The following is a 69,667-nucleotide window of genomic DNA, read 5'->3' on the forward strand; positions in this document are numbered from 1 at the left end:
CAAAGAACTTCTTTGGCTGTCCTGCTCTTATGGAGGAAAATAGCCAGCTTTTGTCCATTTCATTTTTCACAGATTCATCAGGCCTGTAAGCCAATTTGCAGAAAGTGTAAACGCCATGTGACTGAGCTGACGGGACAAGTGGTTCAAGAGGGGACAAGACGTTACAGACTCTGTAACGAGTGTCTGGCAGAGGCAGGCATAGACAGCATCCGCATTGACTTGGATGGTGAACCACAGCTTGACTTTCCCCAAGAAGGAGATAAAGATTCCAGGTGGCACTACAGTGAAGACAACAGATCTGATGTAGAGATTGTGGAGGATGGGTCTACTGACTTGGTCATCCAACAGGTTGATGATAGTGATGATGAAGCGGAAGAACAGGAAGTAAAGCCAAATATTAGGTAGTTGTGAGCGAACTGAAAATTAGTAACTCTTCCTTCTTACATTGACTTCCTGTATCGTGACCATTAGCTCCCAACCAGCCCGTTTTGTAATATACAAAGATCTGTTACATTGGCTTCTTATGAACTTGTCTAAATTTGCATGCATTTATGAACATGCCATTGAGTCCATTTTGAATTTTGTTACTCCAAGTATTAATATTTTGCTCCATTAGAAAGAATTCGTCCTGAGATGAAATAATGGATGAACAATGAAACTGAACTACTACAATAACCTTTTATAGCAGACAGTGGGTTCCTTCTCAAACCCTTTTTGATTGTGGGGATGGGTAAAAAGCATTTTAAAACAAACTTCACGCTTCACTGTAAATTATCCTATTTTAAAACTTTTATAGGCATGGTGATGGGGGGAGGTGCGGGATTATAGCAGTATCAGCCAGTGACAGCACAGTATAAGAAGATAGCTAAGTCTAGAACATAAGAAAAACCTTCAAAATCCAGAAAGGAGGGTGCTCTTCCATGGAATTGAACAATATCTGGATATCAAGTTTAGTGAAGCCAGGCCAAGCTTTCAAAAATATTGTATATAAAATGTTTTAGATGTGATAGCACATATATCTGGAAAAGCACTTTTTTTTGTAAAATTTCTTTGGATAAGGAAAAAAAATTAGCTTACCTTTCATTCAGAAAAACTTACACCAGAAAATAAACAACATAACTTCTGGTCAGTGCATGACGGATCAAGTGATGGCTCAGAGAAATAATTCACTGATACCGCTAAATGTTTTATTCACTCTGAAAATCGGGGATATTTGTTCTTCCCATCAAAATCCACTCAGTCTTTTTTTAACTACCGAAGAAAGCAATTTTTTTAAAAAAATGAATTTTTTTACTTCTCAAAAGTGCCAAACTGACATGACTGAGAATTGTATGTTACGGAGACAGTCTTTCGAGCCACACAGAGCTCTGACCTGAAGAAGGGCTTTGTCTTGCTCAAAAGCTTGTAGTCCTCATCGACAGAAATTTGTCCAATAAAAGATGTATTGCCTCACTCATCGTGACTTGAGATTTGTAAGTTATAAGAACAGATAGAGAATTACTAATGGCAGTTCAGGCTTCACAAAAGTACTATAAATGAAACACTTTCAAGGATGAAAGCGTTGTTTTAAACTTTCATGCTTGTTCCTTCTGTGAGCCTTCATTAAATTATCAACAATGGTGTTTTAGCCAGCTAACATATATACCTGATAATTATCTTAAAATTAGTTGGAATTAGTTCAGTTTTTAAGGCAGTGAATATTTTGGTCCATCATGATCTGTATTCAGTTTGAACTGGTGAGCTTAAGGTAAAAGGTTCTACATAATTTAGTGTTCCCAAAGCATTTAGTCACCAAGGCAGAGCGTCCGGATTCCCAAGGGCATTCTGTCGACAGTAAGTCCACAGAACACAGCATTCTTGTTGACTGCTGTACCCTGCTTGCCCCCAGGAAGAATGCCTCTGTTGACAGAGAGCTGTCAACAGAAAACTGGTCTGGATGTTCTGGAGGAGGAGGGGGGCCCTTCTGTCAACCGAGTGGATCGCTTGGCTGTCTGGCTGCAATCAGTCAGCAGAAGTTTTGTTGGAAGATATCTAAGGACAAAACCTTCTGTCAACAGATTGCTCGAATCTAGATACAGCCCAAGAGAACCTTGTAATATTATCCTAAACCTTCTCAGTTTATTCTATGCACCAGTGAACAATATACATGGAAATCCATACCTACAATTGGTTATTTTGTCTACAACTGGAATACAAGAGGTGATTAGTGCCAACTAGAGAATGCTGCTGAGACAAAATATGCCACTTTTTTTCTCTGATGTAGTGAATGAGTTAACCAGCATAGCAAACATGAAACAAACACGTGCATGCTAGCGGAGGAGTCTTCTACAATCTTTTGTTAGACAGAAATAATGTGAAGTTGGATAATTTCAAGATAACTGGACATAGTTATTAACAGTTTCATCCTGCCCTCATGAAAATTACATTTATTTCAGAGGGTGCAGGATTATGTCCTAAATTTCTATAGTCCATAAATCTTCCTTGTCTGAATTTTTCTCTGATAGTAAATTGGAGGTTTTATTTCTTTGCACTGTATCAATAAGCATGCTTGCCTGAGGTTGGGATTAACGACAACAACATTACAAAAGTGTACTATTCTAATTTACCATTTACATATTTTAAAAAAAGCACTACTTGAAATCCCCTTATGAAAAGTTGCATAATCTTAATTGAATAGCTGCATTTTCTGAGAGAGCAGCCATTTCTTTTCAGAATATTGATGGCTAGCAAGAATGTAGAATGAAAAGCTGGCCCTTTTCTTCCAGACATCATAGTCTGGGTCCTAAATTTCCGCATGGTCAGAGGCTGAGAGCAGTCCAGAAACATCAAGCTCATCTTCTAGGGAGAGGGATACCCTCTTTTAACGTTTTGATTCAAAACAATACTAACTGCCTTCAGGGAGATTCTTGTCTATTCTTTTTCACATGGCCAAATGGGATGACCAGAGATGTAAAGTGAAAGGAAGCTTAAATTTTGGTTACTCCTGATTTCTTACCACCTGTGTAAATTTATGTTCCCTTTCACCCAGAAATTTGCACAATGGATTTGCTCTGAAACTGTACAGAAAATGTTTGAAAATTTCCACCTTGACAAAAATCCATGTAGTGGCTGGCAGAGGGGAAAAATCCAAGCAGAGATATTCCATTTCTGACAAAACTCATAATACGTTATGACTTCACTAGTGAGTTTTTTCCAACAAATCTTGGCACTTCTGCCTCTCCCAGATGAGGAAGGGTGTCTTTGTCGACAGATTGTATTGACGAAAACACTGTTTGAATGCACTGGGGGGCCCTTCTGTCAACAGACAGGGCTTCCAGGACACTGGGCAGCCCTCTCTGCTGTGCTTCTGGTTGGCTGTTTTGTTGAGATGGGCTGGGCAGTCCAGCTGTTCTGTCGACACTGATCACTCCACTTTAGTGTACGGCCACACTCCGACAGATGTTATGTCAGAAAAATCTCTTCCGACAGAAACATCTTTTGACAGATGCTGCTAGTGTAGCCAGAGCCTGAGTAAAACATTGCAAAAAGTCCTTGATCAACTTGAAATAACTTTCAGACCTAACAAAGGAATGTGTATGGAGAGACAGAATGGCTTCAGGCAGCAGTTCACTTGGAGTATGCCGCTGCAGCAAAGTTATTCCAGAATAGCTTATTCTGTAGTTATTCCAAAATAAGATATTGCAGAATAATGTGTCTACACTACAGGGAAGCCCTGAGATAAGCAAATCTTATTCCAATAGCGTGTCTACACACAATGGAGCCTACGTTGAAATAGAGCCATTGGATGCACTATGGCTTATTCTGAAATAGGCTCTTGTCCCTATCTTCACAGCTACTATTTTGAAATACCTGTAGGTGGTGGTCCTCATACAGGCTATGTCTACACTAGCCCAAAACTTTGATTTATTTGCATAGCCATTTCAAAGTTTACTAATAAAGTGCTGAAATACATATTCAGCGCCTCATTAGCATGCTGGCAGCTGTGGCACTTCAAAATTGCCACGGCTTGCCATCACGTGGCTCGTCCAGACAGGGCTCCTTTTCGAAAGGACCCCGGCAACTTCGAAGTCCCCTTATTCCTATCCGCTGTTAGGATTAAGGGGATTTCAAAGTTGCTGGGGTCCCTTCGAAAAGGAGCCCTGTCTGGACGAACCGCGCGGCAGCAAGCCACAGCAATTTCAAAGTGCCGTGGCTGCCAGCATGCTAATGAGGCACTGACTGTGTAGTTCAGCACTTCATTAGTAAACTTTGAAATGGCTGTTTGTATGGCCATTTTGAAGTTTTGGGCTAGTGTAGACACGGCTTGTACAATGAGGTTTACCTATTTTGAAATAAGGCCACCATTATTTTGAAATAGTGGTTGCTTGTGTAGATGGTTGCAAAGATATTTTGAAATAATTTTGCTGTGTAGACCTCCCCTTTGTAATTTGCAACCGAAATCCTGATTTATAGGTAAGGGGGAAAACTTGTTCAAGTGGTAGTTTACCACACTATATTCCCGATAGCAGTCCTCTGTGTCAGAATATTGGATGATCACAACAAGTGAGGGAGACATCTGCTGAGGAGGACTAGAGTGCAGCCTATTAGCTATGTAGGGTTTTCATTTTTTTTGGCATATAGAAATGCTGGTCTGAGTCAAGATATCAGACCGACATCCACCTAATCAACCTCTGAGCGTGGTCAATACCAGATGCTTCAGAAGAAGGTACAAACCCCTTGTAATGGGCAGCTGTGTAACAACCTGCTTACATGAGAGAAATCCCTTCTGAACACTAAGCAGTTCATATTTGGCTATGACCTGCTGCACAAGGATTTCTACGGTTTTCTACATTTATCTTGGCTAATGTAACCAGATGTTTTTATGAGTCATGTCTAATCCATTTTTTAAGTTTTATTAAGCTGTGAGACTATCTTGAGGCAGTGATTTCAACAGGTAAAACATGTTTTGTATTTTAAAGTATCTGTTTTATACTTGTTGCCTTTTTTAAAATTTGATTTGTTCACATTTTTGTACTGCAAAACAGGGTAAACAGAAGTGCCTGACACTCTTTATCCTTCATCACTTTACATATCTTTATCATGTTCCCTCTGTTCCTTTTCTAAATGTAACTGGCCCTAATTTTTTAAACTTCTCTTGTCATGAGAACCTGATGCTTCTAATAATCTCCTTTGCATGTTAACTAGTAATTTCATACCACTCTTCTTCAGAAGCCCCTTCTCTTCTGCCTGGAAAGTAAAAACATTGCCCTGGCTGAGTGAGCTTTATAGAAAAGGGACTAATAACCTGCTGGTTTCTTAAGCTACTTTTTGTATTGAACAGCCATATCTTATAAAAGCTGGTGCTCTCTTCTTGGTTCTTTGCCAAACCCTAGATAAGTCAGCGGACTTCCTCACCTATAAGTGCCCCAAAAAGGCTGCTTACTATTGTTTCATTGACTTCCTCTCCTAACTGTCAAGGACACAGAGGATGGGGGTGGTCACGCTCAAGATCAGAGCCATGGGTGTAGTCAGGCTGGGAGGGTTAGGGTGGAGCCACATTGGAGTGAGAGCCCCAGGACACAAGGGGAAGTGGCAGAGCCAAGAGCAGACTCTAGGGTGTGAGTCAGGACTCAGAAACCAAGTGCCAGAGCCAATGGGTGAGCCAGAAACCTGTCTGGAAGAGACTCAGACTTAATAAGGATGGAAAAAGACAGGGGCATGAGCAGGTACAGGAAGCAGGACCAAGTCCAGCTGTAGGCAGGGAATGTGCTAAGCAATCTGTGTGATCTGGCTGTTGCTGGGTTTAGTAGTATCTCTGCCCCTCTTTCAATCAGGCAACCCTGTTAGAATCAGCTATGTGCAGAGTGATGTTAGGAGACTCTCTACTGCATGGGGCTCTCTGACTATCTCCCTCATCCATGGGTGCCTTCTGAAAGCCTGGTCTTTCTGGATGTTCCTGGTAAAAGGTGAGCAAGAGCTCTGGCATATGGACATTCCCTTCTGGTTATCAACATCATTCTCCACTCTACCAGGTATAGTCTGACCTCCAGGATTTGTCAGACTATATTCAGACTGACACTGAACCTCTGTGGGGAACATCCAGGGAAAAGATTTTCTGTACAGGGCTGGGGGAGGAGAGGGCATGTGAAAAAGTGAGTGGACTTTCAGGGATTTAGGCAGCTGGTTTTGGGACACTACCTAGTTGATTTATTCAGTAATCTTGAATGGATGCAGATGCTTGATGGTCTAATTTGGCACATGGGCAGGATTTGAGAATTTTAGCAGACAGACTTTATTCCCCACAGTAAATACTGGTGTGGCACAGAGTGTAGGGGTCACCATGCCCTGCACCCCCATTCCCCCCCCACAGTCAGATGTGATGCTCATTTAGCAGGTAAGACAGAAGGTTTATTAGTTGTCAAGGACACAGTGTACAACAGACTTTTCAGCACACAAATAAAAGCAGTCAGTACAATCCATTTTGAGGAGAGGGGGTCCCTGAGCTAGGGTTTGTCCCTCCTTCCTCCCTCTCCAGCCAGATGAGTGTCCCACCCCACAGCCCAGTTCCTTTGTCGTGTTTCCCAGGCAGAAAGTGTTACCTGGTTGCTTAGGATACAAAAAGCCTGGAGAAGTCATCACACTGAAATTCCCATCATCACTATGCCCTGATGCTATGCCTAGGGAAATGGAGACACCCACCTTGGGTTACTACAGGATAGTAGGAAACAGATGCAACCTAACCAGAGCAATAAAACTCACACATGCCCCACTTTGTCACATCGTGCAACTCGACTTTGTCAGCAAGATCCTGTCAAATCTAAGCTAATAAATTATGTTTCTCCCTGCCCTGCTGCATTTCCACTAAGAATGTTTAGGTCATTTTTATATAAAGCATGCCTATCAATTGCACATACCTTGTGCAAAAATAAAACCAAACAGGACTAATTGTTAAAAAGCAGATAAGCAGAGGTTTTTATACCACATTACTTGTCTGAGAAATGTTGTGAGTATTGGTGGGGGTTTGTTTTTTTTTAATACCTATGACAGGGTGAGGCCGGGGAGGAAAGACGTGTAAAAACAGGGCAGATTGGAAGTTGACAACCAGAACGGGAGCAGCTGAGGAGTAGGGTGTCTTATCTCAATTAGGGCTGATCCCACTTAGGGCTACCTTTATAAACCCTTTCCCAAGGAGGGCTAGGGAGAAGTGTGAGAGGTGGTTGTGGAGAGTTTAGGAGGGGGGTGAGAAGAAAGAGGGAGACTCAGAGGAACAAAAGAGGCAGTAGAGGAGGAGAAAAGCCTCAGTAATCTGGGGCTGGGCTGCTCCCAGTCCAGTGCAACCTTGAGGCTCAACCAGAGACTGTCAGCTGGCAGAATCAATCAAGAAAGGGGACTTGCTGTCACTACCTGAAGGAGGTACTGGGGTTGGGGGGATTGTCTGGGGAAGTAGCCCAGGGGAGAAAAGCTGCAGGGGTAAGGGTGAAGGGAGTCAGCCCCCAATTGGTAGCAGCCATCCAGGGTCTCTGGGCTGGAACCCAGAATGGGTGAGTGGGGGCTGGGTTCACCCCAGAACACCTCTCTGTCCCAGCAAGGCTAAGGGGGCTCCTGTGGTGGGGCCAGTGGACTGAACAGAGAGCCTGGGGCCTGGAAACAAGACTTACTTTACCACATACCCCGAATCAAACTAGTTACTGTGCAAATAATGACACATGAAATACAAAATTTTTTTTCTTCTTACATCATGTACTGTTCCCACTTGATTTAAAAAAAAGGGGGGGGGAGACAAGAAGAAAGAAACCCTTCATAAGCCACCAAGCAAGCTGTCAGGATTGGGTGGATAAATGTCCTTCCCAAGCCATCCTGTGGCACTAAAAATGCAAATACTCAAGAGCCAGCAGCCTTCCCCCATGAGCCTTATCTGAGGAAGAGTCAGTAAAATGACATGCCACTCTGTCACTGATGTGTCTCCCACTGAGAGATGGCCATTGCCTCACGCTGGGACAACTTGTGTGGGAGTGAGGGAGTGCCTGTGGGTGAAAGGCGGCATCCTCCACTAATGCTGTTATGAGGGAACAGGGTAGTTTTGGCATTCACTGTAGTGCAGATGACCTAGGGCTTCCAATCTGGTCCTGTGGAGGAAGAGGATGCAAAACTTTTGTAGCAGGGTAGATAAGCTGGAATAAGCTGCCTGGGGTGACTGTAGAATCTCCATCATTAGGTAAGTTGGTCAGAGAAAGATCTAACAGGGATGCTCTAGAATGGTGCTTGGCCCTGCCATGAAGGATGGGGACTGCCCTTGATGACCTCTGGAGGTCTCTTCCAGTTCTAGTGATCTGTGATGCGAAGAGGGGACACTCCAGCAGTGGCTTCGTTTGGCAATGAAGGCCACAGCTGGCCTGCTGCTAACTCTTCTGTTTTTTTTTTGGCGGGGGGTACAGGGGAGGTGACCTCCAAACTTCCTCTTCCAGCTGGGTTGCTGATTTCACATGCCTCGGGTCGCCCAAGGCAGGTGTCACCTTGCCACCCACACCCTGGCTATTGGAATTCGGCTTTTGGCAGCGCTACACAAAGGCCTGGAGCCATAGCGAGCCCCGCTCCTGGGTCGGGGAGGGCATGGAAAGACAGCCCCCCTTGCGCCCCTGGAGGGCTGCAGTGGGTTGGGGGGGGGTGTCGCTGTGTGGCCCCTTTAACAGTCCCCAGCTCTTGGCTGGCTGTCCTGCACCCCCGCCCTTCAATCACTGGCACCTGGAGGGGTCTGGGCTGTGGCAAACCGCCCCTGCCCCGGAATCCCCGCCTGACCTCCTGGTCAGCGGCTACGCGGCGGTGCCGCAGCCCAAGTCGAAGCATGGCGGGCGGCTCAGCACACCCCGAGGGAGCCGCGGCGCTGTATGCAGGGCCCCAGGCACGCGGCGGCCCCACCCCAAGGTGTCTGGCGTTGCAGGCTCTGACCGGCGCTGGGACAGCGCAGCCCGGGCTCCCCTGGGCTCAACAGCCCCATCCCACTGGGGGAGCAGGGGACTGGCAGTGTTCTCCGCCAATTACCTGGGGAGGAAGCAGGGGGCGGGATACTTTCAGGGTCTGCTGGTGGTAGTAAAGAGGATCCGGGGCCACTCTGGTGCTGCAAGTAGGCGCTGACCTTCCCTGAGGCGTGAACACCCTGGGAAAGGGCTGGGCTGAAACTTTCCCCAGAGCTTGGCTGCCTTGTAGGCTCCATGTGCCCTGAGCATTTGTCAGAATTGCCTGGGGGGAGCGTCCTGGCTACACGTCAGGCAGCGGGACAGGGAAGTGAAATGGCGTAACGAGGAATCTTCCCCCTAAGAAATAGTGTCAAGAGGGGGGTAGGGGCTGTAGGTGTGTAAATTTTGTCTTTATGGCTCTTTAAACCGTCACCTGCCAGAGCCAGGCACCTTGCATCCCTCCTGCTCTAACTCAATGCCTGTGACTCACCAGAGTCACTCTGACCTCTAGGATAGACCCCAGGTGTTGGGCAGCAACCCAAGAGTTCTGGCTTCCAGCCTCTCCAGTCCAACCCCCCCCGACGGGCAGGGGAAAGAACCTGTGATCGATGGTGTCAAGTGCCTACTCTAATCACTAGGCTAGACTCTCACAAGGACAAGGATGCATGGCCTCCCCACTCTAACCACTAGGCTCCCACACCACCACCCAGGGCTGGGATAGAACCCAGGAGTCTTGGCTTCCAGCCCCTCCCTCCACTTAGATGGGTGTTCACGAACCTGAATCACCTAATGGCACACTTCAGCACTAGCTACAATTTCATGGCACACCCCACATATATAACACAATGCCCTGCCCGCAGAGCCAGGCACCCCCCAGCCCCTCTGCTCTCAGTGCCTTCACCCTCCCCCTGTGCCAGGCACCCCCAGCTCCCCTCCACTAACCCCATCCCCCCTCCTCTCTTCCAGAACCTACACCCCCAGCTCTCCTCTGTAACCCAATCCCCTACCCCTCTCCTCAAGCGAGGAAGCCTCAGCCCCCACCTTTAACTGAATGCTTGTGACCCCCCACCCCCTCAAGCCACTGCTGCTGTCCTGCACTTTTCCCACGAAGCAGTGGGCCATGTACACAGTGGTGGATGGTACTCCTGGCAGGTAGCTCTGAGGCACACCAAGCATCACTTTGAGGAACACCTGTGTACCAGTCACACCGGTTGTGGAGCATGGGTGTAACGACTTTAAGTGCATGGAATTTTTATGTTGTGGTCTTCTAAGTTTCAGTGATGTTAATGTGAAATAGGTTGCTCCAATACTGAGGACTGACTGTACCTTCTCTCAGCGTTCTATGAATGTGGGCTGATCCTGTTATCTCAAATGCTACCCTACTGCTTTCAAGAAAAGGCATTTTAAAGAATCTCCATAGAATGGTTACCGACCAGAACAGCTACAACAGTTGGATGGGGTGAGTTTGCATAGTCAAATGAAAAACATGATTCACACTGGAGGTGTTTAAACTTGGACTACCTGTAAACAGACTTGCTTCAGAAAAAGACATATGAGAAGAGCAATCTTTACAATTTTTTTTTTTAAAAACCAACATGAATATTGTTCAGGTCTTACATTAGGCTGCTAGTAAAGGGGGTTGGTTAGGCATTATAGGGGAGGTTTTTTAGGTGCCTAAGATTTGGGAACACAGGTCCTATTTTCAATGGGACATAGGACATCAATTGTCTGCATTTTGGATATCTTTATTGTTTTCAGTGTATAAGAAAAAAAGAAAGTGAAAAGTGAGACAGAGCTAAAAACAAACTTAAATACAGATCATACTTGAAGAAATTGACTTACTACTACACCCTGAAGAGAACTGAGCCCCTAGTCTACACTGCTGAGCTGCAGGATAGGCAACTTTCCCTGTTCTGAGATGTCTTTTTAATCCTTAACCATCTCTGTAAAATGCTCAGTCATATGCAGTCAACAAAACTTTAGATCCTAGAAACACTGAATTCTGAGTGCTAACTGCTACAGCACTGCAAAGGAGACAGGCAGAGCAAGACAACACTAGGCACTGGCAGTGGAGAACTGGGGCAGAGGGGCTCATGAGTGGAGGATATCAGCTCTACAAAGAGAAGCCACAACTCTCCCATATGGTTTCTGTTCTTCTTTCTTGCTAACATAACTGCAGGAGAAAAAAATGGGACTTCCACCAATTATTAAAGGTAAACAAAATATTCTTGATAAAGCTTTGAAACAGCACACTAATGATCAAGAATGGGTTGATTCCCTGCTGTATCTCAGTCCCCTTCATGCTGCTCCAGTGGCCCAAAGTGACAGACCTTTCCTGACCCAGTACAACTCTGTGATGCTATTTCCTTACAGTCCTTCACATAGGAAAGAGCAGAAGAGATGAAGGGTGGGCAGAATATACTTGTGCTGTTGTAATCCTCAGGGGCTGAATTGCACCTGCAGGGGATGGCTGTTGCAGCTAGAGGCTGAGTTGTCATAAGATTGTTACATTTCAACTGTAGACCTCTCCAGCCCAACAGTCTAAGGCTAGTCTACACAGTCGCACCAGTGTAGAGCATCATTACCAGATGTGCTATGCCAATAGCAGAGAGCTGCTCCCACTAGCACAGCGCTGTCCATGCCGGCACTTATAACTTACATTGCTCAGGGTGGCTTAATTCACCATGAGCAACACCAACATAGCCTATAGTATAGAAAAGCCTGTAGAATACAATGACTGCAAGCAGAATATAAAATCGATTTTTGGCACATCCATTCTCCATTCACCAAGGCCTATATATTTTAAATATAAAAATTTGTTTCTTACCTATCAAGGTCCAGAGTTTTACTCAGCAACTGTCATGCCGCCTAAAAGCAAAGTATTTGCTTGCATTATTACAATAAATTTAATTTCTTTTATGAACTCTCAAAACACTTTTACAGTTAAATGAAAGTTACATAAAAATCATTAACACAAGTGTCTAGATTTTATGAAGGAGCAGGAGACCAGTGCTAAAATAAGTGCATAAAGATGGGATAGACAAAATTGCAGGTTGTTCCAAGCAAATCAACGAAGGCTTTGTCATCAAATTAGTCAACAGGGTGATTTTACTGAAGTAAACAGCTACTTCCTGGAGGAGTTGGACCACAGAGGACATCTCTTCCCCCCCGCCCACTATGCCCTGAACCATATGAGTATCTAGAGATTGAATCTCTCTAATCCAGTACCCTCGGGACCTGACCAGTACTGGATGAGAGAATTTGCCAGACCATGGGATATTGTCTAGCAGCATTACGAACACTTGCACTGCTTACTGGGCTCTTAGAAGACCTTTAGGGTAAATTATAGCAAAATAACAGCATAGAATATAGAGCCAGTAGGTGGAAACAAACTTTATGGGACCATGGGAAACTTGGCCACACCCCCAATAAGTGATCATCCTGCTAACTAAAATCATGCCAGATTGTGGATGTTGTCAGATGAGAGAGGTTCAATGTGTAGTAACATCTGATGATTATGTTGGGGTTACACTTGTTTTAATATGCAAAAAAAGCAAACTCACATTCTGTACAAAGCTGAAGTTTATTAATGAAAGTTATAATATCTGTAAATGTATGAACAATGCTCTCTTCATAGATGCTGCCTTCCTAACTAATGAATTCATTTTAATGTGGAATACAATGTATTCCCCAAAATAGACACCTATTTACATTTGTAGACACATTATACTTCCAGTATGAACAGTAAACTTATATAACTTTTTTTTTAAATAGAGCACTCCTTTTGCCTCTAAGCTATTTTAAAAAAAAAGTTCACTCATTTATTTTTAAAGAGTTTAACTATGGGTCTGTATATTTCATTTTGTTTGATATATATTTACATGTGTATAGTCAGATAATTAATTGTTATAAAATTCATCTTAAATAGTGAATTCACAATAGCTTTCAATTTTTTATAGCTGTATATACATTGCCAAAAGATCTTTTTAAATTAGGTTATTGATATAGTGTATATATTTGAATTGCTTTCATATGTTTCATAATAATAAAGACAGCATTATGAGCAAACTAAAGAACAGAAAGAGGCTGTCCTTTAATATTGAAGAAATGTCAAATTTCACACACAAACATGAACCCTCCATCTGCACAGGAGTACATACATACTTGTGAAGGTCAGCCCTTTCCACGTCTCCAAAAATTAAAATGTTAGTGCACTTAAATATTTTTAAAAATGTAAAGTTTGCAGAGTATAGATTTTTTTTAGAAGCCAGGACTGATTGACTGTTACCAAAAAATGAAAGATCTTGGGAGTTTGAGGAAGGTATCTCAGTCCAGTTTTGGGTGAAAATATACCCACATGATAAGAATACACAGACAGTTTCAGCGGAGTCTAAAGACTAAGTGGGATGAGAAGCTCAATTATGTTCTCCACTCCTTGAGAGGGTTCCCATAAAATAGACCTAAGCAAACATCCAAATGCGTGAAGAAGCTTGTATTGCTATTAGCTCTGCTGTATTTATTTTTTAAAGACAGAGGCTTTCACTCTGAAGGGATGTTTCTTAGGAACTCAAAAAACACACACTGAAGACATTTGCAGAGGCTGCCCACATAGTTACTGGGGAGAACTTTCACTTTTACATTTGCAAGCAGCCCCTTTCCCCAGGGAATATATTTCAGCTTTAGCAGTGAGTTGGCCCATGTAGATGCCCACTCGAAGAAGAACCACCAGTTTCCAGCCACCTGAGAAAGTCAGAAGGGATGTTTTCGCCTAATAATACACGCCCCATGTTTACGAAATAAATGAAAAGCTAATGCTTCACATTTTCTCCACAGAGAACATTCTTTTCCTATCATGATATGAATTTAAAACATGCTTGCTCCATCCTCTGAGTGCCAGCACCACACACACTCCTTGCCTCTCACAGGTAAGGCCTTTCCTTGCAGGAGAAATACTCCAGCCTCCATATAGGCCACACCCACACCTTCTTTAGAGCAACCACCCTCCCTCCTTCCCCCTAATTAGCCCATTGTCTAGTTACAGGGGCTCCCTGTAAATACTGCCAGATTGTGCCCCTAGTTCCAGCAACGAAGGGTGAGGCTGCACCCCTTGGCTTTGATTTCCATCGTATAATGATTTACAGGTTAATACCCCCTACAAAACCATTCCCCTATCACTGGCCTCACCCCATTCTCATCTCTAGCCCCATCATGGGACAGGCCTTGCCACCCTGCCCCCACCAGTCCCTCAGGATGAGCCCCAACCACCCTAACAGGGCCCCTTCCCCTCATGTTGCCACTGCCCCTTTAGCTTCCCCCACACTGACCGCCCCCACCCCCTCCATGCCAGCAACTGAGTCAGCTCACCCTATCCAGCCCCACTAGAGATTTCCTCAGCCGCCAACAGGAGCAGAACCCTGAAGTGGCTCTCGTGACAGAATGCCAACTTGACGCACCATTGGCTGAAGACAGCCGCCTGGTAGCCAATGGGGAGCTGGGCTCACTAACCTGTCTTCCCTTCCCCCTCCCAACTTCTGTGATAGGTTAATTAAGCTGACTGACTGCCATTTGGTCCAGCAGACCTCCTTCCTGACCAGATGCCTTCAGTGGGCTTCCCGCTGGCCCCACATCCATTCCACGTTGCTACTGGCAACTACCTCTCTCACAGGAGGGAAAGCGTTTCCACGTGGCCACTGTTTTGCTGCACGGCTGCCTCCAGCGGTCACTCTGCAGTATGGGTGTTCCCCACGCTCACTGCCCCAGTGGGGAGTCTGAAGGATGTCATTCCTCTTGTCAGTGGCCCTGCCTTTCCATGTTCTGTGGAATCCTGGGATTTCAGGCATTCCCACTTTCCAGGCACAACCAAACCCTGACCTGGGTTTAAGTCATGGTATGAGGAATCCACATACCAAAATTCATGGTAGTAGCTCCTACGATTTAAGAGGTGTACTTGAACGAACAGCACTGACAGACCGAAGCACTCTAAAACATAATAGAGTCTCATAGCAAAATGTGTATAGCTCAAGTACAGTTTTATCAACTACAACTGATTAACAGTAAAACCATCATGATTGCTTAATAACTTAAACTGGTGATTGCACCACAGTGTTTTAATATGTGCTTCACGAGACACACTAAAGAGCTATTTGTGACTCTAGAGCCTCTGTCTTGAGTCTCACTGAACTACTTATTCTGGGACATGCAAGTCATGGTAGACTCCCTTGTACAACAGAAATGGTGAATGCAGTCAGCATCTACTTGTGGGAAGGGCTGCAGGAAACATTAGTACCATATTACACATACATGAACATGTGCTTCATTGTATTAGAATTTCACTGCTATTCCATTGGAATCCGGCACCACCTAGTGGCAACTTTTACTATAACACAGACATGTCAAAAGGTATGTACTGTGTTAGAAGTCATTAGAGCTGACTAGCAGCAGAGATCTCAGGGTATGTCTTCATACCATTTCAACACTTGCAGCTGACCCATGACAATAGATTCAGGCTTGCTGGGCTCTTGATGTGAGGCTATTTCACTTCTGTGTAGACTTCTAGTCTCACGCTGGGGCCCAGGCTCAGCTGTTATGAGGTAGGAAGGTCTCAGAGCCTGGGCTCCAACCTGAAAGTCTACATGCCAGTGAAGCAGCACTGCAGTCTGAGCCCCAACCTGCTGGTATGACCCAACTATGGGGTTTACTTTGTTGTGCAGAGGCTTTAAACCAGCAGGTCTCAAACTGGTGGGATCATGACTTCTAAGGGGATTTAGACATTAGCCTCCACCCCCAAATCCTGGTTTGCTGCTCATATTTATAATCATGTTAAAAATAACAAAAGCATTTTTAGTTGATAAAGGGAGGGAGTCGCACTCATAGGTTGTGTGAAAGGAGTCACTAATACAAAAGTTCAAGAACCACTGCTTTAAAATCAAGCGAAACATGCATCAGAATGAGCAAATTAAAATCTGTATCAAAGCAGTACAAAGGAGAGGAGGAGTAGTTTCTATAAAAAGAAGGCAAAAGTGTACAGAGCTGTTATAATCTAGTCTTCTTTTCCTGCTGCTAAGATATTTTTGGCAAATAAAAATATTAATTCCTTCTACTGATTTTCCCACCCACATTCAAAAGAAATTCAGGACCAATGCTGCCCTTCAAAAAATGTAAAATATCAGTGCTACTGAAAGATTCCCTACAAGACCCTTTTTTCTCACCGCAAGACGCTTAGCACTCCTTTCTAGATGTGCAGTTCCCACGCTGGTTCACCATCCTCAGAGCAACATCATAGCTGGCTATTCCCTGTGATTCTTCCTCCCAGCTGATGGAGCATCTTACTGGCCCCCCAAGAATTACAATACAGTTTTAGCCAATTGTTTTGTTATTTTCAGGTGGGATTATAGAGTTTGTGTGGGACTTCTGCCACCAATGACAGTATTCACGCCTTTCAACGGGTCTTCTTGTTTTATATATCAATGATGACAAACACTTCTGGAGTCTCTTCTTCATAGATCTGCATTGCTGAATAAGTGATTGCCTTGACCTCAGTACCCTGGAGAGAATAGGGACAGGAAAACAGAGTTTGTAACCCATGATCCCAGGCAGTGGCTGTGCATGAATTACAGCAATACAGGAATAGTCACTGGCTTGTGGGGAATGCTACTCAGTTCACAGCAGTTTTCAAACTGGTCTGTGTTCCCTTGGAGGTTTTGTGAGCTCTTGTCAGGGGAACACAAGAAAAATCCTGTAAATAACAGGCAGAAAACACGTTCTATTTAGTGAAGAGGTTGTCAAACGGGATGCGGGGAGGGAGCGAAGACCCAAAGCAGCTCAGAGGGAGTGCCCCATCCAGCCTGACTGACTCCATGAAAACTTCTAGAATAGGGGTGATCGCAGCTCCCATTGGCCACAGATAACTGTTCTCGCCCAGTAAGAGCTGTGGGAAGTGATGTCCCAATCTGTACTGCTTCCTGCAGCTCTCGTTGTCCAGGAACAGTGACACGTGGCCAATGGGAGCTTCAATTGCCCATGCAGAATCACAGAATCATAGGGTTGGAAGGGACATCAGGAGGTCATCTAGTCCAGCTCCCTGCTTCAAGCAGGATCACCCCCCCCACTACGTCATCACAGCCAGGACCTTGTCCAGCCAGGACTTAAAAACCTCGAGGGATGGAGAATCCACCACCTCTCTAGGCAACGCATTCCAATGCTTCACCACCCTCCTGGTCAAGTAGTTTTTCCTAATATCTAATCTATACCTCTCCCACTTCAACTTCAGACCATTACTCCTTGTTCTGTCATCTGACACCACTGAGAACAATTTCTCACCCTCCTTTTTAGAGCTCCTCTTAATAGCAGCCTTCAACTTCCTGAAATCACCCCTAAGTCTTCTCTTCTGTAAACTAAACAAGCCCAAATCCCTCAGCCTATCCTCATAGGTCTTGTACTCCAGCCCCTTAATCATTTTTGTTGCCTTCTGCTAAACCTGCTCCAGCAAATCCACATCCTTTTTATACTGGGGGTCCCAAAACTGGACACAATATTCAAGATGTGGCCTCTCCAGTGCCGAACAGAGGGGAATAACTACTTCTCTAGATCTGCTCAAAATGCTCCTCCTAATATACCCTAGTATGCCGTTAGCCTTCTTGGCTACAAGGGCACACTGTTTACTCATATCCAACCTTTCATCCACCATAACCCCTAGGTCCCTTTCCATCATACTGCTGCTGAGCCACTCAGTCCCTAGCCTGTAACGACGCTTGGGATTCTTCCGCCCCAGGTGCAGGACTCTACACTTCTCCTTGTTGAACCGCCTCAGATTTCTTTTGGCCCAGTCCTCCAATTTATCCAGGTCACCCTGGATAACAAAAGGCACAGTGGTGGCCTGCTAGGGATAACCTTGGGGAACCAGATTCAGCCTGTAGGCTGGTATTTGCCCATCCCTGCTCTAGAAGATGCTGCTGAATGGACAACAGAAATTTGGAGGGATGCATGATCCCATGCACCCTCTCCTCCCTATGTTAGATGGGGGCATGTAGTACATTACGTTATTTCAAAGGGCTCCAGAGTTTTAAAAAAGTTTGAAAACCACAGATTATTTAATAAAAAAGAGAGAGAGTACTGCACTTGTTATGAGTACTGCTGTACTGCACTTGTTATGAGTGCAAAGGTTGGCACATCACCGTGTAGTAATTGTTCTAGGTCAGAAAGTGATGGGCAAGTAGCAGCAAAAAAATTCCTCCTCCAAAGTTACCTCCTGCACGGCTCCAACTCTAATTTCTTAGCCACAACAGAACACAATACTTTTTTCGTAAGGGTGGTGCAGAAGGAATATATTAGTTTATTACTGTATCTCTAGAGAGTTTACAGCAATGCACAGATACCCTTAGGATTTACGGGGCTCTACTCACTACTACACCAGGCTCCTTGTATCTGATGGCAGACAGGGAAGGGTTGGGGGAAGGACAAATTTTTAGCAATGTGGTTTTATAATTTTCAGCAACATATCAATGAATAATTTTAAAAGAAATTGTAAATTGAGGTCCTGTAGAAAATTCAGAAACTGGCAGAAGTTGTAAATGTCTGTTGAATGGCTTTGTTACCACTTGGATGGCTCTTCCACAGGGTCCTGGCAGGATTTTTCACTTTTAAGTTTCCTAGATCTTCTCAGAAGCAAGCAGAGCCAAAGAACAGGGTGAAGAGGAGGTGTGCGTACAGGTATTAAGAAGCAGTGGTGCCCCATATTTATGGCTAAGACCAGCTCTAGAGCAAACTAATTACTGTACTGCCAGCGTAAACACTCTGGACTTTGGATTGGTTTATGGTTTAGACTCTCCACAAGACAAGTGACTTTGTCAGCCTTTAAGGTGCTACAGGACCGCTTGTTTTGCTTTGTTTTTGTAATCGCCCAGATGCTCATTTTCAGATTACTAATTTCTGCCTTCACAAATGGCAGACTGAGAACAAAGAGTTTGATATCTAAGGCAAATGGCATCTAATTACACAGAAAAGTTTGTAACTGGTTCTCTCAATAACTTAGGAGAAAAAGCCTTTGTCATATCCATGAGATTAAAACACAGATCAACTGTTACATACCTGAGGATGTTTGGGTAAAGAGAACTCTTCCCCCCACCTTAGGGAACAAACAAAAAATATTACAAATGAGTATGAAGAGATTGTTGAAACTTTGGTTTAATTCAGCAACTATCATTGCTGGATTCACTAGTGCAAGTGAGACATTTAGAGGAATTCTGCTTTATAGTAAAACTCACTACACTCTAGCGTATCAGAGTAATTCTCCTCAATAATTCCCTCTCAGGCTACGTCTACATGGAAAAGTTATTTCAAAAGAACGGCTACTATTTCGAATTTCGTAAACCTCAATGCAGGAGGACTAGCACCTATTTCGAAATAAGCCATAGTGCGTCCAATGGCACTATTTCAAAATAGGCACTACATGTCCGGACGTGCTATTTCGAAATGCAGTCTTGTGTTATTCTTCTGTATTTTTGTATTATTTTGAAATAAGCTATTTCAGAATAGCCATTCCAGAACTGATTATTTCAACATTATGCTACTGTGTAGACATAGCCTCAGAGAGCTGAGCCATCCCAACAGCGATATTAGTTATTTGTAGCATGATTGTTTAAATAGATAAAAGCCTCCTGTTTCAGACTCTAGACTCCTTGATAATTTTACAAGATCGTAACAAAAATATAATGTACTATACCATATTTAGTTGTTAAAACATGCAACTCCCATTGTAACTTGGAGGACTGGGCCAAAAGAAATCTGAGGCAGTTCAACAAGGAGAAGTGTAGAGTCCTGCACCTGGGGCGGAAGAATCCCAAGTGTTGTTACAGGCTAGGGACCGACTGGCTCAGCAGCAGTGTGATGGAAAGGGACCTAGGGGTTATGGTGGATGAAAGGCTGGATATGAATAAACAGTGTGCCCTTGTAGCCAAGAAGGCTAATGGCATACTAGGGTGCATTAGGAGGAGTATTTTGAGCAGATCTAGAGAAGTAGTTATTCCCCTCTATTCCGCACTGGTGAGGCCACATCTTGAATATTGTGCCCAGTTTTGGGACCCCCAGTATAAAAAGGATGTGGATTTGCTAGAGCAGGTTCAGCGGAGGGCAACAAAAATAATTAGGGGGCTGGAGCACAAGACCTTTGAGGATAGGCTGAGGGATTTGGGCTTGTTTAGTTTACAGAAGAGAAGACTGAGGGGTGATTTAATAGCAGCCTTCAACTTACTGAAGAGAGGCTCTAAAAGAGGAGGGTGAGAAACTGTTCTCAGTGGTGTCAGATGACAAAACAAGGAGTAATGGTCTGAAGTTGAAGAGGGAGAGGTGTAGGTTAGATATTAGGAAAAATTACTTGACCAGGAGGGTGGTGAAGCATTGGAATACGTTGCCTAGAGAGGTGGTGGATTCTCCATCCCTCCAGGTTTTTAAGTCCCGGCTGGACAAGGTCCTGGCTGAAATGACTTAGTGAGGGGTGATCCTGCTTGAAGCCCTATGATTCTGTAATCCTCATGACACACAGCACAGCAGATATTTCCACTTGATACAAAGGACAATAGAGTTAAAAGAACTTGCCCAAAGCGCCCATACTTTTCCTAGTCTTTCTTCACTGATTTTCAAAATTAGCTTTTAATGGAGATGGTGCTGATTACTCACCCAATTGACCTTATTTTGTAATTCGTTCGGTCAATGTAAAGCACTTTCACCTCCTGCAAGGAAAGAATGAACCAGGGAAAACAAAACTGTCATTAAATTTATATCACCAAATAAAGACTCCCTATGAACACACCCCCATACAAAGCCAAAATTCACAGTCTGGCCAAAGAGCTTGGAGGCCCAAGACGGCACACTGACCATGGGTTCTAGCCTGCTGGAACACAGGGCCCTGAAGGTGTGGGGCCCCAAAGCAACTGCTTTGCCCTAAGGCCAGGCCTGAATATTCACATCAGAACTCTAAGCCAGCATCTGAGCAGCTTCGGAGAGACACGCTGATGTTCAGAATTCAGGTGTGTGTAGAACAATTATTACAGTATAGTGGCATTTGATCACCAATGTTTACAAACAGTAAACCTAAGGGTATATTCCTTGCCTCTCCCTATCCTTTGTATCTACAATTCCCCATGGGCTGGCACGTGTAAGGCGGTTTGTTGGGTCCACTTTTATTGCCCTAGATACCGCAGTACTTAGGGCAGGTGATGGTAGGGAATATTTCCATCTTGGAAGATGGAAGAAACTTACCCTAGGTACAAAGAACTGGTCAGCACTGAATTTATACAGCCACTCATTCAAGAAGTTATAGAGAAGAGAGAACATGTCATGTCCTGCAGCATAGAAGCAGAGAGAGAAAGTGTTTCAGTTAGAAGCCCTGACAAGAACTTTCCAAATATTCTTCAGTACATTTTGAAGGGGCAGTTTTCTGAGCACATCATTATAATACTATGAGACGTGCATGAACCTGTGAGTGCGATACCTGAACGTAATGCTGGAATTAATAAATCTGTACTAGTACTGCATCTAAGGAGCCGTCTGAGATTCTGACCTTTTTATTTCAAAGCGCATCTTTTCGAGATGTTCACATAAACAGGCCTATTAACGCCTTACCTTCTGCCTCCACTTCAATAGTGTCCACGGGTTCGACAGTCTCTGTGTCCGTCATATAGCCAAACATGGCCATAACACACTGCTCAAATGTTTCCTCCAAAGTATCTCCCCAGGCATGCAACCTACAGACACATCATCATTACTCCATCATTCAACACTAATTGAGGCTATGTCTTTATGATTGGAAAGATCGACGCAACTGTGGTTGATCTTCTGGAATTTGATTTAGCGCATCTGGTAAGGATGTACTAAATCAAACTCACAAAGCGTCCCCATCAGCACTGCTACTCCTGCTCCTCAAGCGAAGTAGATGGGAATGTTTGCTCCTGTCAACCTCCTGCAGTCAAGCTGGCACAGAAGCTCAAATTAAGGGATGTTGGCTCCAGCTACGTAATTAATGTAGCTGAAGTTGCGCATCTTAATTTGACCTTTCACTTTTGTGGAGACCTGGCAAAAGGAAGTGGGGGGAGATTGAGGTGCTAGTGTAATAGGGAAAGGAGGTGAATGCAGAGAAGTGCAAACCTGCCATTACCTATAAATGGGGACATTTGGGAAAAAAAGATTAGGGAAGAACTGCTGGAATACTGCAAGAGAAAAGGGGACTCTTCTTGGAGGGACAGAGTGGGAAAGTAGTAAATCTACTATAAATTTTACAGTTTGTCTGGATTAAGGCTGTTCCCCATTCTGACACTCTGAATGCAGAAGGTGGGGACCCCCCAAGAGACCTCAAATACCTTGTCTCTACAGGTTTCTGCTTAAAAGCTTCCCAAGGTCACATCTTGCCTGACTTTGGGTGGCAGCCGCCACCACACAAGTGAGAAAACCCCTCTTTAGAACTGTAGACCTCCCTCAGTGAGGATGACTACATATGTCAAATGAAGAAAAGCAATTCCAGCTATCGCAATTGCGTAGCTGGAATTGACTTATCTGATTGACTTTAAGTCTAGTGCAGACCTGACCTAAATCCTGTAGTGGATACAAGCCATTTCTACCCAGAGGGTTCTGTTCCCCTCCCAGCATGCCTAGTGCCAATGCTCTTGCATGCTTAGGTGAGGCATTCCACAAGCTCCAGGGGGATATATTTGACTCCATTCTCCTCACATCAGTTTACACGGATGCAACCCCGCCAATTTACATCAAATGTGACAGAAGAAATAATGTTAGTGAGGTTACACACTGAAATTGCAACTGAAAATACTCACTGCACATCAGCTGTGTGATCCAGATCTGAGGGAACAGAAGAAAAATAGCTATCATGAGATTATCATGATGGTTTAAAAATAAGTTATAATATGGAAGAAAAAGGGTCTGCTAATAACAAGATGTTGAATGTGCGTGTGTGCATGTTTGCTTCTTTCAGTTAAAGTGGTTCCAACTTATTCATATAAACTAAAGTCAGTCAGTCTCTTTTATTATACTTGTGCACCAATGTGTAGGTTTTTGTTAAATCTTCATCATAGTTTCATGCAAATCATGCTTTGCATAGTTAAGGCCCAGATGCACTTCTGACAGGACAACTCTTGGCAGTCTCTCAACAAAATTTGACAAACTAAAGCAGAACAACATATTGCATTTAAGCAACACATACAACCAATTCAAGTATCATCAAAAAAAGAGGGAGACCTAGAACGATCTATTCTCAATTAGATGTTAAGTGTACCCAGAGGTAATTTCTACACACTCAGTGCCCGTGGTGGCCAACCTGCGCTTCACTGGGTTCTACATGTGGACCCATTTTGTTTACTGCGGCCCACATGCAGGGTTGCCAGAGTCTACTGGTTTCCATCCATGTAGCTTTTTTCCCTACCAGTTTTACTAAACTGATACACACTTAGAGCAAGGGCACATGAAATGAGGTGCATGCTGCCTACACACCTCATTGACTGAGAGCCATGCGCTCCCTCAGCCTCCAACCCAAGCTTCCCACTGACACGAAGGACAGACAGACACTCATGCAGACCACTGACTAGCTTAGGGTGCCCTATCCTCATCTACGCCACTCTATGAATTCTCAACACTGCCAGACGTGTGCATGGAGGAAACATGAGAATTCAGGTCTCCAGGAGACTAGATTTAAAGAGGCGGCTTGGTTTAACTACATGACTAAGTTTACGGGACAAAAATAAGTCTGCTAGTGACTGAGTGAAAACAATAGTTATTACAATCAATACGGAAAAGCCTATAAAGGGTGCATCAGTGTTGCATGGTCAAACAAATAAGTGACAGAACAAAATTTCAAAGTAAAGACGAACATTATCTAGATTTCCTATTTCTAGCTAAAACAGGTTTCTACCCATTTTTATAAGATAATAGAGGTGTTTAATGCACCAACACAAGAAAGAAGTCATGATGACATGTCTGTGCTAGTTCTTCTTTTCCTTCAAGGCATATGTGTCCAGTATATTCTGTAGGTTCACTTCACATGCCTTTTATAGTTTTTAAGCTACCAACAGCCTAATATGTGGCAGTGACGTTTAAACTGCTAAGAAAATTATAAAAGGGACCAATACTATAAAATTAATACTAAAGTCTGTAATATTAATTTCTCTAAACACATGACATTTTATACAACCATAATTTAGGAATCTAGAATTTAAGTCAGCTCACACTGACAAAAAAAAAATTTGTGCAGTAGCCACATTTTTGGAAATGGATCTAAACTGAGGGTCTAAAATAAATAATATGCCCTTGATCATTCTAATCATCCTCTTGGATCACAGAATCACAGAACAGCAGAACTGGAAGGAACCTCGACAGGTCATCGAGTTCAGTCCCTGCTCTCACAGCAGAACCAAGCACTGTCTAGAGACCATCCCCAATAGCGGTCTATCTAACCATCTCTTAAAATATCTCCAGCGACGGAGATTCCACAACCACCCTAGGCAACGTATTCCAGTATTTAACCACCCTGGCAGTTAGGAAGTTTTTCCATAATGACTTATCTTCCCTGTGAACAGTTTCCCTACCAACTGTCTCTAACAATAGAGCCAAAGTTCATTTCAGCCAGATAATAAAAATCTTCTCTGATTACATTAGAAATACTGGCTCCATTTTGACTGGTGGAATACGCTGTTTGTTAGGGCTGTATGAGGTTTGGGAGCTAAACAAGTCCTAAAATATACGACAGTGGGTTTATTAAACTCTCTCTCTCCCCCCCACCCTCCCCGCCATATATATATGTTAATGAAATTACAGTCTACTCTCCTAAATGGGCACAGAGCAGACTGCCTTTGCTGTATGTAAGTGCTTAAAGTTATTAAATCAACCCATGAATGAATTCCTGGGGAGGGGAAACCTGGCCCAAAGTCTCAGAGTACCAGAGTACGGCTGATAATGCAAAAAAAACCCAGAAAACCGTGTAGTGAAGAACATAGAAAAAATACCCCACCCCCAGCTCAGATCTTGAGCACTTGTTTAGAGACAAGACACAACTTAGGAGAGTTTCTCTAGCTGCTTTTTTTTTTTTAAGTGAATAGACAGATGATGGTATAGTTATTTGCATCACAGAAATGCACAAAATAATCCAACGAATTAACAATCTACAGACAGGCCCCTGCAACCTGAAAATGAAAACATGTGAAACACTAGCATGCTCAGGAGAATCCCCTTTTGATGGGGCTGTCCCCCCAAAGCACCCCATGGATTATGTCTGAACAAGGCAAGAAATACTCACACTCGTACTTCTTATTGAGAGGAGGGTATTTGGCTTTTATAGCCTTCTGGTCCTCGGTCAGATTATAGTCCCTGTAATTGTCTGCCATGACTACACTTCGCTGTATCCTGCTCACTTCCTGCTTTACAAAAATGGCCACCCCCTTCCAGGCTTGTGCCAGGGGAGTTTCCACACGTGATGCTGGTGCTTAAAGAGAGAGTTCTCTTTTTAATCAGTCTTTGAGGAGAATCAATAGCAATTTGGGAAGAGATCTTTTATTGTAACTCAGTGTTCATAGCACCACAATTGTGTAGGAGGTTATGGAACTGAGATGTTTAAATGTGCCTCTCTGAACTCCCATGCCATCAAATCCTCCCTTTGTAAGGGAAATTTAAGGATTGATTCTGCAAAGATTTTAGATGTGTGTTTAACTTTAGCCACTGTGAATGTGCACAGTTGGTAAAGTTATGCATGTGGATAAATCTTTGCAGGTTTGGGGCCACAAATTATTAAGTCCTTGGAGCACATATAATATCTTTATTTTCTATACAGCCCCCCCCCCCCCAAGAATGCTGTCAGTGCTACCTAAATAACTGACTGATACTAAAATCAGAGTTTTAATAGGAGGCCTGAGCTTGCCAGGGTCAAATGCTGGCAACTCCCCATAAAGTTAACAGCATCTGATGGTTTTCAGCACCTTACAGAACTATGTCCAATGCGCACGTGGGCGGGGGTAATGAAGGCAAGGGTATGGGCAGCAGGTAAACAGCTGGTTTGTGGAAGCTAGACCCCAATCCTGTCCCTACCATCCAAGGTCCCTGCCAGTTCTGTGCCCACCAGAGCCCACCCAGCCACCATTGTAGCCATTGGCCCTCATCCTACACCCCCAATCCTCCCAATGTGGCGGTTGGCTAGCCCATGCTCAAGGCTAACATGCCACAACTTTGGAATTCCAGGTTGCCTCAGCATTCCCATCCTCACAGGGTGGCACTGCAGCCCCACTCTTCCTGTTCCCCGTGCACCATACAGCTATGCAGTCACAGCCTTTCCAGACCGAGAACGCCATCTCAACAGGGCCACCCATGGGGTACCTGCCCATGCCCCCCACCTGTTCCTCTGAGGCTGTGGGTGAGCCTCCCTGTCCTGCGGTGTTCCTGCACCCCACAGCTTTGGTCCAGGTGCTGAGTTGCATGGGGCAGTGCTCAGCAACGTTGATCACCCTGTGGCGCACTTCAGCACTCCTTATAATTTCACAGCACACCCAATATATATATAACCCAACCTCCATAGAGTTGGAGGGTGGCCAGTCTGGAAATGATTTTGGAGGAAGGCTGTCCATGGCCTCCACACTGCCAGCTGCAGGATGGGTGCAATTGGTGATCCCGTCCCGCACGCAAGGTGACCCCACCCCCCCCCCACGTCAAGACTGGACTGGAAGTTGACAGGCTATGGTGTCCGTTTGCAGGCGATGACTGATTGGTTACTGGCCCTTTAAGAAGACCGAGGCAAGGGCTCGGGTCCATGCCCCTATGATGCCCTACATTGGAAAATGGCGGCTCCCAAGGGAACTTCAGCAGATAGCGCCTTGCCCCCCCCCCCACACGTGACCGGAGAGCGCGCTCGCTGCTCTCTAGGCCCGCCCCCCCGAGTTCGCCTTGGCCCTCGGATTGGCAGTGGAGCCCCCGGCCGCCGGCTGTGATTGGCGGCTGATGGCGCGAAGGGCGCGCGGCGCTGGAGCCGCACGCAGAGGGCAGGAAACAATAGAGCGGCGGCTGGCGGGGACGGAGGGAGGCGAGGAGCCGGCTGGCCGCATCACCTGCACCGACGCCATGGCGGACAAGGAGGGTAGGCGAGAGTGTGGGGCCAAGGCACAGGGCCCGGACGCGCTGGGCCCCTCCCCCGGCCTGTGGAGCGCCGTTGGGGGAGGGGCCCTGTCCCCTATAGATGGGGAGGCTGGTCTGAGCCCCCCGCCCCCTCCTCCCTGCCGTGTCTGGCACGGATGCGGCCGCCCCGAGGCTGGGTGCGGCCCCGCCCACGCCCGTCTTCTGAGGGCGGGGTGTGACAGGCTGTGGGCCCCTGTCCCTAGGGGGCACGAGCGGTCGCCTCCAACCCGCCGGGGCCGCTCGCTCCAGTGGGGCCGCCCTGCTGCGGGAGTGTCCCCTGGGTGGGTGGGGGGGAGGGCGCTAGGAGGTGCCTGTCGCCTTCGTCCGCTCCCCATAAAGGTCCGTCACGTCGGCCCCCTGGCGCGAGGCCGCGCGTGCGGAGCGCAGCGGGGCAGGCGCGCGCCTTACTCCCCCGCCCCGGCCTTGCGCGTGGCTTCCCGGCCCGCCTCGGTGTGAGGCGGTTCTCGGGGGCACGTTTGTGCAGCCGACAGCTTCCTGCCATCTGCTCCCCTAGGATTGCTCCCTGTGCTCCCCACCTCTCCCGCATCCGCGCCTGGAGCTCTCAAGAGCTCCCGTATCTGCTGTTCTAAACGGGCAGAAGAACCTTGGCTCTGTCCGGATCCCGAGCCCATCTTTGAGGCTGCATTTTTGTGAAAACAACGGGGCGTCCTGTGGCACCTTCCAGACTCACGGTTTTGGGAGCATGGGCTTTGGTGGGCAAAGGCCCGCTTGTCCAATGCATGTCTTACTTTTTTGTGGGAATTTCGGGTTACTCTAGTCCTGTGTAGTAACAGAGAGGAAGCCGTGCTAGTCTATACACTATCAAAACAAAAAGCAGTCAAGTAGCACTTTAAAGACTAGCCAAATGGTTTAGTAGGTGAGCTTTCGTGGGAAAGCTCACCTAATAAACCATTTGGCTAGTCTTTAAAGTGTTACGTGACTGCTTTTTGTTTTGATAGTCCTGTGTAGTGTTAAAGGTGGGAGTGTTTTTTTTTTAAAATGTTCAATAAAACAGCTTTACAGAAAAATGCCGAACTAAATTGTTGAGATATTTGCAATTTCTTTTAAAGCAGTGTTTAGAGAACGGGGAGTTGGTAGGTCTGGATTCAACACCGCTGTCACACACAGACAGGAATCTGTTGGCTGATTTAAGGCTACATAGCCCAAATGGGGCTATTTCTGATACGAACTGAGGCTGGGCGCACCTCCCTTGTATTCCAAGGCATGCTTCGTTTTTATTGCTTCCTATATTTTTTGTGACAGTAAATCTCTATGTATTGGTTCTGGATCCTTTCTCAGAAGAGAAGGGATTACGTATGCTACAGGAAATTTTAATCATACCTATAATTTTTTTGTGTACAAGTGTTGCGTATATATCAGCAATGTGAAATTGTACGAGTTGCTTAAATGCACACTCATTGTTTTGTTGGCAGTCTATAATTGTATGTGTCCATATTAATTTTTTGCATTTTAAAAAAAAAAAAAAAACTTTAGCAGCCTTTGATGATGCGGTGGAGGAGCGTGTGATCAATGAAGAATATAAAATTTGGAAAAAGAACACTCCTTTCCTATATGATCTGGTAATGACCCATGCTCTGGAGTGGCCCAGCTTAACTGCTCAGTGGCTTCCTGATGTAACAAGGTAAATCGATCTTCTGTTTTTAAATGAAGGAGAAAGTGATCGACAAACACGTTCGTTGTCATGTTTCATATTGCAGAGAAACTACAGAGGTGTTATCTTCCATGAGCTGTTGTGTTCTTTCTTTATCTTTAGTGAGTTGAGGACTGCTAAGGTACATGGAATGTTAGCCAGTACATCTCCTCTTCCTCTTTTAAGTGAATTTGTTGGGATTTTTTTAAACCTATACGTAAAATAAGCAGTAGTTTTCTGCTCTGTCCCCTCCCTTCCCAAAAGTGAAGACGTAGCCAAAGGCCTCAAAGAGCAAACTAATCACTGTCATCCTCCAAATTACTGAATTGATTTATTTTTCCATCTTTTGCTTGTGGAAAGTACTGATGAACCTCAAAAATTTTACTCCACTTGAAGCCCCTTGGGGATCTATCAGGGATACTGTAGGTGGACAGAGAAAACAAGTAGGCTTTGATGCTTTGTGGACTCTAGTATGAGCTCTGCAAGTAGTCTTGTTTGGAGTGAAGGGATTTCCTGTCTGGGAAGAGGGCAGGGACAATTCTAAAATGAGCGTATGATTGTGTTGTGTTTGTAAGGTAGTGGTCTCCAACCTTTTTCATGTACAAAATCACTTTTTGAATTTAAGGTGGGGTGGGCAGTAACTTTTGATAAAAGTTTGAAAGTGGTCAAGAGCCTCGCTTTTCCATTATACTGATGGTGGAGCTGGAGGATCTGGGGTGGAGGTTGGGTGCAGAAGGGAGCTTGGGATGAGGGACTGGGGTACAGGAGGGTGGATGTGGGATCTTGTGGAGTGGGTAAATGAGGCGGTTGTGACCTGGGGCAGGAGTCTGAGATGCAGGAGTGGTGATGGATTTGGGTTGTGACCTGGAGCAGGGGACTAGGGTGTAGGGGCTGGGAAGTGGGCGTGGGTTCAGGAGGAGGGGCAGAGGGTTAGGGTTATGCGGGGTGTGGGGAAAGAGAGTTGGAGAAAGGGTCTATGGTGCCAACTCCTGGCTAGCAGCCCTGCAGGGCCCTGAGACCGGATGTCTGCCTGCTGCAGCCCCAAACCTCTCAGAACAGCTGCCTGTTTCCTGTACCTCTCTCCTCCAGATGCCAGAAGTATGAAGCTATGTACGCTGTTCCCACTCCCTAGCAAAATCTCAGAGCTCCTATTGACTGGAAACTGTAAATTGGTCAATGGGAGCTGAGGTACTCTGCAGGAGCAGCACAGACACGTCCCTCCCAGCATCCTGAGCAGAGAGCTACTGGGAGCTGGCTGCACTGTGCCTCTGCTGCAGGCCTCATCTTGCCAACCCCTGATTTAAGGGCAAATCAGGATCTGCCTAGCCCCTTCTCTGAAGCCCTGCTATGCTCATTTCATTTCTCTCTCCTTGCATTGCTGGCTTCCCCAATCCTCACTCACTATCGTGGGGCTGGACCAGGTGTTTGGGGTTTGAGAGTAGGGTTTGGGTTCTGGGTGGGGGACCGTGGGGTTTGCAGTGTGGGGGAGAGCTCTAGGCTGAGGCCCAGGAGGGGTTCTGAGCTAGGGCACAGGGTTTTGCGTGCAGAAGGGGGTTGGGGTGCTGGCTTTTGCTTAGGGCTGGAGTTTGGGGTACAAGAGTGTGTATGAAATGCTGGCTCTTGCCTAGTGGTACTTAACCACAGACAGCTCCTGGTTTGTGGCACAGCAAGGTCAAAGCAGACTTCTTGCCTGCCCAACTCCACTTCTGGAAGAGGCCAATATGTGCCCCTGAGGTGGGGGCATGTGGCTCTGCCTGCTGCCCCTCTGCCTGCCCTCCCACCTTAGCTCCCATTGGCTACAGTTCCCTGTTTCTGGTCTGTGGGAGCTATGGGCATGGTACTTGCAGGCATGAGCAGCTCTTGCTGCCCTCTTGCCCCACCCTGTGGATCCGTGATGGCTGCTTCTGGGAGTGGTGTGGGGCTGAAGCAGACAAGGATCCCGGAGCCTGTCTTAATGGCAGCTCTACTGTACTGTTGGACTTTGCAATCAACTGGTTGGTGACCTCTGTAGAGGGTTAATTTCCAGGCAGTGGTTTATTTTGATGAGCTGGGTACAGCTGTGTATTTCACCTGGAATCTGTTTTGTTGTAGACCTGAAGGCAAAGATTTCAGTATTCACCGACTAGTCCTGGGGACCCACACTTCAGATGAACAAAACCATCTTGTGATAGCCAGTGTTCAGCTGCCCAATGATGATGCACAGTTTGATGCCTCACACTATGATAGTGAGAAAGGCGGTAAGAGACAAAGAAGATGTACTAAGTGTAGTTCTAATTTTCATCACTGTATCTTGTTTTTTTTCTTAGCTTTGGATTCATGAAGTACAGATATAAAATAACATTGAAAATGCTATTAAATCACCAGGGGTGGGGTGGAGGATGGAACATTTTTTTTTCTTGTGGATTTCTACGCTGTATCTCTGTAACCTACATACTACACTGGATGAAAGTTTTCACTTGGTAAAATGTAACACTCTCCCCTTCCCCCCCACTTGAAACAGTGATGAAAAGAAGGCAGGGAGGGGGAAGGAGAGTTTATTGCTAGATGGTTGGGGTACAGCTCTGTATCCATTATGAGACAATTGAATTCTACAAGTTTTTTTTTTTTTTCGTTTCCATTGTACAAAGTATTCCTTTATAGTGGCTGTTTGTACTTTGTCCTGTTAAATAGCTAAATACTTTGGGTTTGGATCCCATGTTTTTTGCAGTCTTGTTTTGCTGCCAGTATTCTTATTTGTTTGTAAGAAATGGCTGGTTTAGTCAGTTGTTCTACATGACATGGATCATTTCCAATCCAGTTGTTTGCTGTGCACTTTCTTTGTAGATTGTGCAATTGTCATTTTTGACCTCTAGACTTCAGTTCTGTTCATGAAGTACTTTATTAAACAGAATCCTGTTCATTTAGTATTTTTCCAGAATATCAAATCTCGGTCATGCTGTTGCTCTTCCTCTAGGTATCCTAATCCTTGTTTCTCATGATGAGTATTGAATCACAATATTTGAGTACACTCAACTTTGAGATGGGAAGTTTGCAGAGAATCTGTTTACCGCATAAGCTTTTAATCATGGTCCTAAAATTTTTTTTTAGTTTTGACTTGATGACTTTCACATTAGTACCTGTTTTTAAGGTTTGTGCAGGTTGAACCTCTCTCGTCTGGCACCCTCAGCACCTGACTGATGTCGGATGATGGGAGGTCAATATTTGCTAGCACATTACCAAAACATCCACTGCTTCTGGGTTTCTTCGAAGTCATTTAGGGATAAATTACAGCTAAATAAGAACACAGAACACTGAGAGGTAGGACTGGCGTCTGTAAACAAACTTTATGGGACCACAGGATACTTGGTTGTGTAGCTAACTAAAATTATGCCAGATTACGGAGTTTGCTGGATGAGAGTTCCAGATGAGAGAGGTTCAACCTGTACTGTCACATATTTTCATGTAATTTCGTATTCACATGGTAAACAGCGCTTCAGAAAGGCTATTGAGGAATTTTTACTTGCCATACCCTGTTTTTCCACATGAGGCAGTGTGGTCTATTGAGCTGAGCACCAGACTAAAAGCCAAAAGCAATTGAACTAATCCTGAGTGCCACTAGTGAATGCCTTGCCTAAACACCCATAACAAGGCCTCACATTGTAGCCTTGTGCAGGTTGCCTAGTGCAACATTTCTATCTCAGTTCCATTCTGTAAAATGTAAATCTTTCTATGGTTTGTCTAATCTTTTTATTTTAAGCATATTTTTATTGTAAATAAGAGGAGTATAAACAAGAATTTAATGTATTACAAGAACATTAACAAGGAATGTGAACTTTTTAGTTATTTATTAATGTCTCAGCACTGTGAAGTACATCATCACAAAAGAAAACCTTGCCATTTTACTGTGAATTCACTTGATATTTAGTGAATTGACAGTTTTCCACCTGAAAACATAACCTTTCTGAGCATCTCATGTCTCGCGTTCATGGGCCAGATTCCAATGTGGTTTCATTATTCAGAAAAGGAAGAGAAACTACTATGAATCTATTCATAGAAGTATGTAGATTGAGTCCACAAGTATGGAAGAGTGGTCAGGAACTCTTGCATGGGGATTCTGTCACTTGGACACTTTTTTCTCATTTCTGGTCCCTTGCTGCCAGATCAATTGTGGGAAGGTCTTATTCTCTTTCCTAGACTTGAGGTTGCCTTTCAGATTTTTCCTGTGAGGTCCTGTTTCTTCTCCAGGGAACCTTGCGGGGGTAGGCTGAATTGGTCTGGATGCAGAGGCAGGAGGAACAGTTGATCGAAATGATGCTGTAGTGCCAGACTTTAAAGGGACAGTGTGTTATTTTGTCATACAAAACTTGGTACCATCTGATAGGGCAAGATTCATACTGCGTCATTGTTGCAAAGACTCCATTCAGGGACGTCTTGGTCTTTGACTACACCAATCACCCCTCTAAACTAGGTGCCTATAGCTCTCTCTCTTGCCACTGTCCAAAGTTGAGTACAGACTTGAGTGATTAGCTCTTCCGATTTGGAGGGGAAGGGAATAGGAGAAGGAAGGATGAAACGGCCTACTAGAACACGTTTATATACTTCTAAGGGAGCTTCCAACATACAACACCTATTTGTAGAACAGATAGTACTCTTTTAAAACTGCTAGTTTTGCACCTTCACCAGCAATAAATTGTGAGTTTCATGGCTTCAATAGTTAGCAGAAGCTTCTAGTAATAAACTGTCCAAGGGGTAGCTTGGGAGCCATGATATGTTGTGTAATAAAAAATTTAAAATGAAGTAATCTTGAAAATGAGGTTTTTTGACTTATTTTCTGAGAATATTGCTTCAGAACAATGTATATTCCTGTAATCCAGATGGATAATCCTCTGGGCTTGTTGAGTTCTCTCATTCTGATTTGAATGACCTGCTCTGTTCACCATTAACAGCCATCTGCTTCTTATTCCCAGAGTTTGGAGGCTTTGGCTCTGTTAGTGGGAAAATCGAAATTGAAATCAAGATCAACCATGAAGGAGAAGTGAACAGGGCACGCTACATGCCCCAAAATCCATGCATCATTGCCACAAAGACTCCATCCAGTGATGTCTTGGTCTTTGACTACACCAAACACCCCTCAAAACCAGGTGACTATAGTGCTGTCTCTTGCTACGGTCCAAAGTTGAGCACAAACTTGGGTGGTTAGATGAGATTTTGGGGGCGAGGGAGGGAACAGGAGAAGGGTGAAACAGCATAATAGAAGGATTTCGTGGGATGCAACTTGTTTAATGTTTAGTATTAAAATGAACCTTTTGTTATTTAGAAGAACTTATCCAAGGATCTAGTTGATACGCATCATTACTGGATTACTGGTTGCCTCACTATATACGCTATCATATCTTGTTTAGAATCTAATTTTTAAATATTTATGTGCTGTCTGGGTGAGGCATAACTAGCAGCTCCTTAGTGAGGAGGTGTTGGAAGTTCACTTGTTGTGATGAGGTAGGATACTTCACAGGCCAGTTGGAAGCTGTTTTGTTTGCTAGGTGGCTGATCTGGTGACCTGACTAACAAGGATGTTAAATCACCAGTAAACAGCCTAGGCAAGTAGAGGGGGGAAGTAAGCTTGAGGGATAACTCAGTGTTTTGAGCATTGGCCTGCTAAACCCAGGGTTGTGAGCTCAATCCTTGAGGGGGTCATTTAGGGACCTAGGATGAACAGATTTAAAAAGTTGTCAGGGATGGTGCCTTGGTCGTGCTGAGAAGGCAGAGAGTTGGACTCAGTTACCTCTGAAGCTCCCTTCCAGCTCTGTGAGATGGTCTGTTTTGGAGAAGCAGAGGAAGATCATTGCTAATTTACAAAATGAGAGTTTGGGGAACTTCACTGAAAACGGACCTAACTAATGCACTAAGAATTATCAGAATAAGCAAAGAGAAGTCCTGTGGCATCTTATAAACTAACAGGTATGTGGGAGCATAAGCTTTCGTGGGCAAAGACCCTCATTGTCAGATGCATCTGACTAAAATGGCTACCCCCTCAGATACTCATTATCAGAATAGTAATTGATGGTTACAGTGCACCATCCAACCAGACAGATTACTTAGGTTATAGATTATAGACAGGGAGCAAGGACTGTTTTTATATTGTAGCCCCGTGCATAATGGAACTTTGATCCAGAATGGAGCTTCTCAGAATTGCTGTAATAAAGCTTTGAAGTATAATGCCTCCTTTTAGCAGATTTTAAAAAAAAGTTCTGACATTTTGCTTTAGCCTTGTAAATTGTCTTGTTGCATTTTACTGCTTAAAAACAAAATGGTTCTATTCAAGGGACTAAAGAGAGAAAAAATGTGAAAGCAAAGGTGGGGAAGGTGCTGCGGCCATTCTTGTCATTGTGCTTTGTAGTGGGCTTGCATTGGTGGTGGTGGTTGGAACTCAAGTTTTCTGACGCTACCGTTGCAGACCCTTCTGGAGAGTGTAACCCTGATCTGCGTCTTCGTGGACACCAAAAGGAAGGCTATGGATTGTCATGGAACCCAAATCTGAGTGGGCATTTGCTCAGTGCTTCTGATGATCATGTGAGTATTGTAAATATATACAGAGTGCTGGCTGTGCTTTAGCTGATTAACTGTCACTTTCCTAGGGGTGGGTGGGGGGAGGTGAGGAAAGTTCCTGTATCTTAAAGATACACTTTTTCTTTAAGACCATCTGCTTGTGGGATATTAGTGCTGTTCCGAAGGAGGGTAAAGTGGTGGATGCAAAGACCATCTTCACAGGGCATACAGCAGTAGTGGAGGATGTATCTTGGCACCTGCTCCACGAATCTCTTTTTGGATCGGTTGCTGATGATCAGAAGCTCATGATGTACGTGGGTAGTATCTTTATTTGTAAAGTTGGGGATGTTTCTCACTTTCTTGGGACATTGGCCAGGAAAAGTTTATATCCCATCATGTTCCCTTTCTTCGTAGCTGGGACACTCGGTCAAACAACACCTCCAAACCCAGCCACTCAGTGGATGCTCACACAGCTGAAGTGAACTGCCTCTCTTTCAATCCTTATAGTGAGTTTATTCTGGCTACAGGATCAGCTGATAAGGTATGGTCTGTCTTGAATGTGGACAGGTGACATCTCTCAAATTCATATTGGTAACTCTGGTAAAAGTATCTTACCTTAATTTTATTTTCCCATTTTCCTGTGTAGACTGTTGCTTTATGGGATCTGAGAAATCTAAAGCTGAAGCTGCACTCCTTCGAATCACATAAAGATGAAATATTTCAGGTAGAGTACCAGGATGAATTTTTTTTATGGGAATTACTTGACTTTTGGTTTCCTAAAGGGAAACAAAGGAGAGTCTGAGCCACTGAAACCCTGCACAGCCTCCAAATATATTCATTAAAAATGAGGCTGTTGAGTTTCTTTTCTTCCACTAAGCATATTTGCATTAAAAACTTATGGCATTTTTTATCTCGCTCTCAGTAACTAGTTTCACTGAGGACCTGCAGCGTATGTTGAGCCTTCTAGGTATAAGAATATCAAACTTAAGAGTTAATAAAGTGAATGGGAGAATGGACCAAGTTAGATTTATGGCAACTTTAATGGCCATTCCTCCTTGTCATTAGAGGAGTGAAATGTTAGCACTACAGAATTAAATTAAATTATTCATGGTGGTAGACAGAAACAAAGCAGCATGCTGAAATGACTGCAGCATGTTCACTGTATGGATTCGTCCCTCATGGAAAGCTGTACTTCCTGTAGCATAAACTGGTGACCAATAATGAGGATCCTTAGGGTCGGCTAGAGGCAACGAGCACTTTGGAAATCAGGCACCCTTTTTAGATAGATCCACATCTCCAGTACTGGAAAACATAATAGGTCAAGTTAATTATCCGAGAGTGGCAAAATGAGAGACTGATTGATTTTAAAAAAAAAAAAAAAAAAAAAAAAGCTGGGGTTTGTGAAAGATCACTATAATTGAGACCTATAACTGCATCTAAATAGAATATTAAGTAGCTGTCACATGCATAGATCTCCTAGCATTCTAAGCACTGTTGGACTTTCCTTTTGTTCTTTTGGCCCAGCTGCCTGATTAATTAGTACTGACAGGAATAGGTTATTTTTTTGCAGTTGGAGGCAGTAACTCTAGTATTTGGGCTGGTTTAAACAGAATTATGGGATTTCTTCCTTTTCCTTCTCCTGTTTTTTCAAATGTTCCACGCCTGCTTGCCTTTCATTTCACATCAGTGGCTGGCTTGTGTAATACAGAGAAATAGCCATGTTAGTCTATGTACTATCAAAACAAAAACGAAGTCCAGTAGTACTTTAAAGACTAACAATTGTAGTGCTACTGGACTGCTTTTTGTTCTGGTTTGTGTAAGTGTAACTCTCATTGTGGGTGGGAGAGCAAGCAGCCTCCTTAGAGGTTACAGTGATTTTTCTGGAAGCATCCCACATAAAAAGGAACACTGTATGTTGCATATCCCCTTATTCTTGCTTTAGCCATGCGGTTATGACTGTTCACATCCCTCTTATCCACACAGAAGCGTTATCAGTGGAAAATCTAATCTGTTGAATGGATGCCTTTACAACTTGAAACTAGAAAATCTCATTCATGAAATAAAGCAGACATCACTCCACTGTCATGTGCATGGTTTATTAAGATTAATTTCTTTTCTGGTGTGCTCTTATTTGTGTAGGTTCAGTGGTCTCCTCATAATGAAACTATTTTGGCTTCCAGTGGTACTGACCGCAGGCTAAATGTGTGGGACTTGAGGTGAGTCGTAAACTATGACCTGTTTTTGTCTTTCCTGAATCGTTTCCCTTGTGTCCTCTGAAAAAAATCTGTTTACATTTTGTTCTTTTTTTCTACTCCAGTAAAATTGGAGAAGAGCAGTCCCCTGAAGATGCAGAGGATGGCCCACCGGAGCTTTTGGTAAGTTTCTCAAACCATGACTTTGGATTTGATGTGCACTTCATCTCTGCGCCGTACACTCGAATTCTGTTTGTTTTGGTTTTTTTTGTTTTTGTCTTCCCCCCCAATATAGTTTATTCATGGTGGTCACACTGCAAAAATATCAGATTTCTCCTGGAATCCCAATGAACCCTGGGTAATTTGTTCTGTATCAGAAGACAATATTATGCAAGTCTGGCAAATGGTAAGTTTTCTCCAGGGGAGTAGGTTGTTTTTAAATTTTTGGTGCTTTGTGGGAAATGACACTCTCTCTGATCTCTTCAGAAGATTAGAACTCCCTGCCCTAAAACCAACTTGCTGTGCAGCCTTGGCCAAGCCTCCAGGGCAATATTGAAATTGATCAAGGCTTTGTTTTTACAAACAAATCATTTCTTGTCTCCATTCCAAAAATGTTTGGGTGTTTTTTGCTTTTTGAGGGAGGGGGAAGAATTTAAGCCTTTCCTTCAAGTATTTGGAATCCAAACATTATATTAGTATGTGGGAGCCAAAGGAGAAGTTGATTGACAGTTTTCATTGTCCAAAGTGAGTGAAGTGCTTTACAGATGGTAAATAGAATAAACTGGGGAGGGGAGCGGGGATTATTTTCAGTTTATTCAACATAACTCCTGTTAGAAGCATGGAAAAGGAAAAGGAAAGTAGTTGTGTTAAGTGACTTATAACTCGACAGTCCCTTTCTTTAACCTCCTGCTTATGTACCCATAAAGTAGATAGAATACTCACTTCAGAGGGTTTGATATGATCATGTTGAAGTGCTTTTGAGATATTTTAAAAGTCACTGTGCAAAAATAGTATATGAAATACAGAAGAGATCTTTTTCTATTGCCTTTAAAATACAGTGGTGGTATTTGTAATCATCTATCATTAAGGAGACAAGTCCCTAATTGTAGTATGTACAAACTACAGTTGTCCTTTTTTAAAAAGCCTTTTGTTTAAGGAGATACTGTGGAAAACATGACCATTATGAGGGTTCAGGCATATTTATAGGAATACTTCTGTAAATACTAAATGGTCTTGAGGGATTCTAAGGTGAGAACTCAGTATCTGGAGACAAGCAGCAATCCTTGGGAGTGCTTACATTGAATCCCTTGAACTCGGGTGTTGTCATATTAAGTGCTTCTCCAATTCCACATCCTCTATATCTATCTTGCAGGCTGAGAACATATATAATGATGAAGATCCTGAAGGAAGTGTGGATCCAGAGGGTCAAGGGTCCTAGATGACTGACCTTAACTGGTTTTAGTCCTCTTTCCCCCTCTTCCCTTCTAGCCCTGTTATTGATTTGACACTGGTTTTGATACATAGACTTTTTGTGTTCAGCCTTCTTTGTGTAGATACCATAACAGTGCTTTTAACTCCCAACAGTGAGCCTCTAACTTAAGGGCTTGGCCCGAATGACCTGGTACCATGCTATAGCTCCTTTTAAACTTCCTACAGCAACTTGTGTATAAAGCTGGCCTAAGATGCCTTTGTGAAGTGTAGGGGGAGCTCTGATTTGTTTTGTTTTTATCTTCTCTACTTAGAAACTACAGCTGCCAGTTTTCTGGCTAACTTTAACCAAGGTTTATGGGGTGGAGCCACCTTTTCACATACTTGGAGATGATGCAATTCAGATATTGCAAGGGGTTCTAATGTGTGAGCAGCTGGAAGTTGGAGTCTCTTGTCCTTTTTGATACAACTCAGAATATTGGGATCTTTTTAGTCCTGCGTGCCAGTATTTTCAAGTGTAGATTCTAACTTCAACCGGTTCTAGGTTTCTTAATTCTGGGTTTTCACTTTCTCTTCCCCTCCTTACTCCTTCTGGTGGGCAACACAGAATTTTGTATACTGTAGCTATTCCTGCAGATCATTGTTCACCACCCATGTAGTTTGTTCTATTGTGTGTTCTTGAGCTGTGTTTTTTTTTCCCCATATATTTTCTTTCTTTTCTGTGAAATGGTTTTTAAAACTTCGGACCACCAAGTTGTAAAGTTGTATGTTTTTACCTGACTGATGTACCACAGATGGCATGCCCAGTAATCAGAGAACACCTTTGGTAGCTGGTATATGTAAAAATATTAACTAAATGTGGATGAGCTCTTCTTTTTTTTTTTTTTTTCCCCCCTTGAAGGAGTTAGTGCTTGACCACTAGCTTCTGCACAACTCCCACTAAGCTGACCTCTTCCACCCATAGGCTGTTGTTCTCCATGACTAACTAATTATGTGTAAGTGCTTTCAGATGGAATAAATTGTTTTTTCTACATAAATGGTGTACTGCTATGATTTTTTTGTGAAGAAGCTTCTCTTCAGTAATGTATGTTTGCAAGGCTAAATGGTACCTCTTACAATGGAGATGCTTTCTGAGTAGCAGTGTGTGATGGCATTATACCTAGGGAGTGCTTCAAAAGGTGTGACCAGCAAATGCTGCCAGGAGAATGCTCGCTTGTGTATGGGAAGCAGGGCCATGGCAGCTCCTCCAGATCAACCTCAGGTGCTATTAACATTGGCGGCAATACTGTGGAATACCTTCTCTGCACCCCAAGCAGCCAAAACATGGCTCTGGTGTTAGGGAAGGAATGAAGGAAGGGCCCTTGCCCACTTTGTCTACAGTAGGGTTGCTCAACCTTTTTCTTTAAGCCTGCCCACCACATGCTCTTAAAAACTGTGGGGCTCTTGGAGCAGGGGCCTTAGGTGTCATCTGGCTTCTCCTTGGGGTGGGCAGCAGGGGCAGTGGGACGTGAGCCAGCTCTGCATGGTAGGGGTCATAGAGGGATTGCCACTTCTTCTTCCTGATTCACCCTAGCAGGCCACCTGCCCTACCTGCAAGGAAAGGAGGCCCAACCAAAAACTATAATTGAAGGATTTGAGAGGGGAGGGGGTTAGCTCAAAAAGTTTGAAAACCTCTTGGGTGCAGACAGAGGCTGGCTAGGGTCTGCATGCAGGGAGGGAGCTCACTCATGGTGCAGGGAGGGTGGTGGCTAGGGACTGCAGATGAGGTGTTTTGGGTCGGAGTAGCTCAGGGTTTGACAGGGTTGGGTAATAATTCTTGAAGTGCCCCCCCACCATTAAAAATTTGGTAAGCTGTTGAGGGTTGGACTCTTCTATGTTACAAATGGAGGGGGGGTGTGTGCAGAAGGGAGCTTAGGGTGAGGGTCTGAAGCGTGTGATCTGGGAGGGAGTTTGGGTGAAGGAGAGGGGTACAAGGTCTGGGAAGGCATATAGGAGCAGGGCTGCAAAGGGTTTGGATTACATGGGGTATGGGTACTGGAGGGGTGGCTGGGCAAGGGAAGGGTACCAGAAGCAGGCTCTGGCCCGGAGGCACTTACCTAGAGGCACTTACCTGGACAAGCTCCAATCCAGCTGCCCAGCAGGAACCTTAGTCCCTGCTTTTCATGCCCCCACACATACTCAGAGCAGTTGTATGGGCCATATGTGTTGCTCTGAACTGAATGGTGAGAGCCTTGGGGAAGGATACTTCACATGCTGCGTGTCATGCAAACAATCCCTTGAACTATTGGCCAGAAACCAGCTAATGGGAGCTGCTGGAAGTGGGGGCAATGTGGGATGCCACCTCTCCTGGGCTCTCCCACCTCCCCAGTTCAGAAGCACATGTAGTCAGCTATTCTGAGGGCCAAGCAGGGCCAGATCCCATGGCTTGGCTGGCCAAATGTGGCCCCCGTGCTGTATTTTACTCGGCCCTGGTTTAGAGATTGAGATACTAGGGGGTGTGCTGGCCTGGAGGGATCTAACAGCTGCAGAGTCAGGTCTCTCCAGCTGGGTAGCTTTTACTGGCTGCCTCTGGGAGCAGCAGAGATGGAATGCTGCCACTGCCTGCTCCCTGGCAGCTGCCTGCCTCTGGCATCCTGCCTCCAGCCTGGTGTGGGGGTAGGGAGAATGGCCCTGGAACAGCTGTAACTTCAGTGTGTGTGGGGGGGGGGGGGGGCAATGCCCTCAAGTCCCCAACTCGGACCATGGGATCAGGGCTTCAGTCCCACAGGGGGCACCATGGGCCCCTTGAAAGGGCTGTTAGATCCCTGGTTGAGAATCTACTGTTTTATATGACATATACAGAGCTAGCCATCCTTTAGCTTTTAGAAAGTTCTCTTCACACCCTCTCAAAGACAAAAGTCTACTGGCTTGGTAGCCTTGGGACAGTCTGAAACCTTTATCTGTGAAGTCCAAAATTTAAAATTCAAGGTTTTGTAGCATGCATGGCTTAACATTCATACTAGGTTTTGTGGCTCTTGGTTCCTTCAACTTTGAGGTGGTGCTTGGTTTTCAAGAAGTCATGAGCAGACTGAAGTGTAATTCTAAAAAGGGGTTACTGCAGAGTCTGTCCCCCCAGGTGCTTTCAGCGAGGCTGTATCTACGCTACAGATGCTGTGGTAATGCTGTGTAGCTACATACTACAATGATGGAAAGGGTTTTCTATTGCTGTAGTTAGTTCACCTCTCTGACAGGTAGTAACTGTGGTTGATGGAAAAATTCTGTTGACTTAACTCTGTCTACACTGGAGCTTAAGTGGCTTAACTGCACCTCTGAAGGGTGAATGTTCCACACCACTGAACCGTGTAGGCCAGACTAAGTTTTTAGGGGTAGAGCAGGCCTGGGTCTTTGTGGCTTGTTAATGGGCTGTTAAGTTTACATTCTGTAATGATTATTAAGATGTGGGGGGGAGGGCGGGAAACTGTAGTTGTTTTGACCTGATCATGTTGCACTTTCCCTGATGGGGGGGGGGTGTGTGTGTGTGTGTGTGTGTGTGTAAAGAAACCAGCCTTAAAACCCTGAATGTTTATTTTCAAGGTGAGGTTTTTATATAAAGTGGAAACTATACGGGAGCTTAGCTTATGAACCCTACTAAAACATGTCACAATACAGCAGCCATTTTTTGAGTAACAAAAGAGACAGTCCTGTTCATGGTGCAACAAGAATAGTCCTTTTAAACAAAAAAAAAAAGGCTTCCTGGATGACCCTGTCTGTGCAGGCTTACAAGATCCACAACATAACAAGATCAGATATGCTTTCCGAACACATGGCAAAACATACAGCTTATCCTTCTTTTCTATGTTTGTTTAGTGCAAGTATACTTTTCTGTGCTCTCCTGGAGGACAGCAGCTTTGTTCTTTTCTACCATGCTAGGAGATCAACCGAGCAGCACCTCGAGAAATATAAACAAGCAAATGATTGTCTAGTATTCCTGACTTTAAATAGTTGCTATGTGTTTGTTCAGGATGGGGCGAGCAAGAAGAGGGGAAATGTAAGTGTCCACTGCAGATGCCTCAGTCCTTCGCATCTGAGCTTCTCTGCCTTTGTCTGATTAAAATATGGAACGTTCAAAGGTCAGTCTTGGTCTACTTTTTCTTCTGAGTTGCAAAGTTGGCCATAGATTTCTAAGCATCCCCTGCAAAGGAAGAGAGTAAGTTTAGGCCACCAACTCTAATTAAATAATGATCTGGAGAGTTAAGAAAGGAAGACATTATTTATGAAGAGAACCCTACTGCTGCACGGTACTCAGCAGTAGCATTGGACAGCAGCCAGTTTTGCTGACAAAGCACAAAGAACTGAGGTTTGCCTCCAGAAGGCAGATCAATGTGGTCATAGCGCAGTTTGACAAATGAGGAACTATTACTGTAGCAGAGAGCTGAATGGTGATGATATGCAGGCCACAGGAAAAAAAGCAGAAAACCCAAACTTTCAAATTTGGCTGCTGAGTTTTAGGTTTTCTGTTTATATGGCTTAATCCCCTAGTAAGTGGCCTATCTTTTAGGGGAGAACATCTGCAGTGTGTGTAAATACACAGGACTTCTGACTATTGGACAACAGTTATTTAGGTGCAGATGTAGATTTAAGAGCTTAAGATTTACTGTTTACATTTGAAAACATTGGTCTTTGAAACTTGTGATTTAGAACAATCTGTCCTTCATCTGTACTGTCCTGAAGTCTGTAGCTGTCTGATACCCATTCAAGAGGGTAAATACAACTGACCCCTCTGGAAGTCTTGAGAGGGACCAGAGATGAAACAGGCTAGGGGACTTAAATATCTCCCTCTTAAGAAAGGGCAATTCCCTGCTGTTGTCCTGAGGGAAGGAAACATGATCTATAGCTCAAATGGGGGAAGATTTTTCTGAAACTACAAAAGGGAGGAAAGATGGGGCAAATGAATGTCACAGTAAACAAGGAAAATTACCCCCTCCTTGGGCTGTATAGGATCTGGAGATTTTTTTAATGTGTCCCAATGTGCAAACTTTGAGCAGAAAGGCCGATGACTGTACTACTGCAAATAAACACACTTTTGTTTGAAGTTCTGGGATTTGTGGAGCAGTCCCATAATCTGAGGCACTTCTGGGGAAAAATCAGCAGTACACATTGAACCTCTCTAGTCTGGTACACTCTTGTCTGGCAAATCCGTTGTCCAGTATGATTTTAGTTAACCTGATGTCCACTTATGGGCATTGCTAAGTTTCTCGCAGTCCCATAAAGCTTGTTTACAGCCACAGGTCCTGCCTCTTGGTGTTCTGTGCTGTTGTTTAGCTTATTTACCCCAAATTTCTTGAGCCCACTAAGCAGTGGAAGTGTTGATAATGCTGCTAGACAATGTTGAACTCCTGTGGTTTGGCAAATTCTCTGGTTCGGCACTAGTCACGTTCCAAGGGTGTTGGACGAGAGATTCAATCAGTAGTGATATATTGACTAGGAGGGAGCTATTTTCCCCCTTGCATCTGTGGATACTCTCCATCGCCATGAACGTTTCCTAAACTTTTCCAAAACTGGGGCCTCCTTTAGGAAAATTGTTTCTCCAAGGGATAGACCTGTAGCAACACAGATACATTTTAATTTCTACCTGCCTCATATTGCTCTCTAGTAAATTACTTATGATTTCCAATCCCTGACTGATGCAAATTTGTATTGTACCTAGTTTTTATAGTACTCTCCATCAAGGTCTGCTTTGGTCTCCTGCTTGTGTGGGAGCTAAGAGTTTTAGGCTCTGACTCTACCCATTTCTAAGGCTGTCCTTGAAAACTACTTAAATCATTCTTTTTCTTTTTAGTGATGAAGCCATCTAGTATGGAAATGAACTCACTTGTAAATAGACAGCTCCTGGTGTAGGCTGGTCCTCAGCTCTTCCAATTCTTGGTTCTTGTGTTGCTGAAGTTTGACCTCATTTTTCAGCTCTCTGAGTCTCTCTTCCATCTCTTCCACCTGTTCCTGTGGGCCCCCCAAAAAATCTGATGTGTAATTCTGAAATGCAGTGCCTGTGGGATGAAGGTTAGTGTTGCCTAAACAGGGAGGCATGCGGGGAAGGAGGATTTATCTTGTTTACATCAGTATAGCAGGTCTGCCTGTTTACAGGATGGGTTTGCATAGTTACAGCTATACTGATGGCTACCCAGCCATTGATGAATTCCCCAGTATAGATAAGGAAGCTAGTGTGCCTAAGGGGGAAGTTGTGCTTTCGGCTTAATGTGCTAATGCATATTCAATAGGCTCATTGTGTATCTCTCAGAGCTGGAAGGGACCTCAAGAAGTCATCGAGTCCCATCCCCTGCACTCACTACAGGACCTATCACCATCCCTGACAGACTTTTTTTTTTTAAATCTAATGTACCCCAGACCCTTGAAAGTCTCTTAACCCTGGGCTTAGAAGGCCAATGCTCTGGCCATTAAGCTATCCACGTCTAGTTAAGGAGTGCAACTGTTAAAGTTGAGTATTTCTCAGCTCACAGTGCTGCTAGAATTTATAACTGAAGCATAATATAAACAGGCAAATTGTCTGAGTGTTTCGATGTGAGCTAATGCATATTTTTATCTTAACGTAAAATTGCCAGGATGTGAAGAGAAAATTAATGATGGAAGTATGCTCTGAGTTCTTGCGTGATGAGGAAATGTTTGAATCAATCTCAATAAACGTTGTCCTTTCAGAGCACTGAATGGGAAGAGAAATATAAAATGAAACGATGTAAGGCCATAAGCTGATCTGGACATAAATGGTCTCTGCGTATAGAGCCTGCAACATCTGTTGCCTTCATGCATGATCAGAAGAACTTGCCAAAAGCTTTTCAACAACAGTGTGCGGAAAGGGTGTAGGGATTGATTGATATCCAAGTCCAATTTTAGAAGTCACTGACTGTCTTGGCTTGCTTTAACTTAGTTGAAATGGGGATACAGTAAACTCTTTCATATCCAGCAGCCACGGGACCTGGAGATTGCATAAATTTTTTTCTTAATATCTAATCTTGTTTTTCGTATTGTTATGCATTGCTAGGTATACCTCTTTACCATTCAGAATATTTGAATATCCAGCAGAGTACTTTATTTACTAACAGTAGTATTGTACACAGTAAACTTATTGTATTTGTTTTATTCTCACTATACTGTACTTTTGGAAAACATAACTAAAATTTACTTATGGTTAAAATGCTGGTTATTTGGGAGTTCTAGATAATAGAATGCTGGATATGAAAGTGTTTACTGTAAATGAACTGTGGATTATCTTTACCTAAATGCACTCTAGGCATTTAATTGCTTTTCCTTTCCTTACCAAATGGGGGTGAAATGCTTTAACATTGGACATTTGCTGTAGTGTTTATAAATAACCTCTGGCAAGGGAGACAGCATGCCCCTATTGCAGGTTATGTGAGACTGTTAAGGCAGGAGGAAGTCAGCTAGGCAGTGCTTTCAGGGGGATCCAAAATATTAGGAAAACAGCTCTAAGAGGCCATTCAGGAAGGTTTTTACATTTAAAGGAGCACTAGCTTCATTTCATAGACAGCAGAGTCTATTAATAGCTATGTTAAGAAAAGCAAAGAGAACAATACTGAAAAAAGTACTGCCTGGGCCTTTAATGGCAGAAATTCTCCTCTTTGAATTGTGGGTTCAGGTTGTGTCTCAAAACCTATTCTAAAAACAGAAGAAAAGAGGAACTACTTTAAAGGCAGGGAAGGACTGTCTATCAGAGGAGAGATTAGTTGGACTATTATGTTTGAAAGATGAGTGTGATAGAGGTTTGGAAAAGGTCAGCTGTGGGCTTCTGTTTATCATCCATCATAACAGAACAAGAAGGAGGAAATGAAGACATCAGATATTAAAATGGAAAAGGAAAACTTACACCCCTCATTGAATTGTGGAATACATTGCTAAAAGAGGGTGTTACAAAGGACTTAGTAAGAGTCCGAGAAGTAATAGTTATTTAAATGAAGAAGAAGATCTGCCATTAAACCAACTGGAATACAAACATGTTTGAGGCATAAACTGACCACTAGCTGCATTTGCTTAGAAAGAAATTCCTTTTCCTTTCCATCCCCCTGAGCAGGTTATTGCCTAAGTTGCCCTAATGAAGGTTTAAATCTCTCTGAAGCTTCTGATGTTGACCATTGGAGGATACAGGATGGACCATTGGCAATCCAATATGGCAATTTGTAGGAACCTTATTGCTCGCTCTTGGCAGGGAGAAAATCTCTCTATTGAGACAAAAGTTGATGGGTCTTCCTGTCAACATCAGTAGTTTACTATTAACAGTATATTTGGTTTAGACATTTTAAATGCCAATAGGATGATAGAATAAATAACAGGCCTGGACCCCTTAAAGCTTTATAAACTCACCAGCACCTGGAACTAACTCCCGAAGCAGGCAGGGTACTCTGAATACTACTGTTGTCATAGCAGCTCCTCTCATTGGGCTTCCATATTCATAATATAGTGAAGCTATTAAATACTTATCTGGTGGGCTGAAGTAGAAATGTAATGTGGTGATCTGCTGCAAGTTGGACTCTTTGGATGCATCTTTCTCTGATCATGATGTGCTTATTTCAGCATACTTAGTTAAGGCAGAAAAATCTGCAGCTGTGTGCAGTACATACTTGTAAGCTAGTGTGTATCTATAAACTGGATATGTAGTGTTGTCCTTTTGGTTCCAGGATATTATAGACAAGGTGGGAGAGGTAATATCTCTTATTGGGCCAGCTTCTGTTGGTATGAGAGAAACTTTCAAGCTCACACAGAGCTTTTCCTCAGGTCCTGTGTAAACTCAAAATCTCTCTCTCTCTCTCTCTCTGCGCCTATGTAACTGGATATACTACTATAGTATATATTAAAAAATGTACAAATCCTCTGTTGCTACAGTGAAGTCAGGAGTTTCACTAAATTATGGCAGATCTGTTTCTCGTGGTTTCTAATAGGTTAGTCAAAGCTTGGAAGCTTTTAAAAAGCAAATTTTTAGCAGTTTTGTCTTTGGCATCTGATTCAAATGGAAATGTCTAAGAACAGCTGCAAGTTTAAAAATTAGCAGCCTTTGTCAGTACACAACTTCATAAGATTTAAACTAACTCTTTATCACATGCATGTTCACCGCCAAACTCACAATGGCGTGGTCCTTCATTACGATTTGTTTTTCAAGTTACAAAGCTAAAGTTATTTTTGCTTCACTGTGTTTCTCACATTGTTCTAGCTGGGGACCAACTTTGTTGTTTGGAGATGTTGTCTAGTTGCTTCATTTGAAGAGGAAAGCCATAACCGGTCAGGTTAAACGTCTCTCCTCTGGCAACATCCGTAATGCGGCATGATTTTAGTTAGCTGGAAGACCACTTATGGGTGTGGCAGAGTTTCCTGCAGTCCCACAAAGGTGGTTCACAGCCACTGATCCTGGCTCTCAGTGTTCTGGGATGTTGTTGATCTGTAATTTACCCCTAAATGTCTTCTAAGAACCCAGTAAACCATGGAGGTGGTGGTAATGAAGCTAGATCATGGTTTCCCAAACTAGGAGGCATGCTGAAATTCCGGGGGGCGGGGGGTGCGAGACAACCCAGCCGACCCCCCCCCCCCCCCCGCAATCATTCCCCCACCTAAAGAAAAATCCGGCCTTTGCTTCTGGCTCTCGGCCCCTGCCATTTGATGCGGGCAACCCAGCGCTGCCACTATAAAAAGCAGGCAGTCGGCAAAGACCACATGGAGCTATTAGCCTCCTGCAAAGGGGAGTGAGTGTGGGTTGGGGAGGGAAGGGGAAGGAGGAGGAGGAGGATGGGAATAGATATGAGCTGGGGGTGCCTGGCTTGGGGGAGGGGGATGGAGTGAGTGGGGGACTGGGGGTATCTGGCTTTGGGGGATGGGAGGGGCTTGGGCAGGGGAGCTCGGGCAACTGGCCCCAGCATTGCAGGGTTGGGCAGCTCGGGCTGGCGGGCAGGCGGCTGGCCTCAGCGCTGCGGGGCTCAGTCTGCTTGGATGAGTGGCTCTGGCAGCACAGGGCTTGGGTGGGCAAGTAGCTGGTGCGGGCAGCTCTCATGGCTGGCATGGGGCTCCGGCACCCGGCCAGATGGGGCTGCACCAGGCACCCACGAGGTGCCAAGAAAAACTATTTGTATTTCTTTTTAATTTCAAATAACACTTTTCTATCAATTTTTTGTGTTTACTTTAACTTACGAATTGAATTTTTTGTTAAAAGGGAGTTGGAGGATGGTAAATAAGAGGTGGGGGGCATGAGGGTTTCTCAGAAATCAACAGCAGGACATGATGCCGAAAAGTTTGGGAACCACTGTGCTAGACAATATTGACCTTCTGAGGTCTGGCAAATTCTCTAGTCCAGTACCATCAGGTCCCAAGGGTGCCAGCTTAGAGAGGTTCAACCTGTAGAAGAATATTTTCTTTGATTCCCATGGTTATGAATCCCTAAAAATATTGCCTGGTGTCCTCTTTATTTCTAACCTCTCTCTTCTGCCTGCCTAGCAGCTGCCATTGCTCTGCCTTGTCTCTGTCAAGCGGAGGGGACAGGACATCTGTCTTTTTTGGGCTACTAAGTGTATTAGCAAGTAGAGGATGTCTGACTTTATTACCCCTGTTTTTTCCCTGTCATCTTTTCTCTTGACTCTGATTGCCGGGTCTTCTATATCCTAGTTTCCACAGGTTTCAAAGTAAGATTCCCAACTCTCATGTGTAAGGTATCTGTCTAGTACCAATCACTGTAATACGCAGTTGCAGAATTGAGGAGAGAGACCACTGACAAGGAAGCAGCACAGACCAGACCTAGACTAGAATGATGTCTAAGCTAAATTATAGATCTGTAAAGCATACCCTGTACTGGAGAACTTCTTCGTCCCGTTTTTGCTTAATGAGCATGATCTGTTCTTCCAGACTTCTGCTCTGCAGCCGCAGCCTGCTGGCCTCTCCCTGCAGTGGTCGCAGTGCCTCCTTCAGCCCCTGAATCTCTCCCTGTGTTTGTTGCAAAGCTTTAGCACTAGCTTCTCTCCTTTCTAAAAGGCACATGAGCTGTGGCTCATAGTGTTTCTCCAGGCCCTGGCGGCTCTCTGCCACAAAACTCTCAAATTCCATGGAAAGCCTTCGGCTCTCCTGCAAGTAACATCTGTCCCTCGGATGCTGAGGCATCTCCAGGTGCTGCCGAAACTGTTCCTTTTGTTTTTCGCAAGTATCTCTCAGCTGCATTATTTCCTCTGAGAGCTGACTGACTCTGGTTTCCAGTTCGTCCTGATAGATCGCATGTTGGGCCAGGTCATGCCGTCTGGTTTCCAGCTGGTACTGGCAAGCCACACACTCTCGGGTCACCTTGAACAGCTTCTTCTTGACCTGTCGGATCTCGTTTCTCAGATTGTCCCTCTCCAGCTCCACCTTGGCCTGCAGTCTGTAGGCTGCCAGTATTGCCTCGTGAGCTTGTCTGATTTCTTCAAGGGCAGGCTCCCGGAGCAGTGTGAGTTCCTGGATGAGGCTATCCCTCTCCTCCTCCAGCTGTTCCACTGCTTCAATGCATTCCTGGAAACACTCACCTAGCTCCTCCATGCTCAGAGTCAGGGGCTCTGCAATATCTAGATCTAAGGGAGCGTCTGTGCCATCATCTTGTTGCTGCAAGGGCGCCTCTGTGATACTCTGCTCCTGAGGGGCACCTGAATCTTCCACGTTCAGCCCCGGAGCAGCGTTTGTGACATCCATGTTTAGCTCCAAGGGGCCATGCGCAACCTCAGATTCCAACAGAGTATCTGTATCCTTTCCCTCAGTCTCTAAAGATGTACCTTTGTCGCTCGCATGCTGCTCCAAAGGAGGCTCTGAAGCTGCCATTGGGTCCCTGGAAATGAGAGAGGAAGTGTGAATCAGAAAAACATTCACTGCAAGGTGAATGCTTAAGGAATGGTTCCTCAGATGGATTCCTCTGAACCAGGAACCTAAATGGTGCATTAAGCTAAGCACCTGCTTTCACTTCAGGGCCCCATCTCAGCTGCTCTTAGCTGCCTTTGCATTTTTAAGACACTCCTCTTGTCCTTCACAAGAGATCATGCTGTTGGAAGCGGCTTGTGAGTTTAGCACAAAGGCTACACTACTGGCTGGTATTGATGCATAATCTTGCAACGTTTTAGGTTTGACAAATAAGGTGACTCTGATTCAGATGGACCGGGAAGAAGAGAGTCATAGTAATAATTTTAAAAACCAGCTGCCATTCCAGTGGTACCCAGGCTCCCAGAAGTGGAGAGCTGCTTGTTCATCCAGTGGAATTGCAAGGAATTATTGAGTAAGCAGCCATGACAACACAGTGCAGTATTCAACTACCATGACTGGCCATACAGTAACATTTAACTAATGATCCAAACTGCTACCCCATGGCAGGATGTGACCAGTGACTGACTGCTGAAACACTGGCACATGGACTCTACAGCGACTGTTGCATTGTAAATATCAGGGTAGATAAACCCTCTCACTTTACAGCAGTTGGTACTAAGATGGTGTTTCTGATCCCTCCTTGTTATCTCACAGGGACTAGACAAAATAGTCCTGCTCCACTTACTTCAGGCTGCCTTACGCCATGAACACAGAGCATCCTACTTCAATGTCTGACTGTGGCTCTGTGTAACTCTAGGCTAAAGGGGCTTGTGCTGGCAGAGGTTGAGTGTGGAAACACCCCTCTTGTCTGTACTTGGTACGTGAGCTGGTAGCTAGATGCTGTAGTGATGGGTGCACTAGACATGCCTAAACTCATATTATTGCTTGCCAAACTGAGTTTGTCATGTTTTAGAATTGAAGCTCTTTGAGGCCTGGACTGTTCTTCTATTCAGTGTATGTATCACAGTCCCCAGCATTGGTTACGATGCTGAGCTGCTACAATAACACACATTATGTATTCCTGTCTCTTTCCTGCTGCCATGCTGTGACTAGAATTTGTGTGTTAAAGTCTGTATCTCTTATTTGTAGGAGAGAATTTACTACTCTGAGAGCTAGAAAGTCAAATGAAGTTTTTACTAGATACTGTTGCACTGAGAACTTGTATACAAAATCTCAGGCAGACAGGAATTTATACTGCCGAGTTTTAGATTCCCAAGTAAAACCTGCCTGTGTTTCAGCTATGTTGACAGAGCCTCTGAGGGAGGGAATGTGCTGTTAGCTGACATGCAGGCTCTCCGAGATGGTTGAGGATGGAGTACAACATTTTAACACAGTAGAGAAACTTCAGCTTTCCCAGAAGGGTTTCTTAACTTGCCTCTGCAGCTGTGAGCTGCCCCAGAATGTCGTGGATGAATGATGAGTCCCTAAGATACCTTATTACAAAATGCTTCACTCATAACTAGATTAAGCACCTGTGTATTGGGTCATGAGGAGAGAGAGATCTAGTGCAAAAAGGTAGTTACACTGTTTTTTTTTTTTAAAAATACACGCCCTAGAATGGATTCAGTAGGGAAGCTGCAACCACGCCCAATTTGGAGTAGAGTTGGAGAGGAAGAAAGCACGCTGGCTGCCAGCATGGATCTGAGCTAAGGTCTAGTCATCCTGAAATAAATTAACATAGGCGGGCACAATAACACCGCTCTCCTTGCGTCGCTAAAACAATTCTAAGATGAGAGAGAACAGATTATTTTCATGGATACTCTCCCTCTTGCCAAATAAGGCAGTTTTCTGAAATCATGACACATCCCTAGCCTCAGAAGCAGAGTGAGTTCTTTTTATTTCCCATGGGGAAAGGGGAGAGACTCATGAACAGGTGAGGACAAAAGCAGAGCCATTTTTCAGCTGGAACCAGCAACTTTTTGGCTACTCAAACTCCTTGGTGCTCAACTGCATGTGTGGAACTGAAGTCAGGAAATTACATGTAGCCCAGCTGGTCCTGCTGTTGCAGGATTTAATGTTCAAACAGGTCAGCTGGCTGAGACCAAACTCTGCAGTCACACCCTTCCAGATCTGGGCGTAGAGATTCATACCCACTCATGATGCCAACCCTCTTATTTGTGTGGGGATACACACTTGCACGTGCGCACACACAAACAGAATTATATTTCTACTTTGCAAGAGGAATCTCTTACCTGGCAGGTTACATACCTTGCTTGTGGTCCCATGGCGAAGTACACTCTTCAGCACAGACTGGAGCGTCTGATAGTCCCAACCTGCATGTATCACTAAGGCAAGCTCTTGGCAGGTATTGGAATCCTATGATGTGAATGAAGCATCTCCCTGTGGGAGCCATGCTGCCCTGTGTTCTGAGCAGAGCTGCTGGGCATTCTGAGTTAATCCCCTGCACACAGGATAAAAGTGGCTCTGCTCAGGGAAGACCCCTTCCCAGCTCTCCACATATGCTACCTTTACTCTAACTGGTCCCAGACAAGGGAATAGCACAGCCCCAATTTGCAATTGTTAGCTCTCACCTTTCTCTCCGGGAGCCCAGTTCCTCGTGCTCTGGACTGGACATGGGTCTAGCATGGGAGTGTGTATTTGCTATTAATAAACTGTTAGAAACCAGAGCCCGCTGGCCTCCAAGCAGCACTCCCCCTTTCTTTGCCTGGACACCAGCTGCAGTGCCAGCTGCATGCAGGCTGACACTGGATCCCTCCCAGCCTGGTTAGGGAGGAGGAAGAGGGCGGAGAAAGAGAGAGCTGGCTTCTTGCTCCAGATCGTTTTTTAGCGGGCGGCAAGTGTTGGCAAATGGAGCTGGGTCCTTCTAGAAGTCAAAGGCAGGTTATGAGCCAGGCGTCTGGATCTAAAGGAAAGCCCATCCTGGGGAGGTAGTTGCAGGATTGACCCAGTTCAAAACTGAGCATAAGCTCTGGGCTGCTGTGCTCTTTTCTTCTGTGTGTTTTCTAAAACAGATTTGAAGCGATGGTTTTCTTTGTGCAGCCTTAAGCCCGCCCCTTCACTGTCCTTATTGGGCCCTCTGCCCTGATTGGCACAATGCTTTTGCCATCCGGGTCCAACTATGGGGATGCTTGTGCAGAGACATAGCTGTCTGATGATCAGTATGTGAGAGAGCAGATGGAGTGGAACAGGGGTGGGAGCTGCTGGAGGGAAGGATATAAGGGTTTGTGATGTCCCTTCCGAGCTCTTGGCTTGTGATCTGTTTTAGTTGATTGGAATAGAAAACACTGATATATTTTTAAAAACCACCAAATCACTTAAAACCATCTTGTTGAGATTGAATGGGTTTTAGGGAAGGGGCACTGACTGCTGCTGTGGCCAGGATGTAGGTCTTTGTGTCAGGACTCCTGGGTTGTACTCCTACATCTAGAGCAGGGGTGGGGAACCCCCATGGCTTGCCTGGATCTGGCCCCGGGGCTCTGGGCTCACCTCCCCAGTGTCCAGCCCATGGCTGGGTGTGGGTTATGGCGTACCAAGCCTTGCAGGCTGGAGTCAGGAAAGCTTGGGACACATCCAGCCCACAGGCTGCCTGGTGGAGGCAGGAAGTGGTGCTGCGCTTCCCTGTGCCGCCGCCTCCCCTCGCTGGGGGAATGGCAGTGCAGCGCTGCCTGGAGAGGTTTTTCCCTGAGGCTCTGGTCACAGTTCTGCCCAGTCAGAGCAGCAGTGGGTGGGAGGGTGCATGGGAGTGGCAGGAGAATTGTACCAGGTAAGTGCTCCCTCACCAACCACACCCTGCACCCCTCCCCTTACTCTTGCACCCTTGCCCCCCACCTGCTCTGGCCCCCCAGGCCCCCCAGCCTGCTCCTGCAACTTCTCACCCTCCCAGACCCTCAGCCTGCTCCTGCCCAGACCTGATTCCTCAAGCCTGCTTCCTGAACCTCCCACACTGAACCCCTTGTTTTTGGCCCCAAACCAGAGCCAAGGGAGGCCCACAAAATCTACTTGCCCAGGTCCCCCTACACTCTGCAGCTGAGCTGCAAGGGGAACGAGGGAAGCATCTGTTTTGTTTTTCAGCTGGGGACCACGTCAAGTGAGGGTTTCTATTGTTTGGGTTGTGTGCTTTTGCTTCTCACTTGTGTGGCAGACTGACTTTTTTTTCCTGTGGGTCAGTGGCCCCTGACACAAAAAAAAGTTCCTCACCCTGATCTAGTCACTGTAGGTAACATTTTAAAAACCACCTAAATCATTTAGGAGCCTAAGTTCACCTGCCATTCAATGAGATTTAGGCCCTGTAAATGCCTTGTGACCATGAGGTACAGTTAGGGCATTGCAGCTCTGCCACTATAGCACATTAGTATAGAAACTTCTCACAGGGATGGAAGGAGGTTTTCTGCCACTGTATTTAATCCACCCCCTCGAAGCATGGGGGCTTTTACACTGGGACTTAGATTGACTTAACCCTTTGGGTGTGAATTTTTCATGCTTTTGAATATAACGTCGATCTCGTGTGCCCAATAATTTTTGATGGGACACACCAAGAATTTGGTAAGTGGTAAAGAGCTGCACTCTTCTGTGATATTCACAGAGGACGTACAGGGTCTGGGATGGAGGTTGGGTGCAGAAAGGAGCTCTGGGTAGGGTATTGGGGTGAAGGAGGGGATGTGGGATTCAGGAAGGGGCATGGGTGCAGGAGAGGCTTTGGACCAAGGGCAGGGGTGCAGAGTCTGGGAGGGAGTTGTGACTAAGGACAAGGGTGCAGGAGGAGGTACAGGAGTTTGGGTTGAGAGCCTGGGTTGTGGGAGGGGACAGGGTGCCTGTTGCAGGCTTTGGTTGGGAGGCATTTGCCCCAGGTAGCATCCGGCCAGCAGGACCCTCAGGCAAACCCCCTGCATGCCACTTAAAGTGGATGGCTTTGGGGGCTATGTGAATCTCTACAGTGCAGCACCCCTTGTGGGGGGCTCTGCACCCTGCCTGTGCCATGAGAACAGCCTAGTCATCTCCAATTGGTCAGAAACTGGCCAATGGGAGTTGTGAGATTGTGCTGGGGGCAGGAGCAGTGCACCAGGGCCTCACAGAGATGTGCATGGGTCCTGCAGCTGTCAACTTTGCAGGGTGTGCAGGGGCTGGCTGCAGGATGGTGGCAGGCCAGATCTGGCAGTTTGATGGGTCATATCCAGCCCACAGTCCATCTTTTGTCTGCACCTGATCTCAGTCGATTAGCATTTTAGGATGTGACCAGGGCTTAGACTTTGGCCAGGTCTAGACTTAAAATTTAGGTTGACCCAGGTATGTCATTCAGGGATATGAAAATATTATATGTCTGAGTAATGTAGTTAAGCTGATATGACTCCAGGGATAGCCAGCACTTGGTCAACAGAGAAATTCTTCCATCAGCATAGTCTCTTGGGGGTGGTGACTTAATAACAGCAGCAGAGAGCCCCTCCTATTGCGGTAATGGTGGCTACACCAAAGTGGTCAGTGGTGTGGCTGTAGTGTTTCTAGTGCAGTGTCTACACTACAGATGTTAGGCAGCATCTCTGTCAGTCGGTGATCCAAGAAAGTACAATCCCGGACTGACTGGCAGCTGTGCTGGCAAAAGTCTGTAGTGTGCACACAACCTTACTAGCAAGACTGTACTTCATTGAGTTGGCTTGTGTTACTCATGGCCAAGTAGATTTACCACTCCAGTGCAAAGTTGTGGCTATGCTGGATCTTTGCCAGTATAGCTGTGGCTACGCTGGATCTTTACTGAGAGCTTTACTGGTATTGTATACTTGTATGTCTGTACTGATAAAATGCTCCTAATGTAGACATAACTTTAGGGTCCTTAGTCACTTAAACATGTTGGGAATTTCTCTCCTTTTGTCTTTTTGCCTCTCAGTCCCCATGTGTAAACAGGGATAGACTAATGACTATGGCAAAGCAACTCATAATCTGCTGGTCAGAAGTAATGAGATAAGCACCAGGTGCTGCTATTATTAGGAATAAAGTTCTCTCTTCTTTGCCCCAGCCCTTCAGTCTTGCCTGCTCAGCTAGACAGTAACATTTGCTGTACCAGCCTGTGCAGCCTCCACCTGCTGTGACAGTGATGCTTTCCCTGGCCTTTAGAATGTGAACCCTTGTTTCAAGTTTGCATTCTTTCAAATATATTTGCACTTACTAACATTTAATACTAATATAAGTGCTCCGTTAAAGCTTAATCTCTTTGGAAATGTGGCTGAGTGTAACACAGAGGGCAGATGAGCAGTGCTCCCTGTTTTTTTTTTTTCTCCAATCCAGCTGTGGAATAAATTTATGTGCACCAATGCATGTGGATGTGCAGCACTACCACAGTCTGCCACCTGTGGGCACTCTCCTGATCAACTGGGAGGTGTTTGAATCTCTGCTGCGTGGTTGGCCAAGTGCTCACCTCACAGGGAACAATAGAGATGAGCCAAGCTGTGTTAACCAGGTTCTGCTGCCTTTCTAGTGGTGGTGAATCTTAGCCTCAGTCCCTAACCTGACAGCTGTCTCTCCCCCTCCACATTACCAGCTGCAGCAAGTTCAGAAGTGGAAGACAGCACTAGCTACTCTCTAATGGGGATTGCATAAGCCTGTGGTGGTCTTCCCAGCATGAAGGAGTGCTCTATAACATCAATAAAGGAGTGGAAAGATTAAACTTGATATAGAAAGGTTGTCACAAGGTATAAATAGCCACAGGAAGAAGTATCAGATAGGCCATTCTGTAAGTGGCCAAAGTTTACCCTTTGCATTTGTGACCTGACAAGTTGGAGGCAAGTTTCTGTTTTTGGCTTAACTTGGCTCGTTTTTAATGCCCCTCCCTCTTGCAATGAGGAGTTTTGTTGTGTTTCTTTGAGACGTTTTTAGCCTCACAAATGATTTCTCAACACCTTCTCTGAGACTGTCAAGTCTTGACAACCCTGCATTCTTACTGTATCCAGAGGCCTTGCAATCTGTGCGCCTTTCCATTACAAAAGTACAAATAATCGGTAAATCGAGCAATCATCTGCAGTGGGAACTAAATCAGATCTTACCTTTGCTGTGCCACCCCTGTTCGCGCCCAGTCCTTCACATCCTCCCCAGCAGCTGCTAGCTGGCTCTGCTTATCTACCAAGCAACACCCACCACGCTCTTGAAACATTCATAAATGTCAATGTAGTCTCAAACGCCCGCTTCCCCCAGTCTTGCTAATCCTCCCTAGTACAAGGATCATGTTACCATCCTTGTTTGCCTTTGAGTGCCAGTGGAATCAGGGTTAAGGATTGCCAGCATAAGCCCTGAAGGAAGCACAAGTTTAAAAGTGACATTTTTGTTAAAAAAGGAAAGTTGTTTTTAATCAGTACAGTCCACACTCCCTCCCCCACCTCTCCCAAAACTCCTGTTTGTGGAGTGCCTTTTGACTCAATAGCACAGGAATGCTATTAACTTGAGCAAGTTGTGTGTGTATATAACTATATAACTATCCAAAGCTGCCAGGGGATAAAACCTGTGGGTCATGGTACTGGGTAGAAAAAGCCTTGTATGGGATGAAATTAAAAAAGGTTACTTCTGAAGTGCCAACTTCACACCTCTTTCTGATTTATCTGCTCAATAGTTCAGGGGAGAGAAGAATGTGGAAAAAGTTCAGCTGCGCTTTCCCTCTGGCAAGCGGGTGCAGCTCTGTTCCTGTTGGTGGTCTGTTTGAGTATACCTAGGCAACAGTCATCTAGAGTGTCACCAGGAGGGGAAGGGGCATTACATCTGATATGCCCAGGGCTGCTAATACAATGCAACTTGTTACAGCAAATCCAGAGACGAGATCCCAGCAACACTGTGACCCCTCATAACTGCACAGAAATTACGTCTCTTTTTGGATTTGATTAAGTAAGACTCCCCCCAGCTGCTTCTCTTTGGCCTCCTTGCTTGTGAAGTTAACTCAGGTTGGAAGGTTGGGTGAATTCCTGTTGACATGGAGCAATGTGAAAAATGTTTTCTGATGTGTGTGAACTAGTAGAGACTGTACTTTGCTCCTGTAAACTGCAACAGTGAGGGCTTATCAGGAACACTGCTGAAACCGTGAAGGAGAATCGAAAACATTTGAGCATATTGCAAAGACAAAATGTTCCCGCTTTTTAAAAAAAAAAGCGTCGTTGATTGGCCCTCTTGTTTTCTCGCTGTTGCAGATTTCTCTTTCTTGAACCAGATGACCACCTAAAAATAGCTAAGCACAGAGAACAAAAATGATACTGAGTTCAGGCTTTCTTAACCTTTTTTCTGCCTGAGGCCTCCCTACCATTCTGTAAAATCTTTATGGCCCACCTGTGCTACAGTAATTGGCTTTCTGCATATAAAAGCCAGGGCCACCTTTGCAATAGTGACGTGGAGCTAGGCCCAAGCTCAGAAGATGGCCTTGTCCAGCTCTGCTTGCACTATGTTCTGAGATCCCACCAGCCTGCTGGCTCTCCTCCTGCCACCCACCAGTTACTCCTCTTGGCCTGCTTGCCAGTTGGCTGAGGGCTCCTCTCCACACCCTGACCTCACCTGCCAGCTTCTCTCTGCCTTTGGGCTTTGTTCCAATCTCTGCTTCCCACCACCTGTGGAGGCCCTACCTGTCTCCTTGCAGCTGAGTTGCCCGGGGCTCATGCAGGAGTCTGGCCCGTCTCTGCCAGTTGAGAGCAGGGCACTGGGATGGGAGCTTGGCTGGGTCCCTCCAGGCATTTGGGTTCTGAGGGAGCTCAGCCAGGGCAGGCCATGGCCCAACTTGACGGTACCACTCTTGGAATCACCTCGGGCCCAGCCCTGGGTGCACTGGCTCAGCCTGGTAGACATGGCTGCTTCCTAGAGAGCCAGTGAGTGCAGCCAGTAGGTAGGTCTTGGGGCAGGGAAGTGCTATGTCTCTGGAGAGCATGAGTTGGGGGTGCAGTGCTGTGAAGGAGCAGGAATGGGGGTTCTGTGTGGGTGGTGGGCAGGGACATTGGTGTGTTGGGTGTGCTGTGCATTTGTGGCGGGGTCTGGAGGATTGGGATGTTGCCTCTGCTCCCCACTGCCCACAGAGAAGCAGGACTCAGTGGGCCAGGACGGCGTGGTGGAGTCAAGCAGGCTCCTGCTGAGGCGGTGTGATGGTGGGGGCCTGGGGAGAGACGACTGCCTACTGCTGCTATGCCCTGCCCCAGGTAATCCTCGGTCCAGTTGGTCGGGGGAGCACAAGGGTGTGGGGTTTTCCGCCGTGGGTCTCAGCAGGTCTTATACGGGCCCTGCCTGTGAACCCTCTGAAACCTGGTCATGGGCTCTCCAGGGGCCCTGGCTTCACTCTCCGCCTGTCTGAGCCCTTCCTGCTTTGCTGGGGTTCAGTTTCTCCTTTGAATGGTTTCTTTTTCCCCTCCTTCCACTTCACTTCTCAAGATTCAATATCTGGATAGTGGTTTTGATAAATACTAGACCAGAGGGATGTGGTTTTAGGCTTCTGGGTGCTGGGCCCAGCTTTGCTACTACCTTTTGCCACTGTCCTAAGTAAAGCATTTAACTGTTTCTCTTTACTCATCTCTGTAATGGGAGATAAGACTTAATCAGTGTCTCCTTTTTTCTCCTGGGACCATTTATCCCACATAGTGAATATTATCCACATAAACGCTTTCTGCATAAATTCTTTTCCATGGTGTTCCTTTCTTAACTTAAGTTCATGTCCGCTGTTTGTGTCTTATCTTTCACTTTGGCTTGAACACTTTTGCAGCACATTTCCTATCTAGGCCCCACAGAATTTCATACACTTCAATGAGAGCGGAATAGGTTATTCAAGAGGAACTCACTGGAGTTTCCCCATTGATTTAAATGAGAGCAGGATGGTTTACTTTCACACAGAATGCAGAGCTTTAAAGATCCCTTGGCTGATTCTCTGAATCATCTCAATTTCTGTGCTCTGCTTTCCCCAGTGTGTCCAGAGGTGCAGAGTTTTTCGTAGGAGACCTGGATAATCCCTGAAGGAAGGCGAGGATAATTTTCCCATCCTTGTATGTAACTTTAGCAGTTCTTCTGTTCTTTGCATTTGCAGCCTGAGTTTTTAGGATTTTAGGTTTTAGTAGTGCATGTGCCACTATTCCTGATTTTTCTGCTCCTAAGAGTTTTATAGCATATCACCTTGTGCTCTCTTAATTCCCTTTCCTCCACTGTATGTCTCTAGCATCATTGCCAATTGCCCTGTTGGTTTTGATATTGATTAACATCGTCCTTTCCTACAGACAACCACCTCACCTCAGGAAAATTCTCTCAGGCAACCACATGCCACACCACAGCAATACTAATCCTGGAACTCTTCCTTGCAACAAACCCGGTTGCCAACTCTTTACAACTTTACAAGGATAGTTTCCCTATTGTTAATGTTTGGAGTGATCCCAGGCAGCCCACTTAGCTTAATGGATACCTACAGTGTGTATTTTTCTTCCCCCTAATCCTCCTGTCCTATCCAGCTGATTTGTCAACTTTTATTTTTTTTTCTATCTTTCTGTTAAATCCTCATCAACTCAGTCATAATTGATCAGAATTTTCCTGATCTGAAGAAGTGGGTCTGTCCCGTGAAAGCTCATCACCTAATAAATTATTTTGTTAGTCTTTAAAGTGCTACAGGACTGCTTTTTGTGAAGATACAGACTAACACAGCTGCTTTTCTGTGACTACCATCTGTCCTGTCTATAGATCATTGTGTATTTTACTGAACTTTTCCTTTCTTCTGAAAGCTACTTTCCTCCCTCTCAGCCTTAACATCATCAAGTTCCTGCAGCCAACTGCACTTCCCTTCTTCCAGGTCATTAAACAAAATTGATCTTTATTTACTGATCTGTGTGGCTTTGCACTAGCTAGCATCCTCCATTCCCAATTGCTAAGGTGTGAAAGCTCTGTGTTTGATAGTTAAACCTGTTCTTAATGTTCTGAAGCAGAGAAGCTAATTACCCAATTTACGGATTAGGGCTTTGCAAGGGGCTGTCTCCAGAAATGCCCTAAACATCCAAGGAAAAGTTGTCCATAGTTGGCTCCTCTCAACTCTTCCACCTTCCTTTTCAGAATTCACTTGTTGGTCTCACTTTCTGAATTTAATGCAGATTGTTCTCATTTTATTAATCCTTTCCTTGTCCTGCTTCTCTTGTGCATTTTCCTGCCACTTCCTTAATTCCGTTTTTGCAACCCTGTCCAGTCCTTCCCTGTACCTCACAAAGGCTCTTAAAATTGCTTGATGCTTTCATTGAAGCAAATGATGGTCCCAGCCATCAGACATAGCAATTCTGTCTTTGAAAATGTTTTGGCTCTCTTCTGTGTCTTTTCTTCCATTGCTTCCACTCCCTAACTCCAGCATACCCTCGTGGTATTTATTAACTGCATATGGGCAGAACCCACCATGTGTTTAGGTTCACTGGTTCAGGAATACCTAGGGCATGTTTCTCATCTGTACTGTTACTGCACGGGGTGGGGAGAGTGTGACTGACACACAAACCCTGCTCCCTGCCTATACGCTGCTTGTGATTTCTGCTGCAGTCTGCTTATGTTTTGTGTTCCCCAGACTTTAGACCTCCTAACTTGGTTGCTTAGGCCTGCAGCATTCCTAGCTCTGGGGCAGGAGCCAGTCACCTAGTGCTACAACCCTCCTTGCAAATGGGAGCGCTCTGTTTGGCTGTTAACCCCCTCCTGGGGAAAGAACCCCTATAAGAGCTGCTAGACAGTGCACTCTTTCTCTCCCTGGCTTAGTTGGAAGGGCTTCAGCAGGGGTTAGCTCTAATGGGGTCTTTAGCTTCCTCTGCCCCGACTGCATGCTGCAGCTCTTAGTTCCTTCCTCTCCTGCCCCATCACTGAGATGTGCTGAGCAGACAGGCAGTATAGGGGAGGAGCCCCTAGATCCCTCCCACCCCACTGCTGCACTTGTAGGCCAAGGGTGGAGATGAGGAACCCAGGAGGAGCAGAGGTGAATTTGAGGGCCCCAAAACAATGGGGCAAAGACTGATCTGCTGTGGTGGGGCCTGGGGGGACAGGATGAATTGCTAGGCAGGGGGCAGGCACAGGTCAGGGTAAGAGCTCTTGTAGCAGGGGCCCAATTATCTTACCATGTACCTTTTGGAAGTGTTGGTAACACAGTCACATGTAGACATCCAGAATAGTAACAGAGAAGGAGCCGTGCTAGTCTATACACTATATCAAAACAAAAAGCAGTCAAGTAGCACTTTAAAGACTAGCAAGATAATTTATTTGGTGAGCTTTCATGGGACAGACCCACTTCTTCAGACCGTAGCCAGACCAGAACAGACTCAATATTTAAGGCACAGAGAACCAAAAACAGTAATCAAGGAGGACAAATCAGAAAAAGATAATCAAGGTGAGCAAATCAGAGAGTGAGGGGGTGGGGGGGAAGGTCAAGAATTAGACTGAGCCAAGTATGCAGACGAGCCCCTGTAGTGACTCAGAAAGTTCACAGCACGATTTAAACCATGTGTTAATGTGCCGAATTTGAATATAAAAGCCAGCTCAGATGTTTCTCTTTCCAAAACGGTGCGATAATTCCTTTTCAGTAACACACATACCTTTAGGTCATTGACAGAATACCCTATTCCATTAAATTGTTGACTAAATGGTTTGTGGATCTGGAGTGTTTTGATATCTGTTTTGTGCCCATTAACCCTTTGTCTAAGGGAGTTAGTCTGCCCAATATATAAAGCATCTGGGCATTGTTGGCACATGATGGGATATATGATGTTGGTAGAGGAGCATGAGAAAGTGCCTGTGATTCTGTGAGTAACCTGGTTAGGTCCAGTGATGGTATTTCCAGAGAAGATATGTGGACAAAGCTGGCAGCGGGCTTTGTTGCAAGGAAAGGTTCCAGAACTGGTATTCCTGGGGTAGAGACTGTGGGATTTGCTCAACTTGATCATTTTTTTTTTCCTGATATGTCCTCCTTGCTTACTGTTTTTTGGTTCTCTGTGCCTTAAATATTGAGTCTGTTCTGGTCTGGCTATGGTCTGAAGAAGTGGGTCTGTCCCACAAAAGCTCACCTAATAAATTATTTTGCTAGTCTTTAAAGTGATTCTTGACTGTTTTTTGTTTTGGAAGACATCCGGGGGTGGAGAAGATTCTTTCCAAAAATCAAGAGACTATTTAAAAAAAAAAAAAAAAAAAGTGTGTTTTTTCTTTCTTTTTTTCCTGCTCTTTGCACTATTGAGACTGTGGATTGTTGCTGACTCCTTACTTCTCATCCATATTGCTATAATTCCTGGGTTTGGGGCTGAGCTGGAAATGAGCACTTAGGATTCTGTGTCTGTGGGGAAAAATGTGAATCTTTGTGCCAGCCCTGCATGTATTTCCACTGATGGCAGCAATCCAGGGGAGGGCCAGATGTGCAAGCTCTTGCATCTTTCTCCATGGGAATTTCCCCATCTGTGTTCCCCCACAGGTGGGTCTTTCTGCCTTGTGATGCAATGAGTCATGGTTATGCATTGTGATGGGAATGCAGTGATATACTGGGAGGTTCTGCAGTAGTTGAAGTTCATCCCTTTGTCCACCAGAGGCCACTACGCATGCAAGTGACACTTGTGATTTGCCTGGCCTTTCGTGAAGCTCACTCAGCAGAAGGGGTATGCATCTGCGTTTGCCACAAGGATATACCTGGAGCGGACAGGAGGCAGGTTTTAATATTAGCCAGAGTTCCAAGTGGGAGGGACGCTGCAGGGCCTTGAGCCATCTTGTTTTTCCAGTTAAAAATTACTTGGTTTGAGCTAACCACTGATACATTAACTTCAGTGCTGGTCCGCCTGAATGACCCACACTGTACAGGTCCTACCTGTTCCAGGTCACTGGGCTCCACAGCCATAAATCCCTTCATGCTATTACCAGACATCCTCTGGACTCCCTTTCAGTCCCAATTGTGCTACATTCCAAACGCCTAGCAATTGTGGCAGGGACTTTTCAAGCCAATGGGCACTGCTAGGTACAAGGTGGAGGGGGATGGGCTGATGCATATTCTAAATCAGTGTTTCTTAAATGTTTTGAGACCATGGAACACCAAACAATATTTTTATGCAGAACACTGTACGAACATTTAAAAAAAAAAGACCAAAAAACCTAAAACCCATATATACAGCAAAAATGAAATGAAGTAATTTAATCAGGTATAGCAGTGAAGTAGTAACATTGTACCTGGTTTTAATAGCGAAATCTATGCTTGGAATTAATTTTCCAAAGGCTAGTGGTGCACCTGCGTGGTGTTCGTGGAACGCCGGTGTTCCATGGAAAATAGTTTAAGAAACGCTGCTCTAGATCAGGACTGCTGAGTTCTAGCCACCTAACTTATGGGTTTCTACAACATTCATGGCCGTAATATCAATTCCAGCTCTGTCACTAAACCATTGTGTGATCTTGGGTGAATTATGTCTGCTGTCTGTGCCTCGGTTTCCCTATATATATAAACAAAAGGATGGCAGAACTGCAATTGCTTTGGTATGTGTGGATGTGAGGTGCTGTAAATGTGCTATACAGCATTATTACTACAGGACTGTCCCATCTGCTGAATTACCTACAGCAGCCACTTCACTGACTCCTGCCGTGAGACAGCTGCTTTGTTGCATCTACTCTGTATTGCTAAGGTGGTGGGGGAAGTTTGGCTCAGTTTTCAGCAGCGCAGCTGTCTGTAAACCACCAGATTATAGCAAACAACTGGGCTGCAGCAGCACATGCCTGAAGTATCCAAATTTTGTGCAGAAGTGCTGCCTGGAAAGCTTTGATCAGAAGGCTGAAAGACCAGGCATTACCTGCTTTGGTGATATTATTTTCTGTCTCCTCCTCTAGTGTTTTTCCTGCCCACAGAGTCAGTATAACTGAAGGGTTGACAACAGAAAACTGCAACTTCTGCTTAGAAATTGACACTACTATCCTGGCTGGAAAGGGAGGGAGGGTGTGGCAGGAGTGACAGGCAGGATCCAGATACCCCACAGGGAGAACGGGGAATCCCTATACCCCCCAGGAGTAAGCAATTGGATCAGTTGGTTGGATACAATGAGATTGTTTATAGATATGTCAGGTGAGGCCTTTTATGAAAGTTTGTAATGTTCTGAGCTTAATCATTGAGAATTCTGTGTACAGACTGTGGTTATGAACTTGGGGGTAGATGGCTTTGGGGAGACTCTGGAGTGGAAGGGCTGTTAGGGCCAGGGTAACGAGGCTGGTGGAAGCCAGGGTGAGTACTTATGCTTGGGGACCGACCACTGATGTCTGGGCTCTGAGCGATAGCAGCAGAGCACCTAAAGTTAGGCAGGTGATCCCCAAAATGTCAGAGGGGGCACATGGACATTTTAGTGGATTCACTGGCAAATCAGGGATGTTAGGGCAGCTTTCAATCTACTCTCTCCTCATCTCATCAATTCCCTGCTAAAAATTCCCTTATGAGGTGGAGTAGGCTATACTCAAGGCTGAACATGCTAGTAATGGCCTCTCTCAGCTGGAAAGAGGAAGGATGGCTCAGTGATTAAATTGCTAGCCTGGGACTCAGACCCTTATGACCTTGGGGAAGTCCCTTAGGGCCAGATCCTCACAGGCTTTTAGGCAGTTATCTCTCAAGTTAGTCACCTCAATACAGTGAAGGGTCTGGGCTACACTACAAAGTTTGCAAAAATGTTATGCCCTCTGTGATGTAATCTCAGGTGCAGACACCACTAGGGTCGATGCAAGAAGCCTTCCCTCAAGCTTCTGAGAGGTGGTTTTACTACAGCTCTAGAGGAACCCCTCCTGTCCCTGTAGTACTGGTCTCTGTTACAGCTGCACCGCTGTAGCATTGTTAGTGTAGACATATTGTCTTTTTGTGTCTCCTTTTTCCAATGGTACAATGGCAGTAACAGTGCTGCCCTACCACGTGGGTGTGTAGAGTGGATAAATACATGAAAGGTTGGGAGGAGCTCGGATACAATGGTGACAGATGCCAAAAAGTGCTTTAGCTAGTTAGAGGCAGTGCAGGGTGGAGTCAGAGCACTGGCTCTAAGGGTTTGTCTGCATTCTAAGTTATTGGAGAGTAACTTTCAGCTGGGGGGGGCGTGATTTTATCTGTAGCATAAAAGCCACAGTGTAGACACAATTGGTATAAAAGTTATGCTGGTATAACTTTGCCTCTGGAACTGGAATATGCTATATTATAACTGCATCCATCTGCATTAGTGGGATTGCCACTTCTACTGGCGCAGCTGAAGCGGTCCATCGTTTACTGGAAACAGCTCATACGTGAGGACACCTCTCTTCCAATCCTTTCCTTCTACAGCAAAAAGTGTGTGTGTGTGTGTGTGAGAGAGAGATCCTCTTGACTCTAAAATGCTACAAACAATGAGGCATTCTGTAGCGCCTCAGAGATTAAGGCTGAGTCTACACGTTCCCCTTCCTTTCGAAAGGGGCATGTTAATGAGCAGATTCGAAATATGCTAATGAGGCACTGCAATGAATATGTCAGCCAAGCTGTGCTGAAGTAGTTAGTAAGGGAGAGGTGAGGCTTGAAGGTATTGTGTGAGGTGAGGAAAGGTTAATCTGGGGAAGATAAGCAAAGCAAACATCCCAGAGAGGATGGGCTGTGGCTACAGGCGGGGCCTAGCCAGGTCCAAAGGGGAAAAGCTTTCTGAGAGCAGATCAGAATAAAGACACTCCCCTCTTTGAAGATGGCTGGGCTGGCACTGTGGGGAGGAAGGTGAAACTTAGAATTTCACCAGCTTCCAAACATTTCTTTCAGCCTTATGTATCATTGTTTCTTTTTGGGATGTGTATCACTGTTGCTCCTGGAGCCCTGGTCATGGATGAGAACCCGAATTGCACTGTACAAAGGCAAAACAAAAAGACAGTCTCTGCAGCGTTGCGGGAATGGGCTTCTTCTGTTCTGGGATATTTGCTTTTCGTACCTTCCTGTCTGACACTGTTGTCTGGAAGCTTGCAGCTCAGATGGCCTGCTTGGCACAGCCAGGGCACTGCTAGGTGGAAGCTGGTGTCCTGGCTGGCGCTATTAGAAAGCAGGCAGCCTTGAAGCATAACCAACCAATCCCCTATTCACAGCAGGTTCCCTTGAACAGCTGCATAAATCTTTAGGCTCTGCTACCCTTGAATAACAGACGAGCCTCCCAAACCCGCCCTCTTGCTTCCTTGGCCTGACATGTCACATGAGCTTCACTAGACACTCAGCTTTTGCATTTTCAGCTCACTTCAGGCTCCATCCAGGACACGTCCTGCTCTGAGTTAAAAAACACCAGGCAAAGTATTGCAACATGGACACGTGGAACATTCCTTGTTCCTTCTCGAGTGACTGTGGCAGCTGGAACTCCACCTTCCCTGCACTTGCTTTGAAACCTGTCCTAAAATCCATCTAGGAGGAAGTAGCCTGCTAGCAATGAAGGTTCCTGGCTGCCGGGAGAGCAGTTAGGTGGAAGGGGAGAGGCATGAAGTAACAGGTTTTCCTTTGGAATCTTTCACTGCCAGAGAGAGCACATGGCTGGAACCAACTACGTGGGGAGCTGGGAGCAGCCTGGGAAGAGGGCTCAGCCAGCTGGAAGAGAGGCAGCAAATCTTCAAACTAGGTTGACTAGCTTATTCCGGAACAGGGAGCCTTAACTCCCTCCCAAACTGAGACTGCCCCTGCAGGCTTCTTGGGGGAATCGCTGTAGCGCTAAGCAGGCAGTGACTGCACTGAGGTACCCATGTGCTGTTGGGTTATTGCAAGGAATCTGACTTTTTGGTCTGCGGAGGGAACTCGGGGAATTCAGAATCCTTCCCAGCGTTGCAGTTTCCTCATCTATAAAAGGGGGTAATCATGCTGGCTGGCTTTTCCAAGCATGTGGAGCGCTCAGCCGGGTTAGTTAAAGACTTAGATAAGCTCACAGAGGGTAAGGCCTTCACTGGGTGTTAGCCAAGATGGTCAAGGATGTAACCCCATGCTGTGATTGCCAGAAGCTGGGTGCGGATTACTTGATACGTTGTCTTGTTATATTCATGCCATCTGAAGCTTCTGGCCCCATACAGAATACTGGGCTAGATCAGTGTTTCTCAACCTCTGTAATATAAAGTACCCCCCTTTTTAAAATAGATAAAAGCAGTGATTTTTTTTTTTTTTTTTTTTGGTACCAGTTCTTGCTGGGCACATTCAGCAGTCCCAGTTGTGGGACTCATTGGGGGCGGGAGGCTGAGTACTGTCTCTCTTCCTCCCACAACAAGAAAAAGCACTATATACAAGTACCCCTAGTACCTACAGTTTTCAGACATACAATTTTTCTACCACTGCAATGCAATTGTTTAAGTAACTTAATCGTGACTGGTTGGTTGGAAGAAATGGCCAAGAGGCAATAAACTTGCCATTGCTCTTATGACTGTGTGTAAAAAGATAAATTAAAAAAAAAAGATGAACATCAAATAAGTCCAATTTTTTGTTCATAAAGTTGAGAAACACTGGGTTAATGTACCCTCTGGAAGAGCCTTGCAAACCCCTGGTTAAGAACCACTGGCCTAGATGGCCGTTGGTTTGACCGAGCATGGTTGTCCTTGAAATACTATATGAGAGTCATTCTCAGTCTTCTGGACCTTTCTTGTTCACCAGTGCCTGGCCTTGCCTCCTGTTGTGATCACCAGCCCTTGGCCCCCACCTCTCTCCTTATTTTGTGCTCATGCAAATCCTGCTCCCTTCCATTCAGGATCTCTCATCCTCCCTTGTCATTCACTGTTGCCTGCTCCTATCACCTCGCCCATTTGCCATAAGCTGACCCTCGCCTTCTTTCCCATTCAACCCCGTCATAATCTCCTCATTCTGTCTCCGTACTACAGCTTTCTGGCCCTGTCCGGTGAGAAAAGTGATGTGGGTTCTCCCTACTTTACAGGCTTGGACCTGTGGCAATGATGCCGGCGGCTGCTCCTCCTACAGGGAAGCTCTCTTCTAACCAGGTCTTCTACTTCTTCCCCATTGAGCTCTTGTTGTTTGAATAGTGTTGTTCTGGATTTCCCAC

General features: G+C 45.1%; 4 protein-coding genes across 9 annotated transcripts in view; 2 read left to right on the forward strand and 2 right to left on the reverse strand.

The window, feature by feature from the left end:
- Positions 1 to 3,973, forward strand: part of LOC142001136 (zinc finger and BTB domain-containing protein 8A-like) — a 13,805-nt gene extending 9,832 nt beyond the window's left edge. Inside the window, exon 4 of the mRNA XM_074976071.1 lies at positions 73 to 3,973. Coding sequence (XP_074832172.1) covers positions 73 to 405 — 333 coding nt within the window. The 3' untranslated portion in view covers positions 406 to 3,973. The remainder of the gene's footprint in view (positions 1 to 72) is intronic.
- Positions 3,974 to 14,283: 10,310 nt separating this feature from the next.
- Positions 14,284 to 25,351, reverse strand: ZBTB8OS (zinc finger and BTB domain containing 8 opposite strand). Its single transcript, XM_074976158.1, has 7 exons — positions 25,225 to 25,351; positions 22,754 to 22,778; positions 21,552 to 21,673; positions 21,189 to 21,271; positions 20,607 to 20,659; positions 19,020 to 19,056; positions 14,284 to 16,476 (listed from the first exon to the last, which is right to left on the reverse strand). Exons 1-7 carry the CDS (start codon positions 25,310 to 25,312, stop codon positions 16,390 to 16,392), a joined length of 495 nt encoding a protein of 164 aa, XP_074832259.1. The 5' UTR covers positions 25,313 to 25,351; the 3' UTR covers positions 14,284 to 16,389.
- Positions 25,352 to 26,861: 1,510 nt separating this feature from the next.
- RBBP4 (RB binding protein 4, chromatin remodeling factor) lies at positions 26,862 to 39,919 on the forward strand. Of its 3 annotated transcripts, none has more exons than XM_074976130.1 (12): positions 26,862 to 27,048; positions 28,584 to 28,728; positions 30,829 to 30,974; positions 33,684 to 33,857; positions 35,171 to 35,286; positions 35,412 to 35,572; positions 35,677 to 35,803; positions 35,909 to 35,986; positions 37,402 to 37,478; positions 37,580 to 37,637; positions 37,750 to 37,860; positions 38,827 to 39,919. In XM_074976130.1, exons 1-12 carry the CDS (start codon positions 26,913 to 26,915, stop codon positions 38,890 to 38,892), a joined length of 1,395 nt encoding a protein of 464 aa, XP_074832231.1. In that variant the 5' UTR covers positions 26,862 to 26,912; the 3' UTR covers positions 38,893 to 39,919. The 3 variants fall into 3 exon arrangements, with proteins under 3 accessions (XP_074832231.1, XP_074832230.1, XP_074832232.1); XM_074976129.1 differs by having other exon boundaries at positions 26,863 to 27,048; positions 28,581 to 28,728; XM_074976131.1 differs by lacking the exon at positions 26,862 to 27,048 and adding an exon at positions 28,170 to 28,308 and having other exon boundaries at positions 28,581 to 28,728.
- Positions 39,920 to 42,443: 2,524 nt separating this feature from the next.
- On the reverse strand, positions 42,444 to 57,796 carry SYNC (syncoilin, intermediate filament protein). Of its 4 annotated transcripts, none has more exons than XM_074976245.1 (4): positions 57,737 to 57,796; positions 49,713 to 50,715; positions 44,734 to 44,858; positions 42,444 to 43,053 (listed from the first exon to the last, which is right to left on the reverse strand). In XM_074976245.1, the coding sequence occupies exons 2-4, from the start codon at positions 50,706 to 50,708 to the stop codon at positions 42,993 to 42,995; spliced, it is 1,182 nt and encodes a 393-aa protein (XP_074832346.1). In that variant the 5' UTR covers positions 50,709 to 50,715; positions 57,737 to 57,796; the 3' UTR covers positions 42,444 to 42,992. The 4 variants fall into 4 exon arrangements, with proteins under 4 accessions (XP_074832346.1, XP_074832342.1, XP_074832343.1 ...); XM_074976241.1 differs by lacking the exon at positions 57,737 to 57,796 and adding an exon at positions 53,276 to 53,681; XM_074976242.1 differs by lacking the exon at positions 57,737 to 57,796 and adding an exon at positions 52,953 to 53,681.
- Between the last annotated feature and the right edge of the window lie 11,871 nt (positions 57,797 to 69,667).

Source organism: Carettochelys insculpta, chromosome 24 (genome assembly GCF_033958435.1).
Source record: "Carettochelys insculpta isolate YL-2023 chromosome 24, ASM3395843v1, whole genome shotgun sequence".
In the NCBI taxonomy this organism is placed as follows: domain Eukaryota; kingdom Metazoa; phylum Chordata; order Testudines; family Carettochelyidae; genus Carettochelys; species Carettochelys insculpta.

Coding starts and splice junctions, on each gene's coding strand:
- ZBTB8OS (XM_074976158.1), bottom strand. CDS start 25,312: ATGGCAGACAATTACAGGGACTATAATCTGACCGAGGACCAGAAGGCT. Junction 22,779..25,224: donor TCTCAATAAGAAGTACGAGT/GTGAGTATTTCT, acceptor CTGTTCCCTCAG/ATCTGGATCACACAGCTGAT. Junction 19,057..20,606: donor TACAAAATAAGGTCAATTGG/GTGAGTAATCAG, acceptor TTGTTCCCTAAG/GTGGGGGGAAGAGTTCTCTT.
- SYNC (XM_074976241.1), bottom strand. CDS start 53,319: ATGTCCAGTCCAGAGCACGAGGAACTGGGCTCCCGGAGAGAAAG. Junction 50,716..53,275: donor CTGGGCTCCCGGAGAGAAAG/GTGAGAGCTAAC, acceptor TCTCATTTCCAG/GGACCCAATGGCAGCTTCAG. Junction 44,859..49,712: donor AAGAAGTTCTCCAGTACAGG/GTATGCTTTACA, acceptor GGGGGCCCACAG/GAACAGGTGGAAGAGATGGA.
- RBBP4 (XM_074976129.1), top strand. CDS start 26,913: ATGGCGCGAAGGGCGCGCGGCGCTGGAGCCGCACGCAGAGGGCAGGAA. Junction 37,638..37,749: donor ATGGCCCACCGGAGCTTTTG/GTAAGTTTCTCA, acceptor CCCCCAATATAG/TTTATTCATGGTGGTCACAC. Junction 37,861..38,826: donor TTATGCAAGTCTGGCAAATG/GTAAGTTTTCTC, acceptor TCTATCTTGCAG/GCTGAGAACATATATAATGA.